We start from the raw sequence: 72,089 nt of genomic DNA on the forward strand, positions 1-72,089 counted from the left end.
ATGCTGGGACGTGAGCATCCTGGCTTTTTCATGTATATCATAGTATTCCAGCTGGAAACAGTGACTACACAGTTGCCATAAAATCATAGTTTTCAACATGACAAGTACAGAAGATCAGGAAAATATAAAAGAGATTTTTGTAACAGCTGGCTTTCTGCTGAAGCAAATTTTTCAACTCCCACAACAGACATACTGGGTTGTAACTCATATTTCAGCATTCCAGCAAAAACTTTTTGCACTGTCTCTTGAAATAATGAAATCTGTTTTTTCAGTCAGAGGTATCATACCAGGGAGATATGAGGTGGGGCACTGACAAAGACAGTAATTCGGTCAGAAGTCACTACCATTCATTTGTTACAGATACCCCTGACATGAGAAAGCAGTACTGTATGACTTTGGTCTGAACCACACCTCTGAACCACGCAAACACGGTTCTATCCAACATTAGAAATTCCATGAACCAAACTGTATTGGAAATGTCCATGGTTCACTGCAGCAGCTGTACTTCACTGGCAAAGTCAGTAAGACTAAATGTCATTGTACTGTTATATTAGTTTTTGCCTCTACTCCAGTGGTGTAAGAATACAGACTGGGTTTGCCAAGAGAATGATAAAATCATGAAAGCTGTTGCTTTGGTTCCTCATGTACAAATGAGCAGAAACAATGAACAGAAGAATGATCCTTTAAGGGTTCTCCAGAAAACAAACAATGCACCAGTAGTCCCTGCTTCTTGTGTCTCTAGTGGCAGAAAAATAAATCCTCCATTTTTGAGCCTTTCTACTCATAAAACATTTTTCTCATTTCCTTCAAATGTTCCAGCTTTATTTTATGGGAACATCTGAAAATAATTTTTCTGAACTGTTTTCTATTTTTTTTTCTTTAATGAAAAACTAAATTTACAACTATCAGAAAGTCAGAAGATACTATATCATATGCAGATCTCCTGTTTAATTCTGGTGATGTGAATTGGCATTATAGACACTACAGATGCTGTCCAAGTTTGTTGTTGATGTTGCATTCCTGCAGTGAGAGGTGAGCTTGAAGAATGCATACTAAGTTCACAAAAATATGCGAAGGCATAACCTTAACTCCTGGCTTTCCCCCAGCACTTTGAAGAAAACACTCTAGTTTGAACAGCTGATAATCAGACAAAAAAAATCTTGAATTAACATAAATACACCCATATATAGTCATCATTCCATAAAAAAGGACAGAGGTGAACAGAGAACTGAATGTTGTCTCTCAAAGTCTTAGACATGCTGAAAATTATCCATTGGAGTATTTTAAGAACAAATTATTTACAGTTCTAATGATACTGTGAATTAGATTCTCATTTTGACTAGGCAAAATCAAAACTTTTAGTCAGGTTCTTAGAAACACAGAGCCTTGGGCTAGTGTGAGGTGTCCCTGTGTATGGCACGGGGGTTGGAACTAGATGATCTTAAGGTCCTTTCCAACCCTAACTATTCTATGATTCTATGATTCTATGATCTGGACTAACAGGGTATCCACCCCTTGAATAAGGGGGAGGGAAAGGGGACTGTCTGATCTCCCTTCTAATGGAGAAAATATGCCTGAAAAAGTCCTTCCAGCTGGTGGAAGGAATGGCTGCAGAAAAGAGGAGTCTGAAAAGAGGTTGAGTGAGTAGTTTAATAGCTGAATCATTATGGGTCTATCACACTCAGTAAGGCATCTTGCTGTTTTGAGGTACTTACTTCTCATTGATGGCCTTAATGAATTGGTCTTACTGACAGTCTTAATGATTTTATTAATTATTACTTTTAATTAAGTGCTGGCTTAAGTGCTATCCATCAAAGCGACTGCATTCCTGAATGGCAATCCTGAAAATGAGCTATAACTGAAAGGTAAGCTGCCTGCATAACAGCTATTGCTTATAGTTTTGATGGAAAATGAATTCACATTTTTGTGTTTAGGACATACTGGAAATGCATAATTATAGAGCTGGAAGGGGTCTCAAGAGGTCATCTAACCCTTCCAGCCTGCCTCGGTGTCATGGTTTAAACCCAACCACATAGTATCTCTCCCACCCCCCCTTGCTCCCAGAGGGATGGGGAGGAGAATCCAAAGAATGTAGCTCTCACGGGTTGAGATAAGAACAGTTTAATAACTAAGGTATAACACAAATCACTACTTCTACTACCAATAATAATAATAATGATAAAGGAAATAATAAGTGAAGAGAATACAACACCTCACCACCCGCCAACCAATAACTCACCCCACCCCGCCTGACCCAGCACCGACCAATATCTCCTCCCACCCCACCGAGCCCTAGCCCTTCCGGGTAACTCTCAGTTACATCCTGGGCATGATGTGCTGTGGTATGGAATGCCTTTTTATTGGCTAGCTTGGGTCAGGTGACCTGTCTCTGCTTCCTCCCGGCTTCCTCTTCTCCCTGGCAGAGCATGAGACTCAGATAGTCCTTGGCCAGACTAAACATTTGAGCAGTAACTAAAAACATAGGTGCTATCAGCACCGTTCCCAGGCTGAAAGTCAAAACACCAGCTACCAAGAAGGAGAAAAAATGACTGCTACTGCTGAACACAGGACACATGAGAAAGGGGCACTTCTGCTGTTCCTGACAGATCCTGTCCCATCAGCTCTTTCATGACCAACAATAGGCCAATGTCCCAGATGACCTCCTCCTCTGTGGCTTCACCAGATCCTTCTTAATGGCTACTCTAAATGTCCTTCCTGTCATTCAGCCTCATTATATCTCTAAACCTCTCCAACGTGGCCAAGGAGGACAGAGTACAACTTTCATCTTTGAGAGCAGCCTTTCACATATCTTAAGACTGCTAGAATGCCCATTTTTCTCCACTGTAGCTATCCTTCCCCCAACACACCCCCACCTCTTTTCTTCTTGGGCTGTAAGTTCCAAACCCCACCTTTGCTGTTCTCCTCCGGATTCTCTCTGATTGGTGAACACTTTTGCCACGTGTCACCCAGAGCAGATTTTTAAACCAGCAAGTGCTGAGTAGAGAGAGTGCTGCAGGTGTTGCATCACTGCAATACAGTAAATGTTCAGCTAGTCTTCACATAAAATATAGAAGATCACTGGTATCCAAAAGAGAGACCTCTGTGTGATAAATGTTAGACACAGATGTATGCAACAAGTGATGGGGGATAAAAAACTGGTGGCATGACAAAGAGAGCCACATTTTACATGCTACAGGACTTCCCCTCCTGTCAGGCACCACTGCAGCACAACAGCCACCCACCCTGGTGAGGAGTAAGAGGTGGCAGAAAATGCAAATTTGTAAAAGCAAGTGGAATCATAGAATCACAGAATATTTTGGGTTGGAAAGAACCTTAATATCATCTAGTTCCAGCCCCCCTGCTATGGGCAGGGACACCTTCCACTAAACCAGGTTGCTCAAAGCTCTGTCCACCCTGGCCTTGAACACTGCCAGGGATGGAGCATTCACAATTTCCTGTGGCAGCCTGTTCAGTGCCTCAACACCCTCACAGTAAAGAACACTTTAAATTTGTCAGAAATAAGTGTTTCGTAGAAGAGGAAATGTAATAAGGAGTGTGAACCTAACGCTTGCACTGTGGAGCTACAGTCAGCACAGGACAGTGCCAGAGATATTCCAGTGTTTTGAAAAGCAAGTTGACTGCAGCTAAGTTAAAACAGGCTCTCACGTACGTCGGCTGGCCTTTACAACGACTGTTTTACTTGAGTGACTTCAGACTTGTGGTCGTGGGAGTTCCGTACGCGGGGGTACATTACCTATTTAGAAACGTGTTTGGTGTTACGTATATTAAGGGGGGCGGCTTCAGAGCCGCCTCTGAACTCGCCCGGCGAAGTTTGCTTTGGCTTTGGTTTGTCCCGGGAGGAAGCCCCTGCTCCGTGCCCGCGCTCCCGCCTGCGCCCTCCGCGCAGGGGTCCAGTGGCGCCCGACCCGGTGCGCTGGACCCCGCGGCAGGAAGGCGGTGGCCCGGCCCGCCCCGCCCCGCTGCCGCCTGCCCCCCGCAGCACATGACCGGCCATGGAGGCGCGCCGGCGCTGCACACAAGTTTGGAGCCGGGAGCGGGCGAGGGCTGCCTGCGAGGGGACGGCGGTGGCCGGCGCCCGGCGGCGGGCGGTACAGCGGGACGGCACACAGGTAAGGCGGGGCGCAGGCGGCGGGGAGCGGCCGGGCTGGACGAGGGGCGGCACCGCGCCCAGGCGGGCGGCCGCGGTGGGTGCTGAGGGGCGCAACTTCTCCCGCAGCTGCGGGCACGGAGCGCGGGGCGGGTGGAGAAGGGTGCCCCGGAGCCGTGAACGGAGCTGTGGGGCCGGGTAGAGAGGGGGCCGCTGTCGGGGACGGGTGGCCCCGCTGACGCCGGCGTTCCCGTGTGCGGTGCTCCGCGCCGTGCTGCCCTAGTTCGTCCCCAGTGCTGGGGACGAGCGCGGCAGCGGCGGGGCCGTCGCGAGCAGGTGGTGCCGCCCATACCCGACGGCTACCGGGGCGGACGGCGTGGGGTCAGGCCGCCTTGGTACCGCTGTTCCCTCTGTACCCGCAGGTGCAGGCAGCGCCGGGCTGTTCAGCACCCGGCCTGACCTCCGCTCTGATGGAGGAGTCGCTCGGAGGAAGAGGGCACTGTGAGGTGTCCCTGGGACGGTAGCCAAGGAGAAGTCATGCATTTCTAGCCCAGCCCCACACCCCCCAGGGCAGTCTCCTGTGCAGCTTTGTTGTGTTTTCGATCCAGGAGAGTGTGGGCTGCTGCTGGCAGCTACAGGATGAAGTCACCTCCCTGCTGCATGTCTCTTTCTTCCCAAGCATCCCTGGAGGAACCGGGGAGTAGCACATCCCTGGGTTCCCTGGACTCCAGTGTTTTCAACAGTGAAGAAGAGCAGGGACCCCTACTCCAGAAGGTCATCCCCTCTTTGGACTGTTTTACTATCAATGTAGGAGGCAGCCGCTTTGTGATGTCCCAGCAAACTTTGTCTTGCTACCCTGACACCCGTCTTGGCAAACTGGCCGTAGTGGTCTCTGCTGCCCGGGATGTGGCCTCTGCCCTCCTTGAACTCTGTGATGATGCCAACCTCGTGGAGAATGAATATTTCTTTGACCGGAGCTCACAAGCGTTTCATTACATTCTGAATTACTACCAGACAGGGAGGCTGCATGTGATGGAGCAGCTTTGTGCACTCTCCTTCCTGCAAGAGATCCAGTACTGGGGTCTGGATGAGCTCAACATTGATTCCTGCTGCAGAGACCGGTGAGTTGTGGGAAGATGTGACGCGCTGGATTGTGGGATGGGTGAGCTTAGCATTGGTTTGCATGCAAGGATGCTCAGGTGAGAGATCTAGCAGTGAGGGTAGGTGAGATAGCAGAGTATTGGGAAAAGTACACTCAAAACTGGGGAGTTGAGCCCTGAATCCTGGTCTAGAGGTGGATGGGTATAAAAATGGTAGCAGATGTGTTGGGTAATGTCCCCATTGACCATTGCTGAGGGGAAGGTTGGCAGTGGGGTAAAAATAGCGAGACCCTAACAGGACCTGGGTCTCGGTTGCCCTGTACTAGTCCTGGAAGCTCAAAATGTTTGAAAAGGACAATGTCAGGGATTACAAAGGTTGTGAAAGGGGAGATGTCCGTTCAGTCATCCAGTTTGAGGTTACCGTAGTTATAGGGGTTGGATGTGGAGTCAGGCACAGTGCTGGGTAGGTTTGAAGCCTCCCCACCCCCAGTTTCCATTCTGGAGGATTTCCAGATCCAAGCTGGAGAGGCAGGAGGGGGGTGGTCACCTGGCAGGCTGAGTGTGGGTGGCAAGGCTCCAGGAGGAGCCCTGATGGGAAGCATCGCACATGGATGTAGCAGCTTACAGGGAGGGGGCAGCAGCAGCCGGAACATGGCTCACTGGAGACAAACTGTAACAGGCAGATTAGGAGTGAGGTGGGTTTCCACTGAACCACCCCCCCCTCCCCCCCAGGACGTTTCTGTTCATTCCATTTGTGGTTAATTTATTTTTTCCCACCATTTTTAGTGTTACTGGTTTGTTTGTGATTAGTATTGAAGAAATTAATTACCTAGAGTGTAACTGCTATTTATCTAAAGGGGTTATGCCAAAAGTATTAGAAATAAACCAAAAAGCAGCCCCACCCAAAAGGATACTACAGTTACCTTACTCTAGCATGGTGCAGTTCTGTGGCTGAAAAGGTTGTGCCCTAGTTTTCATCCCTTTCTTCCTTCCCTGGTAAATGTAACTGAAAGCTCTCACTTTTTTTGGCTGTAAAAGGAGCTACAGACCTCTTTGGCATATGCAGAAGTAACTGTATATCAAACAAAAGCAAAATTTCATAGCCCCTTTGTCTAAGGCTTGAGATTTGCAGCAGTCAAGAAATACAGATACAAAAGAAAAGGATGCTTTTAGTGTGCTCTGGGAATGGATTTGTTTCATGAAATTGTTCTGTAAATATACTGTTGCTCTAACAAAATACTCAACTATGCATTTACAATCTGCAAGTTTTACTCAGCACAGATGCTTGTGTACTTGGTTGTGTGAAGACCCATATATTTAAAGAAAGAAAGAAAGCTTGCCATCTTTGTGTATATTGATCAGAACTTCATCCATTAACTGCATGGCTTTTATGATGCATTTCCTTTTAGTATTGCAAATGCACAGAGATGTAATAAAAATGGGATATAGTTAATAAAGTTACACCTGGGTCGGAGCAATCCCAGACACAGCTACAGGTTGGGCAGAGAAGAGATTCAGAGCAGCCCTGAGGAGAAGGACTTGGGGGTGTTGGTTGATGAGAAAATAAACATGAGCCATCCTCAGGGTATGTTTGCAGCCCAGAAAGCCAACTGTATCCCGGGCTGCATCAAAAGGAGCATGACCAGCATGTTGAAGCAGGTCATCCTGTCCCTCTGCTCTCATGAGACCTCACTTGGAGTATTGTGTGCAGTTCTGGTGTCCTCAACATAAAAAGGACATGGAACTGTCAGAACAAGTGCAGAGGAGGGTCACGAGGATGATCAGGGGACTGGAGCACCTCCCATATGAAGACAGGCTGAGAAAGTTGGGGCTGTTCAGCCTGGAGAAGAGAAGGCTGCATGGAGACCTCATAGCAGCCTTCCAGTATCTGAAGGAGACCTGTAGGGATGCTGAGGAAGGACCCTTCATTAGGGACTGTAGTGATAGGACAAGGGGTAATGGGTTTAAACTCAAACAGGGGAAGTTTAGATTGGATATAAGGAAGAAATTCTTTCCTGTGAGGGTGGTGAGGCACTGGAATGGGTTGTCCAGGGAAGTTGTGAATGCTCCGTCCCTGGCAGTGTTCAAGACCAGGTTGGACAGAGCTTTGCATGGCATGGTTAAGTGTGAGGTGTCCCTGGCCATGGCAGGGGGGTTGGAACTGAATGATCTTAAAGTCCTTTCCAACCTTAACTATTCTGTGATTCTACAGTTCTAAGTCAAGAACAATTTAGAAACAGAGGGTCTGGTTGTGTCAGGATTGCTTGCAAGAATTAATGTTAGTTAACATGATCCATATAAATAACACTCTATCAGAATAAATTACTCTGTGCATACAAACTGTCACTGACATGAAATAGGGGAATGGAATATGAGGACAGTGGAAACATGCTACAGGGTCTCAGTGTCTTCGATCGTATGCTTGATATGAGGTTTTTCTGAGCTCACATAAGGTAAACTTTAACGTGTATTCTTTTGCCTTGCATGGTAAAGGATAAGGAAAACATTCACATACTGGTATTAAACATCTCTCTGGGGGGGGTCCTGGGCAGGTACTTCAGGAGGAAGGAGCTGAGTGAAGCCTTAGACATCAAGAAAGATGCAGAAGAACTGGATGCCCAAGATGAAGAAGAGGACTTTTCTGGTAGTCTCTGTCCCAGTGTTAGACAGAAACTTTGGGAAGTTTTGGAAAAGCCTGGCTCCTCTGCAGCAGCCAGGACTTTCGGCACTCTGTCCATGGTTTTTGTTGTTGTGTCCATTGCCAACATGGCTTTGATTTCAGTAGAGCTGAGCTGGCTGGCACCACCGTTACTGGATGCCCTAGAGTACCTGTGCATTGCATGGTTCACAGTGGAGTTTGTTCTGAGGTTCCTGTGTGCACGGGATCGGTGTCGCTTCCTAAGGAATGTGGCAAACATCATAGACCTCCTTGCTATTTTACCTTTCTACATCACCCTGCTGGTGGAGAGCCTGTGTGGGGGGGAGAGCTCGCAAGAACTGGAGAACGTGGGGCGCATTGTGCAAGTGCTGAGGCTGCTCAGAGCCCTGCGGATGTTGAAGCTGGGAAGACATTCAACAGGTACTTTCAGCTATGGCAGTGATACTATTCGGTTTTGCTCCCTGCAACAGTTGTTCCTGGGCATGGTTCTCCATCCTGTGTGCTTTTCTACCTAACCTGCTTTTTACCCAATCTGTTAGCAGTAATGGCTTGTGAAAAACTTACATTTGGACATTGGTAGTCGAGTGGCAGCAACCTTCTCCAATATATGTTAGCTCTTCATAGAGCCAGTGTATATTGTTTGCATAGAACGTTTACAAAAAGGGGCCCCAAAGTTGCATGCTGTAAATCATCCACCAGTCATTCACAAGGTCATAAATTTACAAGCATGTGTTTGAGTTGATTTTATTAGGGGTGAAGCAAGGAAAGAAGGAGCTCGTTGGGCCACATTTTTATATTATCAAAGACCAATTAATGACGGTTTATAATTACCTATCGCAATTTGTTTTGTTGAAAAGTATATGTAAGGAAATATATCATGATTTTGTCTGCATCATAGATCCTGAAAACAGCCGTGGTAAAGAATACTTCAAGAAAACTGTTTAAACTGAATCTTACCAGACAGTGGCTTCAGGGGCTCTCTGGTCCCATTGAACACAGTGGCATCTCTGTGGCATGTGGAGCACAGCTGGCGACTGCTTGCTGAGTTGGACATAGGTGCAGCACACAGCAGCAGTGTCAGATTCAGTCAGTGTTCACCCACTGGTGTGGGGCCTGTCATGTCCAAGCACTCCTGACAGGCCAGTAGACAGATGGACGAACAGCAAGGAGGGATAGGGTGGAAGATGAAGTGCATTTCTGAGAACGCTCACATCTTTGTACACTCTTTTGAGTGGTGAAAGGAAGGCAGAAAAGGTTATGTTTCCTAGTGGGAATTTAGCAGAGGAAACTGGAAATGATTGGAAGGTGTTGTATTTCCCCTTGTGTTTCCCCCATCTTTATTACAACTTTATGGCATGTGCATGCTTGCTGTGTGAAAGAGTAAAAGCTGTATTCCCACCACACCCTCTCCATACCATGATGTTGTCCAGTGCTTGGCATTTTCATATTATTTAATTATGTTCCCACTTAAATCAGTGCTGAACATGGTGCTGAATTTGACAGGAGAAATGTTCAGCCAACATTTGGAGCTTTGACTTTCTAATAGGAAACCACTATCTATGTCCTGCAATATTAGCCTGTTCTCAAGATGGAGATGATTGTTCTTACATGGCACTTGACATACCCTTCCAGGATTTCCTGCCATGAAGCAGGAATGGGTTGATGCCTCTCCGTTTTTTGGAGATGCATCTCCACCTTCTTTGTGAACTGGCCCAATTTTGGCAGGCATTACAGTGTGCTTACAGCAGCAGAATGTGTCTCTAGTTTTGTTCCCACTGAAGGGCAGTGAACCTGCCTACCAGTGGCAGTGAGTAGCTTTAATGCTGCTGAACATAATCATAGTGGTTTGGGAAGTATCTTAATCTTGCTTGCCTACCCTAGATTAGGCCTGTACTGATGCATAACTATCTCTTAGAAAGCTGTTGAAAGGAAGCTTGTAATGGTTCAGTTTGTCAATGAGTTTGTTTTGCTTTATTATAATATTTGCAGAGTTTGGTGATGTTTGGGTTTTTTGTTTGGGTTTGATTTTTTTTTTTTTCAAGAAAGGCTACTACACACTTTTGTGGGTAGCTGCAATGTGAATGCATTCCTCTAATTGTGTTTTGAAAATAGGAAAAAGATTTGAACTCATCAAGGCACTTTTGTGCTGAATTACAAAAAAGCGATCCAAAAGTATGTTACAAGGTTTCCAGTTTACTGGATTTTACTGTGACAGAATGAATGAATGAATGGATGAATGAAAATCAGTACCATGGCTCTTTCTACCAATTTGAAACCAGATCTTTCACATGTTTGTATAACAACTGTTAACTTCAGGTAGATTAACTTTCGGGGATAGTCTAAACTTTTGTGCCTATTTATTCTTAAAGTCATTAAAATATTACCACAATTTATATCACAATATTGACTGCCATTAATGTTGAGTTTAGTCATTCCAGATTAGGTACATGTTAATTAATTATATAAAAATCTAATTTCCTAATCTGGAAGTGAGCTATCATCTTTCTACTAGAACCAAAGTGCCAGTTTCAACATACAAGGAGCTTCCTACATATCTATTTAAACCATACAGAGCTGCTTTAGTGTCACTGTGCTTGCTTCTTTGGTAGTTCAGTGGCTGCCCACTTAGGCCCAGAACACTAAATCAGATCTGTATAATTGGAATGTAGAAAGTCACTGTTTCAATCTCCTGTCAGAGGAGACGCTGTTACTAAGATGAAACACAGCCCTAATAAATCAAAATAGCAAAATAGACTCTCAGATCTGAAGCCTTGTTTCTGACCACTAGAGGTACGTTGCAAAAGAGAGTTTTGTTAATGTGGTTCTAAATACATCCTTAACCACACCTGCTAATACACAATGAACCCCATAAGTACCATACACAGAGACTGTCCTCCTTGCACGTACCTAGGCAGTCCTCATAAACCTCAGTGTTTGGGGTGGCTCTTGCAACTCTTCCATTCTCTTGGCTTGGATCTGCCAGTTCAAAGCTACCTCCCAGCGATGCTTCTCTGTGATTTCTGCACTCTCACACCAGACAAAGCTTCATGCACTGCTCCTAGCAAGAGGAGTGCAAGATCAGAAGAGATGAGAAAATTCATGCCTGCAGACAGCAGCTCCTCTTTCATCAAATAGGGATGTTCACAATCACAAGGAAAACATCTCCGCAGACCCATACAAAGCTGGGATCACAATAGCAACTTAGCTGTCAGGGCAGAAAGGAGTTAGGAAAAAACATACCAGTTCTTTCTGTCACTTCAAAGAAATGGCAACACTTTTTGTGGGGGAGGACAGAAAAAGAAATGAAAGAATCATTTCTGCCCCTTTGAAAGCTGAACCCAGCTAATAGGAGGGATATGATGCCTAGAAACACCTGGGCTAGTTTGGTGTATGTAATTATACAAAGTGCTATACTTAATCAAAGAACAACTGAGAAATCAGTACTACCAATATCCAGAAAATGTATAGCTAGGGGGTGAAACCACTCTTCTGAGCTATAAAAAATGTGGATTTGAGTGGCTTCAAGAATAGCTGAGAACTGAACCTGCATCTCTCACATTCTCTCATGCTCCTCAGCTGTTACCTTCCTCCTGGGGCCATGTTTTGCACAAAGCCTTGCTTCCTCTGGGAAGTACTTACAGATTGACTCGTTGAGAAGCAGGTTTGAGCATCTTGTGATAGCAGTGGGCACATGTTTGAGAGAAGGCTGTGGTGTATGTCAGGATGAGATGCCTCTGGAGACATGAAAAATCGAAACTTCAGCATTTTTAGTGCCAAAGATTTAGGATGATTTAAACGCTGTGTGTAAACAGAAGTAATAAGGCTTGCTTTGGTGTCTGTGCTACGACAGCCCTAATTTGGCTGTGGGCTAGAGCTCAGGTACGTTTTAAAAGCTTACAAAATAATATAGCAGAACATATTATTTGTTTGAATACATCAACTGATTCCCACTTAGGATGAGCTGTGGAGTCCAGTAACTTGTCTGATTCATAGGTTTGTCTAAAAATGCCTTCTGACTTCATCTGAAGACATGAAGAGATGTATTTTTGTTTTAGATGAGGATAACAGTACTAATAATGATTAAAAAAATACCAAATCAGACTCCTGAACAGTCAGAATAATTAATATAGGAAAATTCTTTTACTGAAGATTTCATCAATGTGATACAAGGAGTTAGCAGTCAATTCCAAGTCCCTCCTTAATTTAGCCTGCTTTTTGCAAGTTCTTTAGCTGTAGTATTCTCAGGATTCAGCATAAAGGGCAAGCCTGTAGTAGTCAGTTATGCTTTGAAAAGAAGTGCTACACAGGTGATTTAGAGTACCTTCTTTCTAAATCATCTGAAAGGACTTCCACCCTGTTCAGAAGGAAGTTTTACGGGGCAATGGATGGTAATAACTTCCTTGGAACATGAGAGTTTGATCTGGATCCTTACAATTGCCTCATGAAGCTTTTGCACCACTAATATTAGTGCATATCCAAAATGTGGAGGCAGTCATATTAACAAAGAAAAAAAACCCAAACCACTGATATATTTTATTCCCATTGCAGGTTTAAACTATATCATTATAATAAACATTCTAACCAACAGATCTAACCAACATTTTACAGTAATGTAAAACCTGGATATGGGCAAGTCGTTAGCTGGAGTTGGTAGAGTATTAAAAAAGAAAAAATCCTACAAATTCTGGGGTATACTTCCATTGTTTGCTGTACATACAAAAAAAATAGTAAAAAAAGCCTTTAAAGACCATTAGATCTGAAGGAGAGAAGAAATCAAAAAGCAAGATGAAATTTTTAACATCTTGTCGATTGAGATTGAGGAACAAAAAGCAAATTGAATTGCTTATTGCACTCATGATGTGAAGTCTGCAAGCAGAGGCAGAGTTCCAGTAAGCTATTTTGCGAATGCGAGTTTAGTTAGAAGTCTATCCCGTGAAGGATAATTCATAAACATTGTGGATTTTGTCATTTATTAAAGAAAACATAATACATTTTAAACAGTGTTAAAAACCAATACAAAGTCACTTGTGATTCAAAAGATAATTTCAGTCTCCCATGTGTCTCAGCTGAATTGGTACGCTGTTATCTTTCTTTGTTTATGTGTGCAACATCTATCCATTGCACTGCTACTTTCTTGCTTGCTTTGTCAGACAGTCTAGTCTTGAAGCAGCAGTTCTAGAAGGAATGCGGGGGGCTATGTAGAGTAGTCAGCTGCCCATGAGCTCTCTTGGCAACCCAGGAGCAATAGGACTGATGCAGTATATTGGTGAATTAACAGCATATCGTGTTTTCATTGGGAGGTTTTGCTGTCTGGTTTGGCACAAATGCAGCTGCTGCTGCAATACCGCTTTGATGTCTACAGATAAAGGTATTGATAGGTTTTGTGGGGGAAGAGATGTCGAGGAGAGGTTGTGAGAACTATATGAGGATTAAGAACAGCTCTTAGCAAAGAAAAAGTTAGTAAGTAACTGAACTAGGCTCTAAGCACTGACCTGGAAAACTGAATTGAGTAACCGAAGGTTGCTTGGTCCAAGCGAAAAATATGATAATGGCTGGAAAACAGGAGCTTGGCACATTCAAGGGAGCAGGTGTCTTTACTCTGTTTTTAAATGGTTATTTAGATAACTTATTAAAAACTACGATAGATTCTTCTGTTATAGCCAATTACTAAATATTGGTTAGTTTTCCTAAATTATATGTGTATGTAGTACAAACAGTAAGCAATTAGAAGCATTTTTATGCTCTATATTAAGGCAACACAGATGATGTCAGTGGTTCTGTCATTTTAATCTAGGTCTTTCACATTTTCCCAGTAGCATTGAGAGCAGCACACCTTTTTCTTCAATCATGTTCACAAACAGTCAAAGAAAAACATAAGGCATCGTTTAAATAAGAGATGTTTTGCGAAGTTATGGTGACAGCTACATGAATCAACCTACTGACAGCATTTCTTGTCTTTCAGGCTTGCGGTCTCTTGGGATGACTATCGCACAGTGCTATGAGGAGGTTGGCCTTCTGCTACTTTTCCTCTCTGTAGGAATCTCTATATTTTCTACTGTGGAATATTTCGTTGAGCAAGGTGTGCCAGGCACGACTTTCACAAGTGTACCCGGTGCTTGGTGGTGGGCAACAACTTCCATGACAACTGTTGGTTATGGTGACATTAGACCAGACACTACCATTGGTAAGGTAGTAGCCTTTATATGTATACTATCAGGAATACTGGTTTTGGCTTTGCCAATAGCTATAATAAATGACCGTTTTTCTGCCTGTTACTTTACACTGAAGATAAAAGAAGCCGCTCTTAGGCAGCGTGAAGCTTTAAAGAAACTCATGAAGAACTCATCCAGTGATTCAAACATCAATGTTAATTTGCGAGACGTTTATGCACGCAGTGTCATGGACATGTTGCGGTTAAAAAGTAGAGAGAGAGCAAGTACAAGGAGCAGTGGAGCAGATGATTTTTGGTTTTAAGTTATTTAGCCTTATATAGCAAATAGACTACTTCAAAAGTGTAGTATTAAGCATCTCTTTTTTATTATTCACCACGTAGTGTGTTTGCTTTTCCAGCTGGAGTTCTGCTTGCTTGGACAGACTATTGTATACAAAAGGCAGACTTCATAATATGGAGTCTCTCAAGGAGCCCTGAAACTTATTTCCAGAACTGAATCATGGTGGGTGAGATGGGAAATAATGGGCCCATTAAAATAGTGACACAAACACTTGTCTATGAATCTGATGTCCTTGGCAATGTATAGTAATAAAGTCTTAGTGGAAATTTCCATGGTGTTTTGAATTTTAAAGAGCCATAAGATTTGTATTTGCATTGGGAGAGCAAAAGTCAAAGACATTAAGAAAAATTGAAAAGGGAAGTCTAAGGAAGTGAAATGTTGAATAAATTTAGGATGACATTCCTCTAAGGAGCTTCATTGTGACCCCTTTTCTTATTTCCACCTTCTACTTCATTTACATGAAAAAAAGTTATTAGACCCTGGGGGTGGGAGAGAGAATTTCTCATTTGAAGAGAAAGGCTACCACATACGTGGTGAGTAAAAGCACATGGGCTGCTTCAACCCCATGCAACATTACAGGCTTTGGGAAAACTGGCTGGAAAGCTGCTTGGCAGAAAAGGACCTGGGGGTTGATTCACACCTGCTGAACATGAGCCAGCTTGTGCACAGGTGGCCAAGAAGGCCAAAAGCATCTTGGCTTGTATCGGAAATAGCAGGGCCAGGGCAGTGATTGTCCTCTTTTACTTGGCCCTGGTGAGGACACACCTGGAATCCTGTGTTCAGTTCTGGGCCCCTCACTACAAGAGAAACATTGAGGTGCTGGAGTCGGTCCAGGAAAGGGCAACGGAGCTGGTGAAGGGTCTGGAGAACAAGTCTGATGAAGAGAGCTGAGAGGACAAGGGCTGTTTAGCCTGGAGAAAAGGAGGCTCAAGAGAGACTTTATTGCTGTCTACAGCTACCTCAAAGGAAGTTGTAGTGAGAAGGGGGGTTGGTCTCTTCTCAGAAGTAACAAGAGGTATGACAAGAGGTAACAGCCCCAAGTGTGCCAGGGAAGTTTAGACTATTAATAAAAGTTTGTTTGCCAAGAGGGTGGTCAGGCATTGGAACAGGTTTCCCAGGGAAGTGATGGAATCACTGTCCCTGGAAGTGTTCAAATACTGTGTAGCTGAGGCCTTTACTGACGTGGTTTAGTGATATGGTCTTGGCAGTCCTGGGGTGATGGCTGAACTCAATGATCTTAAAGGAAAAATGAGCACTTGTTAGACTAAATAATTAGTCAAATGCAGTAAAAAAAAGTACAAAGTTAAAATAGTCAAAGGTATTTTCAGTCAAGTTTCCTACCACTCACCACTCCAATGGGCTAATATAATTCTTAGCAATTAAAGCTTTTCTTTAATATAACTACATTGTCCTAGACTATGATATTGCCAAATATGCATACAACTCAACTAGTAGGTTAAATAATAAAAATCAGAAGTCTCTCATGTTTTGGGCAAGATAAGTACAATCATTATTTACATTTGACATTTTGACATTAATTCAACATACTAAAACATCTGTTAACCTTGGATTGTTTAATTTTATAAGATATTTATATAAATAGGTTAAACTGCCTTTAAGGAAATATGAATGGGTGAAATAACCTGCTTTTAAGAAACATTGAATAATGCTTGTTGTGAAACAACAGTGTGATTTCCTCCCATTCCCTATAAATGGTGGTGTAAACATAATACAGCAAACAAAGTTTTCAGTGGCTCTAACCTTGATGCAAACTGAGTTGCATTTCAGCAGGAAACGTCTCCCTGCTTGTCAGCTGGCATCAGTCAGCATTTGGATTTGGGACCAATGCAGCATATGCAACTGGCATCAGGAGGAGAAGGAAGCCAAGGGAAAACACTAGAGACCAAAAGAGTACGTCTAGCTCTACCAGAAATTGTCTAGGTGTGAAAATTTGTGGGTCAGCCTCATCGTCTGTTACATAGAGAGCAAACTGTTACCACAGTGTTCCCCTCTGCCCACATACCCTATGAATCCATCACAAAACTCCAGTTGATGTCCAGGAGACAAAATTAATTCTGCAGGGGAAGGTTTGATGCAGCCCACTCTAGGTTATTATTTCATAGCTCCTTGGAGCAGGAAGTCTCCCAGGCTGCAGAAAATGTACAGGCTGTTTCTCGTTCAAAAGTCATTCTAATTATAGAGAATTAAGAAGAAGCTTTCATTGTGTGAAGGCTGTTTTGTAATGTCTTTTATGCTTTCTTGTACAGCAGCTGATCTCTATTTGAGAAGGGAAATGCAGTTAGATAGCTGATTGATTCTCTTTAGGGAAAGGCTGCTTTTATTGCATCCTGTGCCTTTTATGAAAGACTCAAAAGAACGAGAGAAATGTTCTGGGATGTACCAGTTGATTCACTCCTTTCACCAGCTCTGGAGATAAAGTTTCCTAGAGATGTCCATGAGGAAGCGTGGCTGAGACTTTATCCAGTGGCATCTTTAGCTTCTATCTCCAGAACTCTTGATTTTAAATTCAAAGTCTCCCAAGAAGTGTTTGTCAGTCCTGTTGTTTATGCAGCAAGGTTATCTATCATGTTATGGGCTGAGACTAGCAAATCATTTTGCAGATTAAGGCCAGTTCTGCTCTCAGCTCTTACAGGCAGAAGGACCATTAATACTGTGTAACAAACAGTACAGGACACTGCAACCCTAAAACATGAAGCTACAACATGTACTTACTACCACAGATTTAGAAAACAGCTCAGTCACCACAAAGGCACCAAATTATAGATGTTGCTGTGCTATTTGTAGCATATCACACTAAAGATATGCTCCGTATCTGTTCTGCCATTTCTATCCCACAGCAGACTTCATAGAATCATAGAATCAACTAAGTTGGAAAATACCTTTAAGTTCATCAAGTCCAACCTTTACTGTAGGTCTGCCAAGTCCACCCCTAAACTGTGTCACTGAGGGCCTCATCTACATGTTCTTTGAAAAAACAGAGTAGGGACAACGTAGGCCCCCTCCGGAAGCTTTCGGGAGAACTGGCTACACAGGACTTGAAGAAGGCTGAGGTTCTGAATTGCTTCTTTGCCTCGGTCTTCACTGGCAAAGGCTCTGACCGCAGCACCCGAGTCTTGGAAGGTGGACGCAGGGACTGTGAAAACCTAGACCTTGGGGCCACTGTACATGAGGATCTGGTTCAAGACCATCTTAAGAACCTGAATTGTTTAATATTTTTGTTGCTGACATGGACAATGGAATTGAGTGTGCCCTCAGAAAGCCAACCGTATCCTGGGCTGCATCAAGAGGAGCGTGACCAGCAGGTCAAAGGAGGTGATCCTGCCCCTCTACTCTGCACTCGTCAGACCTCACTTGGAGTACTGTGAGCAGTTCTGCTGTCCTCAATATAAAAAGGACATGGTACTGTTAGAACAAGTCCAGAGAAGGGCCACGAGGATGATCAGGGGACTGGAGCACCTCCCATGTGAAGACAGGTTCAGAAAGTTGGGGCTGTTCAGCCTGGAGAAGAGAAGGCTGCGTGAGAACTCATAGCAGCCTTCCAGTATCTGAAGGGGGCCTACAGGGATGCTGGGGAGGGACTATTCATTAGGGACTGTAGTGGCAGGATAAGGGGTAACGGGTTGAAACTTAAACAGCAGAGGTTTAGACTTGATATAAGGAAGAAATTCTTTACTGTTAGGGTGGTGAGGTACTGGAATGGGTTGCCCAGGGAGGTTGTGAATGCTCCATCCCTGGCAGTGTTCAAGACCAGGTTGGATGAAGCCTTGGGTGATATGGTTTAGTGTGAGGTGTCCCTGGCCATGGCAGGGGGGTTGGAACTAGATGATCTTAACGTCCTTTCCAATCCTAACTATTCTATGATTCTATGATTCCAGAGACAGTGACTCCACCATTTCTCTGAGCAGCCTGTTCCAATGTCTTGGTAGAAAGGATCATATGTTAGAACATAAGTAACATTGGCTAATAATTCAGCATTTTAGCTTAAAACACCAAGTAGTTTCCATACCTGTCATCGAAGGGTATAACTACAGCATTTAAAGCAAGCCCACATTAACCTTGGTTTCCTAGTACAGGAAGCAACAATAGTGAAAATCGTAGAATCATAGAGTGGTTTGAGATGGAAGAGACCTTAAATGACATCCAGTTCCATCCCCCTGCCATGGGCAGGAACACTTTCCACTGGACCAGGTTGCTCAGAGCCAACCTGGCTTTAAATACTTCCTGGTATGGGGCAGTGTCTTTCAGTTTAAAGACATTACCCCTTGTCCTGTGCCTACAGACATTATAAAAAGTCTCTCTGCAGCTTTATTGTACACTGCAGTGTAGACTAACACTCTGAAAACTTTCGTACATCTGTTTATAGATGCTTAGGAGCAGCTTTTAGTTGGGTACAGTGTAGTCCAAACCCACCAGAACTGTTTAAACATCACTAAAATTCTTCTTTGTCATTCCTACTTTGGAGAAACCCAACAGCCTCCTGGGGCGCATGAGGCAGAGTATTGCCAGATGGTCACGACAGGCAGTCCTGCTCCTCTGCTCAGCCCTGAGGAGACACATCTCAGTGATGTGTACTGGGCTCCCCAGTACAAGATAGATGGGGAAATGCTGGAGAAAGCCCAGCAAAAAGTAGTCCCAGGCTGAAGAGACCAGCACATTGGAGAACCCCCATGTCCAGGATAGGTGGGTGTACTGGTGCCAATGGGTGAATTCGTCACTTCTGGGGGTTTTAGAAAAGTATTTAGAAATTCCTATTTGTTAATAATTTACAAGAGTCTAATTTTGTGATATACCTGTTGTATTTTACTGGTATTGATCCTGAGTGCATAGTTCACTGATCACTTTAATTATGTGGTGTTACTAACTCAGTAGGGCACTTCAATCTTGATTTGATATTAACTATGTAAGTTGAACAATTGTCCTCCAGGATAGGAGTTTTTCTGGCCAGCTGTGGGGTAGGATTGCCACATAGCAAATATGTTTAAGCACAAAAAGGAGCAAAAAGGAACAGAGAAAGATATGAAGTCTTTTACAAGGCAATACCCATTTAATTCTGTTTTCAGACAGAACAAAGTATTCTCGTCTTATTATAATTATTTTGATAATGAGTGACATATTTTTCTTGTTTTTTACAGTATTGTCCTCTCAAACCTCCTCTGAGGTATACACTCATAAATGCAGCCCTAATAGAACATATTCTGTTGAGATACCTGCCTTCTAAGCTAGAGCAGCTGTTGCTGATGCTTTGGGTACATAGCTGTCTGTGCTTATCACATAGCCTCAGTGTAGAAAGGGTAGAGCAGTGGAGGCTGTAGTCATACCTATGATTGTAGACAAAGGGTCTCCAGGGCTCTGAGCACTTGAAAGCATCATTAATCAAAGAGGAGGGCTGAAGTCAATACTATGTCTAGGACTGAGGCACATTTTTCAGTTATAGCTTCTTGCCAATTAGGAAGGTTTTTTTGAGAGTTTTAATAAGTCCTGTAATGATTATGGCTTTGCCTTTTATTTAAACACAAATTTGAGAAAATACATACATCTTCAGACAAAAGCAGAGCTGCCATGCACTCACTTCTGTAAGAATTTGAGAAGTCACTTAAGTTTCTGGCAAAACCTTGATCCCCTTTAAGGACTTCTGGTGGAGGATGGCATTGTCAACAGGAAGGAGATCAAAGCTCATCTCCATGTGTCTTGTGTGGTTGGAAACCATAAGCATACACATGCATCCTCACAGAAAACAGGAGGGAAATTTTGTGCAGGTAGTTCTTCCAGACTTCCCTATTGTAGGATTTCTGTGTGAGACAAAAGAATTCTAGACTAACAGCAAAGCATATTTAAAGGTATTTGGGGCACTCATCTATTTTACTTATGCTATGTTTCTGTCTTCAGACCTCAGCAACCTCTTTAGCTGGGATAAGAATAAGGAAGGGATCCCACCTGATGTCACAAAAGCAGGCCCAACACCAGCCAATGTAAACATTAGTTGCTCCTAGTGTTTCTCAGTGCTCCCCAAAAGAAGCTGTCTGTGATAGGGACTTCACATGCCAGAGAGAGAGGAACCCAGAACAGCCTGAAGTTAGGTTCAGACTTTTAAAAAGTCTGTAGTTGTGCTCATCTGATTAAAATTATGTAAAATGTCTACCATGATGTGAAAAAAACATGACTTTGTTACAGCTTCTCAAAATTAAATCATCTTTCTTATCAAGAAAAGGAAGACTCCTGCAAATGCAAGGTTTTGTCTAATTATACCTAGTATTGTACAGCTTTTAATAAAATAAAAAGTGCTTGTAAGTCATGTAGTATTTCTGTATAGTTCTGTAATCTAATACCTGTTTTATTTCCAATGGCTTGACTCAGAAAGGCAGCTCTATTTCCAACTCTGTGCAGCAGAGATAGCTCCTGAGAAATGACTGAAGTGTGCGTGACTCTTCACAACCTAATGCATGAATCAGATTCTCAGGAGAACTTGGACGATAATTCAGAACAGCCTCTTGCAATTGCCATAAAACACGAGCACAGTGAATTGACTTTTCCTAAATATAATTTTTCAGCACAACCAAAAATGCAATTGGCTTAAAGTTGGTTAAAAGATAATGAACAATGTCACTCTGTACAGCTGGCCCTGTGTTACAGATTTGTGAATCTTAACTCTCAGCCTGAGGTATGAAATACATTATGCAATCCAACCATGTTGAATTATGGAAAAATATTTCAACATTAACATGTCTCTGCTTAAGAAATGCTGTTTAGGAAAGCAACATTCATAAACTCATAGCTCTTTTGTCCTAAACTAGCAATATTGTTAGGACCTTTAGAGCATGATGTCAAAAACTGCTAGTTACAGGCTGAATGGGACCCCTCCATAGCTTTTGTGATGTGTGTTAGATGCTGCAGTGATAAAAGCTATTACTACTGAAGCCCTGAACAGACAGATTAAGCCATTATTTATTTTGAATATATGAGAAAAAAAAATATGAAGGCAGAACAGGAAAGAGAAAATTAATTTAAATTTAATTTAAGCAAGAAGTTGACATTCTTCAGCTGAGATTCACCAGTGTCTTTTTGTGACCGACCTTGTGTGTTTTAGTCCTCATATCTTCTCATAAGGAATGAAGAATACATGATTCAGTGCAGAGGAAGAAATTCTTTTCAGCTTATTAACTGACATGCATCATAGGTCCATACCACAAATTAGATCACGTACTAATAATTCATATCTCATCCTAGCCATTCAGCCCTGTATATGAGACACACCTCTGCCCTGAAACAGATACAAGCATTGTTCTTCTGTAGATCAACACCAAAAAACCTTTTTGTAAAAAGTAAACATCAAGTTAAAGGAATAAGATGTGGTTTAATGTATTTCCAGTTCCTGCTATTTGTTACTTCTGCTGTCAGTCCTCATTTAACCCTCCTATCTTCTCTTGCTGGCAGGACTTGTTGAATAACAGATGGAAGAATTGACAATCGCAGCCTTTCAGTGACAAAATGTAGACAAACTGTCCCCACAAACCTGTGTTCTGTTTTCCTATATTAGAAATAAAATCCAAGTCAAAAGAAACAAGTGCAGTGTTTCTCTCACAGCTACAAGAACAGTATTGATTAGAAGCCAGCAAAACTACAGTTTTCCAAATTACAGGAAGCCATAATCTTACAGTTGTTCAAAACCAACCTGCCATGCAACACATCTATTTATAGGAAACCAGCCTCCAATAACAAATAAAAGAAGAAATACATTCTGGGAAAGTATCTGTCTTCTGAGTTGTCCTGGGTTCAGCAGTAGCAGTCATTTTTCTCAGTCTTAGTAGCTGATGCAGTGCTGTGGTTTTGATTTTCAGCCTGGGAACAGCGCTGATAACACCAATGTTTTTAGTTGCTGCTCAGTAATGTTTACTCTGACCAAGGATTTTCTGAGTCTCATGCTCTGCCAGGGAGGAGGGGAAGCCGGCAGTAAGCAGAGACAGGACACCTGACCCAAAGCACATCATGCCCACTATATAAACTGGGGCAGTTACCTGGAAGGGCTAGATCTCTGTTCAGATCACACTGGGTATCGGTTGGCAGGTGGCGAGCGGTTGTATTCTCTTCCCTTGTTATTTCCCTTATCATTATTATTATTATTATTATTATTGGTGGTAGCAGTAGTGGTTTGGTGGTTTGTGTTATACCTTAGTTACTGGACTGTTCTTATCTCAACCCGTGGGAGTTACATTCTTTCAATTTTCCTCCCCATCCCTCCAGGAGCAGGGGAAAGGAAGAGATGGAAGTGAGCCAGCAGCTGTGTGGTTCTGGGTTGCTGACTGGGCTTAAACCATGACATGAGTTTAGAGAGTTAATGTAACTGCTTCTGCAAACATGCCCAGGAGGCAAGATCCCATTGTGCAAGTGTTGTACTGAAACAAAACACAGCCCTTTCCTAAAGTTCCTTCCATCCAAACGTGTAGGGCAAACCAAACCCTGTATTCAATTTCACAGTATAAAGGAGCAAAGCTCATCCAAAAAGTATGCATATGAGTTTGTTGTAGGAATAATGCGACATGTTCCCCCTGGCAAATCTGTTAATATAATGGAGAAATGCAGTCCACTTTCCAGCCAGTGCTGGCTTTGTTGTGTAAGAGCTGGATACATGGTTGGGCCACAGAAGGGACCAAAACCAACATCCAAATTATGGCCTCTGTTATGCAGACTGCTTCCCACCATATGGAGATGAATCCAGTTTGCTTGTGCCAAGCATCACAATGGAAGTACTGGCAGCACGAGCTAACAAAATGCCACTGGCCATCATTATAATTATCATTATGCTGCAAATGCTCCCATCAGCTGTCCAGCAAGAGACTTCATTAGAACAGATGTGACAATACACAAGCCAAAAAAAAAGGAAAGGGAAAGCTCTTGTCCTCACCTATCACCAGTGAACTGCAGACCACAAGGCAAAAGGAGCTGCTCTGCATAGCATCAGCTCCCTCTCCAGCTTGCCTACTCCTCATATTTTCACTAGTCAGCCCCCTAGAACTGTGAAAGAGGTCCCAGTAGCCCAGTTGCACTTGGGAGGATGTATTCAATGCCGCTGAACCTGCCCAAGGATCAAATAGTCTAGAATGTGAATGTGCTGAATCATAGAATAGTTAGGGTTGAAAAGGACCTTAAGATCATCTAGTTCAACCCCCCCCCCGCCATGGGCAGGGACACCTCACACTAAACCATGTCACCCAAGGCTCTGTCCAACCTAGCCTTGAACACTGCCAGGGATAGAGCATTCACAACTTCCTTGGCAACCCATTCCAGTGCCTCACCACCCTCACAGTAAAGAATTTCTTCCTTATATCCAATCTAAATTTCCCCTGTTTAAGTTTTAACCTGTTACCCCTTGTCCTACCACTACAGTCCCTAATGAAGACTCCCTCCCCACCATCCTTATAGGCCCTCCTCAGATACTGGAAGGCTGCTATGAGGTCTCCACACAGCCTTCTCTTTGCTGATTGCATAAATAATGAAAAGAAAAATTAAAATCTCCAAAGAATGAATTACAGTGTAAGCCTGGGCAAAGAAAGGCAGAAAAGTCAGAAACTAGTAGAAGAGGTAAGACGAGTCCAGAATCTGAGATCCAGGTTCAGACCCTAAATATTCCAACCACATAGCATGTAGCAGCTCCTATGCAAGATGCCAACTGTTTTGAAATGTACCTCATCCTGTACTCCAGGCAAGGCTTAGGAATTTCTGGTGTAGAATTCTGGCTTACCAGGTTAGGTATGTAAACTCAAATGCTTAAAATTTTCAATAGATTTGGACAATAGATCTATTTTTGAATGAAATTAAAAGCACTGTAGCTGGATGAACACTTTCCTTTTGGAAACTGAATAGTTATTCATTCTTCACATCTGAAAAAAAAATAAAAAAGAAATTAAAAAAAAAAAAAAACAAACAAAAACCAAACCACCAAGCCCAGAAGCATCTGTCTAAAACAAAAACCAGCTGGACAGTCATAGCATTGCAGAGACAGGTTAATGCTTTGCCAGGTTCACCTCCTTCATTCCCACTCCAGCATGCACAGAACAGGCTCTTTTCCAGGGAAAGGCTCCTGAAAAACCTTGGAGACACTATAGAAATAATATTTTAAGTTTGTTGCTGCACACTTGAGATGTGTGCTGCTGCACACAAATTTCACATCAGGGCAAAGGCTAAGTAGTAGTTCTGCTTCAGATAGCTGAGGAGTGTTAAGTGTCCACTGCAGTGTCCCAACATTATGATGAGGGATGGGAGAAAAAGAATACAAATAATCGTATTAGGGAACAAGCTGGTTGTTTCTGACATGAGCATAACACGATCCAGAAGGAAACGACAGAGAGGACAAAAAGGACAAAAGAGTGGCAATTATTTTTCTCCATTGGTTTCACTCCTCATCTCCAGCCATCAAACTAGCGGCAGCGATTATAGCATACGAAATAAATCTCCCATGCTTATTCAAGCGATATAAAAATTGGCAGGCATATTCTCCTTCCAAGGAGGAGGCTAGCAATGGTCAACACTGGTGCTCAAAATTATTTTGGAGAAGCAGCACTTAACTCCTGCAAGCTGCCAAATCACAGGATTGCACTGACTAGCAGGATGGCTAGCAGGAAGTTGCATATCCCTTCTGGAAGCTGCAGGGAGCTTTCAGAGCTTACACTCACACCTGAGATAGTGAGTCGGTGCTGGGATGCTGGGGAAGGTACTGCTGACGGGCCTTACTTTCTGACACAGCAAAGCGTGTTGATCCTGGAGTCACACCAAACCCTGGATCAAGAAGCATGGCTGCAAATCTATGACTTGTAGAAGGCCCCCTCATACATCATCTCCTTGTAATTTGGAATAAGTTTCTCTCTCCTCTGCACAGAAAGGCAATGCTGTAGACTTTCCATACATCTATTTCTATTTTGTTGGGCTTTGTGCTCAGAAAAATATAGAGGATTTTGTAAACAAGCAAATAAAAGCTGCTTTAAAACCACTTCTATTGCAGGAAGGATTCAATCTCATTTGCAGTATTCATATGATGGCATCACTACAGCAACCAAGCCTATAAACAATGCTGTTGGTCATGGATAACACATCAGTACTTGGTTTAGTGATTAGAAACAAAAGCTTTGTCAGACTGTGTTTCTTTACAGCCATTTCAGGCTTCCTGATGGAAATGCTGTTTCAAGGACTTTGCTCTGAAGTGTAAGTACATTTAGACTTGTTTGACAAAATGTAGGAAGGTTAGGCTGCAATGCTTCACCATGTCATCTGGGCTGCTTTTCTTTTACATTTCATTGTTAGGATCTGACATGTTACTCATGTGTTACCAATGCATACCTGCCATCATGATGACAACACATTTATTAACCCACGTGGCTCCTGTTCCTTCTGAAGTAAGAGAAACTATTATTTAATTCTGGTACCTACAGAGTGAGGTCAGTCTTTTCAGATCCTCATGAAAGGTATCTAGGGAATTCTGCAAAACCCATGTTATATAGTGCCATACAGAAACATTTAGCTTACCTGCACCCTAAAATCAAGAAAAATGTAAAGAAGTAACCTTTGTAGAGCAAGGTCACTAAGTGCAGAATAATATGTCCAATCTGTTCTCAGGAACTTAGAATAAAGAGTTATTTTGCATTGCCTCTGTTAGGGCACTCATATGCCTGAGGCAGCTCCATAGTAGTGATTAAAACCCTCAAAAAGCTGAGGGTCTAATCTGCTGCCTTAAAGCTCACAGCAGAGCTCCCAGTATGGATGGACATTACAGCCATGAGTGAGAGTCATCTAGCCAAACCTTGGAGAAGCGCAGGGTAGAAAAACTTACACTGAAACAGGTCTTAATGACCCTTCACAGTCATTTCACCTAAAATAGGATATCTAAAATAGAATTGTCTATTATTCTCCATTGGCTGAAGGGACATTTAGAGTGACTAACTGGTTTAGACACTTACATCTTAGAACTTAAAATCGTGGAGAGATGAGTCATTCCTCTTGAGCCCTTTTTAGCACCAGCAAGCTTATTGTCTAGGCATTCAGTGTAGAGATTTCAGGGAAGTTCTTTGCTCCAGATCCTGATAGGACTGCTTTGAATCAACCCAAGTAGTGCTTTGAATCAACCCAAGTAGGCTGCAGCTGGAAAGCTATGCGTAACTCGGGTGATGGTCCTTTCTGGGAAGATGCATTAAAATGGAAATAATGATCAAAATTATTTTATCCTTTTTCTCAGTGAATCAGTCTAAAATACTTCTTCAGCTCTCTCAGTGCTCCCTTCCCATCAAGCAAGTAATCCAAGAATGAAATGCCTAAGCTTTGGTGGAATTAATATGAGCATAATAATTTTGCATGTATTACAGGATATCTTTTTAACTCCAGTTCCATGTAGCTCATGTCATCCAGATAGGACCACTCATGGGATAAACAGAATAAAAATCTGAAAGACCTAAAGTATGAAAAGAATTCAACAGTGCAAATTCTGAGACCCAGAGGAAAAGCACCATACCCCTCTGAATTGCTTGGGCACTAATAAATATTTATGATCTTATTTCTTAGTCTGCTATGACTACATCATACATCAGATAATCTTAAAAAGTTTGTGAAACTTGATGTTTTCATGAATTTTAGTTCTTTTTCTTCCATCCATTCAGAAAGCGAATTATACTTCTCCACTTTATGTCTTCCCTTCATAGAAGGGGACCAATACCATGTGCTTTGAGTGATCGGCTACAAAAAGTGAATCACAGTTACTGAATCATTGAAGTGAGCATTTCACAAACAGCCTTGTGTCTGAAACTTATTTATGCAAAACTATTAACAACTTCTTGTAAATAGCTAATAGTTGAGAAAGAGAAAACCTCATTTTTTTTAATTGCAAATCAAATGTAATGTTGTTTTAAAACTGAACATCAATGTTAATAACCAATTATTTGAGCAACTTGAATCCACTGTGGGCTCCCTTCCAGCAGTAAAAAAAAAAAAAATCTTATATAATAACTGACTTTTTTATTATTTACATGTTGTGCCTGTTGTTTTAAACACCTGTAAAAGACTGATCATACATACCTGATGCTCATTTTACTTGTAAGAATATATAATATAGGAAGTTTAAGCAGCATCTGTTACAGCTATATCTTAGTAAAATCCATCACTCAACAACAGAGAAAGACTCCTTTGAAATTATTTTTCATGTTTCATATATCTGTTACACAAACATTATTACTCTTTCTGAGCTGAAGAGTAAGCAAATGCAACATTCACACAATGACTTTAAAGTTGTGATTTGTAACTAACAGTGGATGTGAATAAAAAAATGAAGGATCACACTATAGGAATGCATGAAATAGTTAATTGTATTTTTTAGAGACTGCTAATATAATTCCATTCCAGATGGCACTGAGAGTGCAAATCTGTTCTGTTCTGTGAGGATAAGGGTGTTATAATAGGCTCAAATGGATCAGATTTATTTTTCAATGTTTTTTTCACAGAACACTTTAACCATTTCAGGCAAATGCTGTTTGGTTTTACATGCTCAGTAAGAAGCATTCACACAAGATATTGTTTGTCTTTACCTCCACAAAATACCATACCACAGAGACTTTTGTAATCAAATGATTCCTTGCCAGGGGCATTTCCCCTTAGAAGTTGATAAGTTGATTAGTCTACTCTATGGAGGATCTTATCTTAAAGCCAGTCAATTTAGGAACCAGACTCTCTCAATTACTATAGCCTTTTCCCTCGTTTGCTTCCCTTACTGATGATGTTCCACCTAAAACAGTTTGTTTTTTTTTTTCCTCTAAGAGGACTCCAATGTCTTTATACTAATCAAACTAAGAAAGCTTACGGATTACTTCTTCACTCTGTGATGCTCTTCAGTCTCCCTGACCAGTATGATCTCTAGCTTTACAATAAGAATTGGTCTGGCAGTCTGCACTTCAGCCTTTGGTATCGAAGTCTTAGGGAAATCATGCAACTGGGGTAGATGAGCATATTTCATTGGTTTTCAGCCAGTTCTTCCATGTGTCAATGCAGAGCAAAACTAATGTTTGTGAAACCTAGAAATTTTAAATTAAGAGGGATCCTGATTTCAATGCATAGGTCCTAGCACTCTGCCCTGGGTATCTGCTCACAGCTGCACAGTCCCAGCCTGATCCCTCAGCACTCAGCACTGTGCTGCTTTCAGAGGCCTCAACAGTCAGCACCTTCCTTCCAGACCTTCCTGTATATGCCCTGTCCTTCTTGATGGTACTCATTCTTTTAGGAAAGCCCCCTTCAACACAGAATAAGGCTTTGCTCACTTCAGGAGCTTAAGTAAGCATCACATAGTGGAGTATATTTAATACAGTCTCTGGACTATCTATTTCATTGTAAGAGTCAAGAATCTGACAAATACCTTATAGATGTCTTGAAAGAGAAAAACAAGAAATGAGAGCTGTCTCCACTCCTTCCAGTTAGTTGCACCTTATCACTCAAAAACTATTTTTGAGTCTTAAAAATTCATCTAATATTCTGTTCTGATTTTCTTAGTTTTATTGAGTTTTTTTTATGTTGTAAGCCACTTGTCCAAAATGTACTTTAGAATTGCCTTCAAAATTAACTTCTCTGATATTGGAAAGAAGAATTGCAGTCTCCATCAGTCTGCTCTGCTTTTGAATGGCACATTAGAGACATAATTCGTTCTCCACTGAAAAGTCTTCAAGAAAATTAGGTGGTTATTTCATTTCAGCATAGTAATTTTTTAATTTGAAGAACAGCTACATTGAATTAATAGCATATCTAATCAAGCTAAAAAGCAAAAATAAAAACCTGATACAAGGTGAATAATGATACTAAGAGATGAATAAATGTGTCTGTAAGTACTGGAACTTTGCAATTATGTTTTGTGTCAAAACAGAAAAGCTGGGAGTAGAAGATTGAGCTCCCATGCTCCGGACTTGTTCAGTAATAACTAAGATATATTGATTTCCAGTAATTGTGATATAATGATATCTAGATTTATTTTCTAATTTGCATTTTCTTCACCACATTTATCAAAATTGCAATATTGCTTAAGTATCTACGGATTTTTGTTCAGAAATTTGGCTGCCCGGAATGGCCAAAATACTAAGGGATTGAAGGTTATCACTATACTGAAGCTTGAACAAGGAGATAGGCTGTCAAAACATTGGGAAATCTTGATTCACCTCTTAAATAAATTGAAAGAAGGAAAACACAAGCTCCCCTTAGGACTGCATAACTGTATAGGCCATTTTCATTATAAAACTCCACACAACTTTAATAAATCTCTTTCTATTAAAAAAAAAAACAAACAAAAACAAAACCCCAAAATACCAAACCAACCCCACCCCCAACAAAAAAAAAAAAAAAAAAAAAAAAAAAAAAAAAACAAAAAAACCACAAAAAAAAAAAAAAAACCAAACAAAAAACCTTCCACCTCTTAAAATGAGTGTCTGGTACTGAAATTGTGTACAGTTTATGCCAAATTACTAAGGAACTATTTCATCTTCCTTTAATAGAGACTTTCAGTTGACTTCAAGTGAATTAAATGTAAATGTACAGGACAAGTCTATGGCATAGAAGTCATTTACACACTGATATTCTTATGTGAGTATGGCTATACCTAGAATTCTGATCCTGAGTCAGATATTGATTTGAGTGTTACTTATTCCCTTTCAAAGCCAAGTTCAGATAGTAAACTGACTTTCTATAGCTGATGAGATAACTGACATTGATTTCTACATAGGACTATCAAAAGTAGGTAGAAAGAAGAGACATTTCTCTCAAGTACTTGATATTTCTGAAATACTACAAGGAGACCTGAGATATGTATTTATTATATAAATCAAATACTATATGGTCCTAGTTGGGATGTAGCATTTGCTTTCAAACAAGGTCAAAACGGTTTTGATAACAGGAATTGTAAGCCAATGTATTATAGAATCATAGAATAGTTAGGCTTGGAAAGGACCTAAAGATCATCTAGCTCCAACCCCCCTGCCATGGGCAGGGACACCTCACACTAAACCATATCACCCAAGGCTATGTCCAACCTGGTCTTCAACATCACCAGGGATGGAGCATTCACAACTTCCCTGGGCAGCCCATTCCAGTACCTCACCACCCTCACAATAAAGAATTTCTTCCTTATATCAAATCTAAACTTCCCCTGTTTAAGTTTGAACCCGTTACCACTTGTCCTATCACTACAATCCCTAATGAAGTGTCCATCCCCAGCATCCCTACAGGCCTCCTTCAGATGCTGGAAGGCTGCTATGAGGTCTCCATGCAGCCTTCTCTTCTCCAGGCTCAACAGCCCCAACTTTCTCAGCCTGTCTTCATATGGGAGGTGCTCCAGTCCCCTGACCATCCTCATCCTCATCTGGACTTGTTCCAACAGTTCCATGTTCTTTTTATGTTGAGGACACCAGAACTGCACACAATACGCCAAGTAAGGTCTCACAAGAGCAGAGTAGAGGGGCAGGATCATCTCCTTCGACCTGCTGGTCACGTTCCTTTTGCTGCAGCCCAGGATACGGTTGGCTTTCTGGGCTGCTGGCGCACACTGCTGGCTCATGTTCATTTTCTCATCGACCAATACCTCCAAGTCCTTCTCCATAGGGCTGCTCTGAATCTCTTCTCTGTTGTAACTAACCAACCACTTATTCTGCTTCTCTGCAACTTTTCATTTCATTACACTTCAGAAAACACATTTGCACTTTAGTATCTGTTCATTGTTTCATTGCTTGGATGCTCAGATGCATTCTAAAATACCAGTCATTGTTTACAAAAATAAAAATGATGATTTCTGATGGCTGCCAAATGGCTAATTAGCTACACAAGTATAACCCCTTTTATAGTTTTTTTTTTTTTTTTTTTTGTTTTGTTTTGTTGAGGTTTTGTTTAATTCTTTTTAGTGTAATTACTTTTTAGACACTAATTTGAAAAGATCAAATTCTTAATGTGGAGAAGAGTGTTCTCAGTATACTTTCAAAAGTGTAAATCTAGCATCCTTCCTCTGGGTTTATAACAGTGCAGAAGTGTATCTAAAGGATGAATGCACTTATACTGGGATCAGAGAGGATCCTGGAAAATCATAACTCTGAAGAAAAAGAAAATTCTTTCAGAAATAAATATATCTGTAAAAAGAAATCAGAGATGTCATAGAGGACTGATGAAAAGACCTGCTGCTGCATGAAAGGAGCCATCTGCCTCTCCAGGGTACACAAAGCAGCACTACCCTCAGTAACAAGCCAGAGAACAGCAATTGATATGGGAGCAATATCAGCTCTTGCTGGAGAGGGTGTTAGTGATAACATTGATTAACTCATATAACACAGACAGTATGAATACCTGGGTTTCACTTTACCTCATACAATACAATATTATTTTAAATATGCATGCATAGTTGAGGTTTCCTGGCAATTGTTTTAAACTATGTTTAAAGTTGTTTAAAATGGAGAAAAAGATTTATCTAATTAACTGAATGTGTTTCTTGGTATGATGTTTCGAAAAAATTAGAAGAGTTTTATGGAAAATGAAAAAAAACACCTACTTTGCTGAGCTTTTACTTTCTTTAACTGGGGATGCATCTCTTTCTCACCTCACATCACAAGCAGCAAAGTGCAATCAGTGGCAAACAGTGAAGATTAGAGAATAAGTATACTTAGAAGCTATGGAAAAATCTTGCTATTTTGCTTTTTGCATATGAACAGTGAGAAAGAGGAATGCAGAGAGAAATAACACTGAGTGATTAGCAATGATCCAGCAGTGTTATTAGAGCTATTGTTATTAGAAATTTTGAAATATTATTCAGAAAAAAGTGTGGTTTTAAACAAAATATATAAAATTTTCCAGCTCTTCTATGTAATATTTTACATACCAAACACATGAAAGATTCAGGGCCTCTAAAGCACCATGAACTAGTTGTTGGATTTTAGCAGTTTCTGTGGACTATGTGAGTTATGCAGGTAACCTCACATTTCTAACTGGGCAAAAGAAATGGTTTGCAGGGCTTATTTCACTGGAGGTTAGCAGGATGGAGTTGCAGATGCAGAGACATTCCTCCAGATGGTATGGGACAGTGACTTACTTATTATTGCCATTTGCTCTTCTCTGACTTCAGTGGCCTTTTGCAATGCTAGAGCAAGTAATTATCAGTCCAGTACCAAGGACTATGATTTTGGCCTACAGCACAATGAATAGGTTTGATCCAAACTGGGTCTTCTGGGCATTACTGTAATGCAAATAAATATTTCTCCACACACTTAAAAAAAAAAAGATATTAAGGCTGTATATTCAAATACACAAAAGTTAGAAACAGCCATATTTACGGTTTCTCAAGTGCTGTTAGTTCTACCACATTGTATTCCCCCGGTATAATGAATGAGTTCTTTAGTAGAAAAAAAAAACAAACCACAGCTATGTAAACATGCTGAATTTTGTCATACATCACAAACCTGACATTACTTAGTATTTTGGAGTTTGTTTTTCAGAAATAAACGATGGTCTTTCAGAGCATTTTAATATTTTTTGATATAAAAAAGAGGCAGAATTTATATTTAAAAGTAATATTCCTTTGCTTTCATAATTCAGCAAGACAACACAGACTTCCACGTCATCCAGAAAGTTCACTACATTTTGACACCTTGACTGAAAAAGATCCATTATAACGAAAAAAAAGAGGAAATATGTCTAGATCCAGAGTCTGTATGAGCCAGTTTTGCTGCTGCTGCTTCATAATGAGAACTAGTGTGGACTGGACTGGACTGAACTGGTAGCAATATTTCAGTATGAGGCAGTGATACCAACCTGTGACTGATCATCCATGTGCCTCTGGGGGACAAGGCCAGGCAGAAGACAGAGGGTGGATGCCCATACCAGCCCTGATTTCTTCCTGCCCGGGGCCTGTCACAGCCACACCACTGCCTGTCCATGGGAAGAAGCCACCGGGACCAGCAGAAGTTCCTGCCTGTGAAACACAGTGGGGTGTATTGTCTAAAAGTATTATTATACTCTCTCACTTTCCTTCATGGCCTGTTACTGTGATTCCACTCATAGCTCTGGAGAGCCAGGAAATGACTTTGACCCCAAGAGCACGATAGGGATCCTCATGAAGGAGTGAGTTCTGTCCAGCATAGAGAGATCTGCTGAGCTCCAGGCCCAGCTCTTCCCAGTCTGTGCCAGTGCATGGGCTTAGTCCTAGGGTGCTCTGTATTCAGTTATTTTGCTGATCTGCTAAGTCTTTCTAGAGGAATCCTGAGACAGAAGGGCTGGAGGGGTACATCCCAACAAAAACTGAGTTAAATCTTGGTTACTTTCAGGGCTAGCCCAGAACGGACACTCTAATCCTACAGTGTGGGAGGTGGTTATGTAAAATTTAGTCTTCTGACAGTGTTGATCTCATCGTTGGTGAACAGTGGCAGGGTACCCCCCTCGGCAGGGTACACTGTCTCTATAAATCAAAAGTCTTGAAAAGCATGAGTGCTGTAGCTAACCTGCCTATCAACCATGTGAGTCATTTAAAAGGAAGGCAGCTTCTGGCTTAAGCTATAGTTGTGCCTGTGGCCCTCCCTTGTTAAAGTCTTCCAGTGGGAAGACTTTACAACTCACTGGTAAATCACCCTAGTCCTTCTGATGAATTAAGAAGTCTCAAGATTCACCAGGGTGTAGCTGGTGAAGATACATCTTAGCCCATGCACTCAGCTTCACAAGTGATGAGGAACCTGCCATGGCCAGCCTTTTGATGTGCATATTTCAAGGGTGTGCCGTGAGGAGCACTGGCTCCCTGTGCAGGTTTCTCGGGGGTTCCAGCTATCCTGGACTACGCATAGGGAACAGGTCCTTGGCATTTCACAGGATTGAAACAGTCTGGGTAGCTGAGGAATTCATCTTCAAGAGACTTCAGTGGGCACTATTACATAGGAATGCAGACACAGTCTTGTGGTGTATCTCTGCTGAATCACAGAATCACAGAATCCCAAGGCTTGGAAGGGACCTCAAAAAATCATCTAGTCCAACCCCCTGCAAGAGCAGGGTAACCTAGAGTACATCACACAGGAACTTGTCCAGACGGGCCTTGAATATCTCCAACGTAGGAGACTCCACAACCCCCCTGGGCAACCTGTTCCAGTGCTCTGTCACTCTCACAGTAAAGACGTTCTTCCTGATGTTAACGTGGAACCTCCTGGTTCTGGGAAATGTTGAGCAAATTTCACTCTTTAAGTGCTGAATGGGCCTGATAAGAAACCTGCAGAAACAATTTGTCCTAGATTACTTCTTTCAAATATGTTCTATTTAATTTATCACAATCAAAACTCTGCATTAGGAAGAGTTATTTTAAACATAATGTTACAGCTAGTAGCTTTAAAATTCACAAATTAAGAAGAGGTGACCCAAAAAAAAGATTTTTAAAAGATCAGTGGCTTTTATTATGTTTGTTTGTTTGTTTGCTTGTTTGGGGTTCTTTCCCCAGTTTATAAAACTGTGGATTATTAAAAGCTGCAAAGCTTGCCACAAGGTCATTTGACCATACAATCTAAAGCAACAGTTAGCCAAAGAAATATCTCCTTCTGAGAGCCAAAGATGTGCTAGTAATACGAGGAGCATAACCTAACCAGAAACTGGGTGTTTTTTTATGTCAATACATGTTTGTGGTGTTGACTGTTTTTAATAGGACCTCAGAGATTACAGCATTAAATTAAACACAACAGACAGAAATGTTAATGAGAGCTACAGGGAAATGAAGAAAAGTTATTTGAGAATGCACCACACAAAAAAGGCATATTAAAATATAATTTGTTGTTCTGGCTATAAAATACATCAAGCATAATAGCATTTCACAGAGAAACTGTTTAAAATTACTCATCGAAACGAGTGAGATAGCCTTCTCTCAGAAATAAATAACTTTTGTGCAAAACCAGTGCAATATCAGTGTTGAATTTGTTGATAACACCCTTTTGCCAATGTATATTCAATTTGATATCTACAGTGATAAATGTCTTATGTCCATGTATATTCTCAGCTTTGTCGGTACTGATGCTCAGATCTCATTATAAAAGATTAAACTTTCAAGGATTAAATTCTTCTGTATGCTTTCAAGACTGTATCCATTAACATTTTGCTATTGAGGGGTAACAGTAATTGCCTTTGGCTCAGTTTCTTACCTGAAGGAGGGCTGAGTTTTTGGAAATTAGCTATTTCAGCAAGATTTCAGTGGAGGAATTCATCGAGTTTGATGACAATTAGAAACCAAAACCAGGAGTGTTTCAAAATTAGTGAATCTGGCACATGATGGGAATGATCGTGGAAATAGTGATGGCCACAATGAAGAGGGATAGGAAAAGTACAGAAGGAGCTTAAGGTAGATTGAAGCAGTGGAAATAATGAAAGTGGAAAAAGTGTTCTGCAATTAAACAAGCAAAAGAAGTATATGGAGTTAGAATGGGGAAAAGCAAAACAGACAAAAAGGAAGAAGAAAGAGTAAGCTGAAATAGAATTAAGAGAATAGGGTGATGTCTCACATCTGTAAGAAAGGTAGTTACCTAGAGAAAAATGTGAAGGCACACTCAGGAAGGCAGCTCAGAAAAATGAACATTTAGACAAAGCCAAGTCTTTTTCTAGGGGAAAATTATGTTTTTTTATGGATTTCTCTTTGCCATCTGGCAGCTGCTACACATTCACTTTACAGGAGTCTTCATCTGGGAAGACTAACCTCAGTGATTTCCTAATGGGAAGAGCTCCTTTAACTCAAGATATTAAACTACTGTTTGGAAACTGGGATGAGATGAAGGGAGAAATTGCTCATGAAACCAAAGGGATAGGACTAGATAAAACCACTGAGGAAATTCAGCCCTACTGTCATGGTTACCTTTTCTGTCATGGGCTGTAGAGGTGCTGTCTCTAAGAGATCTCACAGCTGCATTTAAAAGTAATCATTTATTTGATTTTAAAAGCTTTTATTTTTTTGCTTTTAAAAAGAATGTAGGGCAGTTCCAGTGCTTTTCAATCCACTTATAAGACCTTTTTATTTCCCATCCTAGACAATCAGAGCAACAAGTCTGAAATAACCAGTGGCAAGAACATTCTAACAGACAGAAAAAAGCCAAGCCATGCAGAATTATTGGTTTTGACAGTTTTAGTGCCATAGATACAAACAGTAACCAAGTTTTAGGAACACAGTAGATGCATTCAGGCTTATTTTCAGAAATTACTTTAAATTATAATTACCTTAATGAGTGCAATAAAGCAAAGGCAAAACATTATATAAGAAATGCCAGATGGGAACCATAATGAAATTTGCAGATGAAATCATGTAAGAGAGAAAACAATAATCCCAAAGGTGAGTGTACTGAAATAATGATTTGTATTAATAGAAAAGAGGTACGAACTCTCATATTCTAAATTACAAAAATGAGTTTATGACATTTTATCTGAATGTATCACTGATATGTGCTTTAATTGTTTGGGCTTTTGGATTTTTTTTTGTTTCAGAAAATAGGTTCTATTGAGTTCTTACAGTGTGCATTTCTTTGTAGTATCTTACCATATATTCTATTGGGGTTTTTTTTCTGAGTTTAGCTGAAATGAATGTAAAAGAAAAAAAAGGACAAAGTCAGGGAATATTAAGCAAATGCTTAAAGATATTTTGAAAATAAGATTTTTATTTCACTTACAATTGTACCTTTATACTTCTATTTACAGTTTAATTTAATTAAGAGAAAAATTAATCAAATCATGAGCTGACTGTGGACTGATTGAAGGTCAAGAACAAGCAAAGATATTCCATAAATAGATCAAAAGCATTTAAGAAAAAATAGAATTAGGTGTTGAACTTTTCGCATAACAACGTAACATGCTATATCTTTCTATTATGAATTAATATCAGATACATGTGCTTTAAACAGCTACAGCTTTAAGCTTCTTTAATGCATACACCCCATTCTCTCATAAATCATATCTTAATATGCATCTTAGCATTATTTTATAATGCCAACAATGTAAAAGACACAGAAATCAAGAAAAAAATTGGCAGCTCTGTAGCCTTTAATCTGGCAGTCCCTCTACCTGAAAAACTGCATTAAAATCTGAAAGAATCTGATTTAGAAGGGGTCATTTTCAGGTCTCTTTTTAACTGCAGCCTCTAATTTACCTCTCTGGTAACCAAGTGGCTTTTATTTATAGGACACTCCCAGTACATAAAAACCCAAGACAAAGTTTGAAGCAAGAGGAAGTCAACTGCAGTCATCAGATACATTTCAATCTGTCAGTGTCCTACACACCTCAGAATGCTCTCGAGCCCTCCAGCACTCATTAGTGTTATCTGAGCATGAAAACAGACCTGAGAACCATAAAGAAACACAGGCAGAAAACAGATATGAAGCTCTCTAGAGCTCTCAGCAGAGGGGTAAGGATGTTGCTTATGAAATCTGGCTCCGAACAGACAAAAAAGACAAGGTGCAGCCACAGACCATGTTTGCCCAGCCCCAGCAGCCCAGGTCAGACACTGGAGATGGCTGGTCCCAGCCTGATACCCCAGGCACTACAGGAGGTCAGCCTGCAAGCTTGCCCAGGGGAAGGGGTAGGAGAAGGACATGGACCGTGGATAAAGTCCTCTCCAGCAGGGCTTCTCCTGTCTGAGGAGCAAACTCCATCTTTGCACAGGGTCTTCCCTGCAATTTGGTGCCCTTCACTCTTCCCCCACCAACGCCAAGTGTGAAGAACTAGTGGATCTGGGAATCCTGGAACCGTGGGCAGGGGCCCTGGTGAGAAGGCAGCTATTTGGTGGGGAATAGAGGAGGGGACTGCTGAGAGGTTGAGAGCATCCACATGAAGTGACCCTGCAGTGCAAATCACCCTCTTCCACTTAGAAGGGACCACAAGGAGAACCCCAGAAGAGCTGAGGCCTTCCAAGCAGCACATTAATCCAGTATGTGCCATTGCAGGCCTCCCTCCTTCATGAGGAGACCTGAATCATAGCTTCCTTGGAAGCACAGGCAAGAAAAGCAGCGGCACAAACACCACCTGCTCTTCCCAGGAATTGCCTTGGTCTATGTCAGCTCTTACATTGACCATATTCTAAATTCTTTTAAAAATCCTAATTCAGTGACTTAAACTGGATCAGAACAACAGAAAAAGCTGTCAAGTGAGATGATAGACTTGTGTACAAAGCTCCACTCTGACACCAGCAGCACAGCTGCTCTGCCAGTGACCCTGATCCTCTCTCCCTGCTGTGGGTGAACCACTGAAACCCTTCACCCTGTAGGCATAGGAACCAAATGCAGTCACTGCAGTTCCTCCTGTTTCATATGCTTATCACCCTGTTACGCTCCAAGTCTTGTTACAGGCAAAAGGGAATGCACCATGCAGCTCACTGGCTTGATACTCACTGCCAACCACACGCTGATACACATGCCCATCACTACACACACACTCCAGTTTCTCCAGATGCTGACTACAGAAACATGGATGCCTCTGGCCCAGTCCACTGTGCTGCACTCAGATCCCAAATATGCACATGCGTGAAGAATAGAGAGCTCACACCCAGGAAAGAGGTTAGAAGTGGCATTTAATAAGACAGGACAGACAATGCTGACTGGACGAAGGGCATGGCCAGCCAAATGTACCAACCAGCAAACTGTTTACAGGCAACTGACCCCTTTTGCCCCCCTACCCCTCTATTTTACAATGCATTTCTTCCCCAATCCACTTAAATCCATCCCTTTCTCCATCTCTGGTTTCTCCCTTAAGAAACATCCCACAATTAGTCTCACACAATCCCAGCATGCTTCTCCCAGAATCTCATAAGCCCCAACCCTGAGTCTGTGCAGTGTCCCAGAGAGCTGCCCCCCAGGGACCCATGAGGCTAGGTCTCACCCAGCTTTTGGGGCTAATGCTCTCTGGGCCAACCCTGGGAGTCTGGGGCAGAGGCTTGTGTCTGATGGAGAAACTGGGATTCCCCCCCTGCCCTCTGTCTCCATGATTCTCTGTGTGGGGAGTGGTGAGCCTAACAACACCAGCACCACCAATGGGAAATGTTCTGACTGCTATTGAACCAAAACAGGGAGGTGCCTTGCGGTCACTTATTCTTCTGTTCTTATATAGTAGAAAGAAAAGGAGGGTGGAGTGGAAGGACCTGTGTGATCCATATGCATCCTCACAGACTGGAATCCCTTGGCAGTACTGGCTCTCATATAGCACCTCCACTAGAGGACGGACTCTGAATCAACCAGTGATGATGAACATCTGCAAGTCTGTTCATGAAAGACTTTTATCCCTATTCTCCTGAGCCCAGTTCCCACCTAACTGGCTTCCCAGCCCATGCTTCTTTGCAAGGCAGGATATGACCACAAGCACCACCTCACCAAGATGCAAAAATGGAGCTAAGCCCACCTATATGGACAGGCAGAAAGGAACCAGTGCCCTATCAATTCTTTTCCAGAAGATACCAGAAGGGAGTGCTTATGGATTGTGTCCCAATGCTAAAAAAGCACAGTGAGCCACAGAACCCCAGAAAGAGGACAAATAGACACAGCAGCAAGGGCAGGTCAGCTCTGAGGAGCAGAACTAGTACTATTTAGTGAAAATTTGACTACAGACTACCTTCTGAGCCTCAAGGCTTGTTCCTCTACAACCTTCCTGTTGTGAAAGGGCACCCAATGGAAGTAACGCTGCCAGCTGTACTAAAAAGATGCTGCAAAAACATGTTGGACAGGGAACAAATGGAGAGAATAGCAGCCAGATGATTCAATGCTGGCTGCACATCTTTTCTGAGCTGCCAATAGCACAGGGTCTGAGTCAACGGGCTGCAACAGCTTGTCTTGTAAATAATCCCCCTTCTTTTTTCTCTGCTGCAGAACTATTCAAAGCAAAAGAAGATATTTCAAAAGACAGTGTTTAGCCCTCTCTCCCTTCTAACAAATAGGACCATTCTTCCTGCCTCCTGTGTCAACCCTGATGGTATGTCTTTGTCTTACAGCAGTGGATCAAGTGTCAATGTCCTCTAGAGTTATTTTGGACATCTCAGCTATCGTGTGATGGATTGCCTTTAGAGTCATCAGAGTGCCCAGATCATCCACATCTCAGTATTCCCTCCTGAGAAGGACTGGGATGTTCTGAATCTAAGTCTGGATCAGACACTACCAGCAAGCTTCCCTAGTGCTTTAGAGACTGCAGAATACACCCTCCTCTCCTGGATATCTCACAGCACAGATTTCTTCTTCATCATGCAAGTCTGTATCTGGGTAATGGAGCTGAAGTGGCTCTGGGGAGCCATTGAGCACAGATAGCCAAACCTCTAAGTGGGGAAGATGCACTCTTACAGCAACATTGTCCCTCAGTTCATACTGTAGTGATGATGCAGAGTCAAGGTCAAGTCGGTCCATGGGTTGAGGTCCAGCCCAAGGGGCTGTCTGGCCAAGTAATGCTGAGGAAGGAAGGGCAGGGCTGTAACTGAGCTGAAAATCAGCTCTCCTCCAGTTTAGCAGAAGGAGACCTGATCTCCAAAACTGGGCTTAGATAATGTTTCTGGGCCATGGGTGTGGGTGGAGACCTCAGGTGAGACTAATCAAGGCCACTAAGACTCATTGATGCACCAAGGCTCCTGACACCCTTGGCCTTCAGTTTCCACATGGGAAAGTTGGTGCCCTCTCAGAGAGCCTGTGTTGTAGCTGCAGCTTCATGTGCATCTCAGGTACAATATGGGGCCTCAGATATTGCTGGCCACCTACATGTAGTCAGCTGAATTAAACCTGTCAATGGATGAGATTCAGCTGAAGATGAAGATATCAAAACCAATGTATCAAACACATATGCTAAGTTCTAAACTGTTGCTCTGTTGGTGGACTTCTAGGACTGTATTAATTTGCCTGATAAGAAGGATCTAGTGCCATTTGAGATGCTTTTGGGTATCAAAGTTACGTGTAGAATATCTCTAGAGGACTGACAGATAGGACAGGAGGACTTACATGAGGCTCAAGATCTTTCAGAACAAATACTCTAGGAGGCCAGGCAGGATACTTTGGGGCATCCTAATGATGGGGCATGCATGTTTAAACAACCTGATCACAAGTTATTACTGTCAATGTAATATCAAAAGCTGTTTGGACAGCCAGGTGTCGGGTGTTTGCATTAAGGTGGTCTGAATAGTGGTTTTGGTTTTACTGACTAGACCTCCCTTGCTTATACGACTCTAAGTGTGAATTTTGAGCTAAATCTTAGCAAATCCATGACCACTCTTTCTCTTGAGTTACCCCTCAGAGGCACAAATTCTTCACAGTTGTGTTTTACAGTACAATGTCTTGGCTCTCTGGTACTGCAGCCTGCACTGACTTTGCCTTGGCATAGCTGAAGAGAGAAGCACTATTGTTCTTAGAATTAATTTTTAAATATTTCCACATCGAGGAGCAGGATAAACACAAAAATCTTGTAGGAGCTCAGTGCTGTGAGGGGTGACAACCGATTTTGCGTACTTCAGAGGTACACCACCTTGGAGTGGTGCAGTGTCCCAAACTTGCTAAAACAATCTGAAAACCTCCTTCTTTAAGGAACTGCAAGTCATAACTCAAAAAATGCTGTGCAAAGAAAGCATTAGGTCAGTATTCCTTTAAAGATCCTGGCTTAAGCCACTCCAGCATATATTCCATTTCAAGAATACTTGGATGTTCTATTTCAACCACTGAAACACTTCCCAGGAACTGATGGTTTTACAGTAATTACAACATTGTGGATGCATAGCAGCCTTCCAGTATCTGAAGGGGGCCTATAGGGATGCTGGGGAGGGACTCTTCATTAGGGACTGCAGTGACAGGACAAGGGATAACAGGTTAAAACTTAAACAGAGGAGGTTTAGATTGGATATAAGGAAGAAATTCTTTACTGTTAGGGTGGTGAGGTACTGGAATGGGTTGCCCAGGGAAGTTGTGAATGCTCCATCCCTGGCGGTGTTCAAGGCCAGGTTGGACAAAGCCTTGCATAGCATGGTTTGGTGTCAGGTGTCCCTGCCCATGGCAGGGGGGTTGGAACTGGATGACCTTTAGTTCCTTTCTAACCCTAACTATTCTATGATTCTATGCTATGTTAATTCTATTTTTCCTCAGAAGACTCTAATTATCTTTGGCTTTTATTTAAAGATATATTATCACTTATATCCCAGGATGTACTTTTGATTTACTTTCTATCAATTAAATTTTCTCTGTTCAATTTATCCAAAATTGTATGTGAGCATTTCATACCAATTCAAATTGTCTCCAAGCACTTCATTAGATTTCATTTTCAGGAGACGGTTATTCCATCTAGATTTTGTAATAGTTTACCACAGTTTATAACAGATTTTATAATAATTATTAGAAAGCGTGCCATTTCCCTTAGAAATTACTCACATACTTTCACCTCCCATAGTTCTTAAGCTGTTTTTTAGCTGTCACAAAAATTGGTGAACTAGATTTAAAATATATGGGGGAGGTACAGTTATGTAGGGAGCACCAAAACTAGACTTATGCTCAATTTCTGTTCAAAACCCACCAAGAACCTTTCCCAGAAGAGGCAAGCAATGACAAACTTAATTGTTCTGATGGTCTATGCTTATACAAGATGCTTTGCTGGAGGTTTGCTCTGCCAGGCAGTCACTTAGCAAGATGGAAGGCTGTATGTCTTACCTGGTTCCCCAAGGAACATGTTTACAGCTTTGAAGCAGTTGACAGTGGTGATTAGAAAGACCTGTTCTTTCATATCCTGTGACTTACAGATTAGGATGCACTTCTTTGGTACAGGTTCCCGCTGATTTAGGGAAAGAATGTGATTTTATCCAGACGTCTGGACAATCTTCTAGACACTCTAATCATCAGTCTACTGGCTAAAAGAGACCTTCAGATTAAGTTCTGTGAAGAGCAAACCACACATGGGGTAGTCAGTAGATTTTAACATTAGCTCTGGAACTTGCAGAGATTTTCCTACCTGAAACTGGAATGCAGAAACAACACGGGCAATGTTGGCTGTACACTCTCAAATTTCATTAAGAAACTTCTACAAAGAATAAAAGATTCAGATACTAATGTGAAGTAGCTATTAGAATACATTTAAACACACTTTCTTGGCTGTCTGTAAATTATTTACTTTGGGCTTTTATCCACCTCAGCTGAACCTGCAGAATTAATGGCATTATCAGAAAGGTAAATTAAGCATTAAGATATATATCTCACCCAGAAAAAAAAAAGCCAATGGAAATCATTATTCCTCTGAACAATACCTGAGAGAAAAATGTTCAGTGCACAATTGCACAACCCATGGTAACATGACAGAATAGTAAAATCAGGCAATGTGTGTCTTAGAGCAGCTCTGCTAATTTGGGAAAAACCCATTATTTTGGGACTGTTGTTTTTTGTCTCTGAGCTTTGCGGAGGCAGGCGGGTCTGCCACAGAAGCAATATGTGCCTTTCAGGATTTGTTCCTGAGTTCCTCACCCCACTTACAACCCTGCACTGTGGGGTAGTTGTTGATGTGATGTGGAGGGCACTGCAGGGAAAATGAGGTTTCTTGGATTTTACTGCTGGCTCAGAAAATGTGCTGCATAGCCACTGACAAGGTAATCTTTCATAACACATAAGATGGCCAAATCTAGTGGCCATATCCTTCAAGCCCTAATTACTCTTGAATGTCATTATCATCCACTCATCACAGGGAGCCTCTTGCCTCACCTGGAGTTTCTGAACAGAATTTGCCTTCCCAAACTGTAACACTAAGGTTTCATTTCTGTCAGCTGTTGTTAAGAGTGGGAAAGAATTCAGTTCAAGACCGAATCTCCAACCTCAAGAAAACTTTGTGTAGTCCTGCAATAAATTGTATCCCTTTAATTCAACTGTAGTGACTTCAGCTGTTTCAAGTAGTGAGTAGCAAAACTGTTATGGGAAAGAATTAAATCATCCCACAGCTCTCTACAACTTGTAAAATAATAATCTTCATCAGTTCATGCACAGTAGAGAAAGATTTAAAAAATAACAAGGTTTTTCCAGCTCTTGCTCACAATTTCTGATGTCCTATGGTGCCTCCCAACAGTGACAGGAGGAATTCTGAGTGCATAAGGGCATATTATAATCTTGTATCCTGTAATGCAAGGTGTCCCTGCCCATATCAGGGGGGTTGCAACTAGATGGTCTTAAGGTCCTTTCCAAGCCTATTCTATGATTCTATGATTCTATAATATTTCTCCTGTTTAACAACCGATAAGAAAAATAAACTTTCATCTCCAGCACCTCTGGATATACTATTACAGATATTTTCCCAGTTTTTAGCATCTTCAGTTTTGCTTATAGAAAAAAAAAAAAAGAAGAAATCTGAGGTAATATTTCACACATCAACCAAAATAAAATACTAAGTTTAATTAAATACACACTGAAATGTATATGGTTCTGTTCCCATTGTTGCACTGATTAAAACTCCCATCACCTGAACCTATACAGATTTTGTAAGATGTGGAGCATCTTTGATGCCTACAGCCACCAGTAAGACACAGAGAGGTCTGGCTCCTCAGTTTTTTCCTCTCTCTCTCTTTCCTTAGGGAGATACTCCCTACTTCTTGCCTGCCCACTGGGGTAAGCCTGTCCTCTCTTCTGCTATACACAGTATTTGCCTAGTGGCACAGCTTTGTCTGCAGTATACACAGGTCAGTCAGTGATCCTGCTCCTCTCTGTGCTGAGGTTGAGTTACAGCATTTTCACTCAGTTCTCACACTAAAACTTTGTAAAATACAATTAACAGGCTTTATTGCACAGTTGCTCATAAGTAAATCTTGAAAAACATTAAACTGACTAATTGGCAACACAGATTTCTTGTTCAAGTGCACAGTGAGATAACTACAGAGTGACAAAATGTTAGTTTGCTGTTCATGGGGAATTTTCAGGAGTATGCCTGAGTCATTTTTATATGCTGTTCTGAAATCACGATGGTATCCATATGCAATGGCACTTATAAAATTCAGTCAGGATAAATCTTCATGGAAAACATGACAAATTAGGACCATTAATGGTAAAGCTGGGTTAAAAGCCTTTATTTCAGTTTTAGCTCCTCAGGTCCAAGCAATGTTTGTTAATAGTGTTTGCACCGAAGGTATGTGCAGCAGGTAACACTTGTACAGACTCTTTCTTTTCCACTGAGTGCTTTGTCAAAAGCAATATTTGATGCACATCTCTAGTAGCACCCTGAAAGCCAGAGGACAATTTCTGCTAGTAGTGATTTACTCTCATGTGTAAATAATAAAATGTTGACAGCTGAAAGCATGTTTTAAAATCTTACATTTGGATGTTATAATACTCTCTATACATTTCTGACAAAAAAAGCATAGATAATGGGCCTGCCTTGGAGTGGCACATTATTTCTCCTCCTGCTTTCTTTTCTCTGGAGACCTACAAAATGCAGCTACTTTATTCTGTACTTCAAATAAGTAAAATAAAATACAAATGTATTGGCTAATTACTAAAAGTCATCTTTTAAAATCCTCTCCAATTATTGCAGGTTTCTAGCATCCCTTGTCCAGAAAAAAAAATGATTTTTTTATGAGAAAGATAAGACCACATCAGTAGCACTCACCATGGACAAGCAGAAGCTATACAACTACAAGGTTACTAGAAGACAGGTTCTTCCAATATTTTTCTTAAGGGAAAAGCATTTATCTCAGTGATTGATAGCTGATATATGAACATGACCTGTGGGCTAATGTTTCCAGAACCTTTGGCAGCTTTTGAGTCAGTTGTCCCTGTAGTTACACATATCCATGACAGAGCAGCACTGGGTAAAATCACACCAAAGAGGTTCCTCTCCATTTTTGCACAAGTGCTGTGTCCTCCAAGTATTTCAATGACTGCACAGTGAGTTCTGAATGCAGAGCAGTAGTTAATCAAAGACAACACTTCTGCTGCCTTCTGTTACATTGGTGCATATGGCTTGGTTGAAATTCAGGAGTCTTGTTCTTAGTACATACTAAGTAAGATCACAAGGGTGAGCCTGGATTTTAAGCAGCAGTTTCTTCAAGTAGAATTCTATTCCATAGCCTTACTTCATATGTTCTTTAAGACATTCTTAACAGTAGTACTGACTTTTATTATTTTCTCAACTAAATCATAAAACTAAGTTGGATTTGTAGGAGCTTTCCATTTAAGTAAAATTACACTCATTGAACCAAACCAAGACCAAGAGCATGTTTTAACATTAAAAATTAGTAAATTAAAATTTGCCACAAATTAACAATACAATTTCTAAATGCTTCTGTTATTTGAGTTGCAAATACTGACTACTGAAATTAAAATAGGCAGCAGTATATAATACAGTATTTTCTTGGCAATGTGTTAATAGCCATGTTCCTCTTCTCAGGTACAGCTGGCAGCTTTCAGCAGTCTCAGGAGCATTAAAGAGAAAAAAATCACCCCTAACACAAGCTTCTTGATGTATTTAAACGCAGAAAGCCATTCACATGCAAAACATGAAATATATTAATTTCCTGGTAATTAATATGGGGATATGAACAGTTATAAATTTTCAATGATCATAGAATACTGTGTTGGAAGAGACCTGAGGGAGCATCTGCTCCAGCCTTTAAACCATTAGCATGCATCCTCACATCTTTCTAAAACCACAGCTACACATTCAGCTCATTCTGGCCATGTATAATAGTCACAACACTAGGTTTTCAGATGGATCAGCTGACCTGTTTCCACCAAAATGAATAATGTTTCTCTAACTGGCATCAGGTAACAATGGACAAACAGTGGTTTGTGATTAATGCAGCTACAGAGGTAATTCACACTGCAGCATTCATGTGAAAATGAATTACACAATAAGGCAGTTAGTAATTGATAAAAAGCGGTATCTGTTGAAGATGATCCCATGTGGGTGGCAAAGTAGTCAGCAGTGTTTTTTTTGAGAGAGTCCCAAGGAACGGAAGATGTGAAGAGTTAATATATTAGGGTCATTACCGAATCACAAAGAGGACCCAGCTTCTGTGTGTGGGAGTTCTCTGCTGTAACTGGAGCATCTCTGTCTTAGGGTGATCTGAGCTAGTAATGAGACAGTAACAAACTGTCCACCACCTGTGATTGCTAGGTGCCCTTTTCCAGTCTCCTAAGCTTCAGCTTGCCCATAACTTCAGTAATTTTGTTTACACATAAGGCAGGTATTGCAAAAAATACATCTTACTAAATATAGGAATTTATTCTGTATTATGATTAGGACACTGCTAACCATCCTTTGTCTCCTGCCCCAGGAACATGAGCAGGACATGGGGCTAGGGCCATCTGAAACAGGAGCACACAGCAGGCTGGTGGGGTCTGTGAGGACAAGGGGGAGCATGGCCAGGCAGGGGGTTTGGAGCCCAGTGCCAATGAGGTGGTGGAGCTGGGCATGCCAGGCAGTGAGAAGACAAGGAAGGAAGGGGACACAGTGCTCAGTTGCCTGGCTTGGCATAAGGACTGTTCCAGCAGTAGGAAGCAGAGCTAGGCTGTTTGCAGGCTCCTGCGAGTCTGCAACTATAGATTTGTGCTGGCAGCACAGTCCCTTTCCTGTGCATGCACAAGGATGGGTTGGCCCTGCAAGGGCTCATTACATCTCTGTGTGCTGTGAAAGCTGCTTTGAAAGAGAGTCCTCTACATTCATGAAAACATATGCAGTTACTATTAGTAGCAGTAGTAGAGGAGGCAGATTCTGACATTGTTATGGAAGAAAGTCCATTGACTTTAGCAGGTTTTCCAGTCTGGCCAAAAAAAAAAAAATGGTTTTTGAATTAGTTCAAATACTCCTGTAAAAAAGGAGAGGGTTCAGATCAGGCCCAAGGAAACAGGGCAATTTGTGGATCCTCATACTAACAATTGTAAGAAACTAGTCCTGTTTATGGTGGAATGAATATATCAGTGAACACAATGGGAGGGATGAGATGTCTTTATGAAAATAGGGTCCCCATTTTTAAAGTCCTAAGGAATTCAGCTTTAATAATGTTTGTTTATATTTCAGATAATAGTTGCATATGAAGAATGCTACAGTCCGATAGGCAAATTTTATTTATGATCTTCTTATCACACCTAATAGAACATTAATATATTTTATCTGTGAAGCAAGATCAAACTGGTTATTCATATCAATTCAACAGGGCATGTCTTTAATATCTTTGTCATATTTTGAGGGGATGACAGATTCAGCCTGCTGGACAGGTCTAGTCACAGTTACCTACAGTATAACAATAACTGTTTCCTTCTAAAGCACAGTGTATGACTGTTTGATGTTTAACACTGAAATTTGATCTTTAATTGTACAAATTTGCATACTGACAAATAAAAATATTTCTTCATTTTTTAAAATGTAAAAATAATGTTAGAAACAGTTTTTCTTTGAACTCTCTTAAATCCCATTGAATTCCTAGTTGGAAAATTTTGCATAAGTTTTGGGCTAAACATGGAAAGATTTTACAATATTATGAATAATAACTTACAGTATTCATTTTTATGATATAAATAGCTCTTGCATTTATCTTAATTTAGGAATTATGCAGAAGCATTTTTGCTGATACAGCTGTTGCTCTTCAAAATGGATTTAAATATTCCCCCTCCTCTTATTTAACCTTTCAATTGGTCAAACTGTGGTGCAACCATATACAAAACTGTGAGCATTTTCTCTCAATGCCTTTAATGAATTGTCTTCTTTCAAAAATTTTAACTTTGATTAAACTTTCACATGTTTAGATGCTATGTGGGACTTGAGTTGGGCTCTCTGAAGACTGTTATCCTCATGCAGGATTCTGCAAAAGATCCCCTTTGCCACTGTCCTAAGACTTCACTGCTTCATTATTTTTAATTATCACCAGTCCAATGAAGAATCACAGACATAAATATAGATAGGTTTTGAATTAGAGCAAAACCTAGCAAGAATATCTTTCTCAGTGCAGCACCTGGCTTTTATTTTGAGTTATTTATACCTAAAATAGGAACACTTCCTTTTTTTTTTTTTGTAAGTGAAGTAGTATTTCTTAAAAAATATTTAGCAACTGAAAGCTTTTAGTCTTTTCTTCTTTGTTATTTGCTCTTTTTTGTGTGCTGTCTTTAAACTCTTGCTTTAAGCTATGCTGGACTACATAAAAAGAAAAAATAATTATTCAGGTACATGAAGTAGATTCCAGTAGCAAAACTGTGATCCAAAAAAACAGACATTAAAATATACACCATAGTATGGAGGTGCCTAAAACCAGCATGTGCACATGAAAGCCTTCCCAGGCTCTAAACCACGGGGAGAGAAATGCCTTCCTGGAACACTGACTAGTCCCCAACTTCTGGAGAGCAACAGGGTTTGAGATGTTCTCCTGTAGTCAGCGTTTCCAACCAGCTGCTCCCTGCTCAGCGCACAGGCTGCTGCAGTGCTCGCCTGTCCCCAGGCAGTGAGGTCCACACCAGGGAAGCAGAATCACAGTGTTTCAGCCAGATCCTTCTGCCAGCCCTGGCAGCTGTGCTGACAGAGAGCAGGCAGCAGCAAGGGGAAAGGGAGGGAGAGGTTGGCATGAGGGCTGCCCCTTGAAAATCCTGGAGGATTTTATATCTGTGTGTCTATACTTTTATACAGATATCCATATTTTATAGACACCTAAAACTTTAGTTGCCTGATAAGGTCTTTACACCACTCTGTTCACATGAAAGTGCTTTAAAGCAAGTACAAATAATTTTTTTTGTTTTTCTTTCAATATAAGAATTTTGCTTATGAAAGAACTTCATTCCCTTTACCTAAATAAAAAAAAAATGCCCAAAGTGGCTGTAGGAGGTTTTGCTGTACCTCTTCTTCCATATAAATGCCTAGAGCTATAAGGCATCTTGAAGGAGCAAGAGGGTTTTGGGGTCACTGAAGGGCAGGGGACAAGAAAACAATAAAAAATCCTAAGAAAACTGATAGAAAGCATGATAAGAAATTATAGAAGTCTCTCCTTAATAAAATATAGTATAGAAGAAATGTGGTATTTCAGCCAGTCCTTACACAAGATTTATTAGAAACACTCAAATCAAAAGTAAGCCTCAGGGTATCTAACCTGGGCAGACCAAGAGGAAGCAAAAAGCTTCACACAGTCCCTTTGGGGAGAAGCAACTGACACTCAAAATCTATGTGGAAAATCAAGGCCACTTTTTCTTAGCCACCAGGTTTTTAGCTCAAGACTATGCTGCCTGTGTAAAATTGCATGAGTTGCAGGTTTAAAGCAATAAAGCTTAGGTCAAGCTGTATTAATATTTCAGAAGGTCACCTGGCAACACTCACTAGGCTACTCTTCATATCTCATTTTAATTTAATTCTGCTACCTTATGGTAGATCAATTTTATAACATGGCTGAGGAGCTGGAATAGCTGATGTATAATTTCTGCCAGCTAAAAGTACTATCAAAGCCATTCCATTTTTAATAACTGTGGTATGTTTAATAAATCATCAACCAGTATAGGAACAAGGATATTATAAGTAGACCTACATGTATTGTCTTTCCATGTAGACACTGATTTTCTTAATATATTATATTTAGGGTTTCCTTGTACATTTTAAAAGAACAGAATGATGGTTTTTATCCAAGTACAAGAATGTTCTATTGGAGATACCAAGCAACCTTGGCTCTGCCCTGTACTGACACCTAGATGAAATAAAGATGAACAGAACATATTTTCTTCTTCAAAATCAGTCTCAGAAGAGAAACCTTTCAGGCCTTTGCCCCAGGGACTGCTAATGCATATTGCATGAAACAATCAAAAGGAAAAAAATAATAGAAAGTGGAATTCGAGACATCTCCATTCCTTTTCCAAAGGGAAAACATACAGCTCCAGCTCCAGAGCCATGCCTCTTCCTATCAACTTCAAAAGGCTGAATGTGGACAACACCCAGCTCCATATCCCCCAGTTTCTGATTTGCTTGGGTGATGGGGTTGTTACCTTGAACACAAAAATCTCTATGAAGCTGAGAGGAATCCAGCTTTTCAACTTTGTAAAGATACTCATACTTTCTGAGAAAAATATAGGCACCATCACAACTGTATTTGTTTATTTTTTCCAGTTATTATTTTTGGAAACCAAGATTGGTTTAGAGTTAACTGAAGTAGTTGTCAGTTTTGTGTCTTGAAAGGTTTAGAAAGAACCCAGAAGGAAGAAGATGTCCTGGACCAGGGGCAGAGCAGAGAATGGTGCCCCCTTAAAACTGCTCCTCCTAAACAGTCATCATTACAGGTTAAACAGACAATGTGCAATAGAGAACAGCCAAGAGAGCCACGTGCCTATTCCCAAATGATGACTTTGCTTCCTCCCTCAGCCTAGAGAGAGGTCTTGGGCTGTGAGTTCCTCTGTCTTCATCCAGGCAAAAAGAAACACAGATGTCTGTGCCCTCTCCATCACAGACTCCAGGGGCTATGAATCTCATTTTAGTTGTCTACTGGTCTGCATTCCCTGTATGAAAGTGTCTAAATTGGATGTCTGAATCACACTCCCCATGCCAACTTACCACTGTGAGAGAAGACTGAAGTCTGGGGACGGATAGATTGCCCTAAAGATGGACAAAAGTCCAGGTTTTCCATTCCTTGGAAAATTCTGGGAAAAAAAATGTTCTAGTTTAGAATTTAAAAGTACCCTATATTTTATAAGTACTCATAAAGAAAAAATCCCCTTCCCATCATACTCAGATCTGCATGTCTCATCCTGAGGAGCATGTAAGACAAGGTATTAGATTCAGCATCCATAAACTGCAGCTGTGCTTTTTTGTGTGTGTTTTTTCAAAAGTAATGTGTTGCTGGGCTGGAGGTGGATGCAAGACACAGGATTTCTAACCCAGTGATTATGGCTTTTAATGGTGATACAGAAGCAATGAAAAGCTGCACACTGTAGAGACAGCAGGGAAAAGCTGCAGGGCTGGTTTGGTTTTTTGTTGGGTTGTTTTTTTTTTTTCCTGTACTCTATTTGGCTTCCTTCCATTTTGCTTAAAATCTTGGCTGAAGAAAGGTGTGTATTGAGGTATACTCAGTATCTTAGTTCATAGTATTGTATCTCTCCTCTCTTCTTCTCATTTAATAGAGAGAGAATGCCAGTGGGCTCTCTACGTATGAAAAGGCAATGAATGAACCAGCAGATCAATGATAAAGAGATGAGAATTCAGATGAGGCATGAATCTGTAGGTGACCGCTGGAACACTGGCAAGGAAAGCAGCAAGCCATCAAGTTAGCACTAGAAGCTCTCCTAGAGGTTACAGTTAATTAATAATAACTGGTTATCTCCCTGAGCCACTTACAGTTTTGTGGCCTGAGATATGCAGTAGTCAGGCTACACAATCTAAGCCTTTCCTTTCTGAGAAGCTGCCAGACCAACCCCACAATCACCTCTGCAGGGAACCATCACCAGTGAAAGCGTGCCTGCTGAAGGAATTGATGTGCTGAGATGTTCCCTTTGGGCAACATACTGGTGCCCTTCGTGCCATTTCCTGGGGGTTCCTTCTTAACTGAAACAGATTAAATAGGCTGGCATTTCCAGGCCATACCATTTTTCAGCTGAGTTTAGTCAGAACAAGGAATCAACTCATCTCAAAGTTTCATCTCTCTCAAATTTCTCTTTCAATATGAATCAAAGCTCATACTTCTTTTTATTTCACCAATAGGAAAGTTCAGGTGCAATTCAAATGTGTACATTTCACTAACTTTCACCTTTAGCATGTAATATTTGGTCTTAAAATAGGCCTAAAATGAAAAGTTAACTTCAACCATAAACATAACTCCTACCACAAATACAGTTGTTCCAATTATTCGTTGCATTAATATTCCATAGTTAGTATGTAACTCCTTTGAATATTCACTCAGTTACTTCATTTAGCAGATTCATTTTAAAAATCATGTTTACAAATATTATTCAGAAGGAAAGCAAATATTTCTGTTCCTCCAAAATGTAAATTAGTGCTTTTTATTTTCCCATTAAATTATGAGAATTATTAGCTACTACCAACAAAATCAGCTTTTGGTAACTTATACTGCAAATTAATTTCTTTAGAAACTCATAATTTAATAAGTGTATGTGTCCTGCTTCTGACAAGGACACCTTATTCATTTATCAACCATATTTATTTATTAACATATGGTTCTTCAAAAGTACTTATTTGTTCTGAAGAAGTTGCCAAAGGATTTCAGGTTAACCTAAACTGGTGCTTAAAAAAATCAGATCTTAAATTTCTTCTTGCATATTATCTACTCCGTTGTGTGAATACATATGTTTAAGCATGTGTCTTTGCACACATCTTTATGTATATTTAATTCTTCATCAGTGACAATCATTTTACTATTTCAGTTACACTACTGGATATTTATATCTGCAAATAGATATTTATAGGAGTATAATTATGTGGGGCACATTAAGGCTTCATATTCATCTGTCTTTTTAATCAAAAACTGGACAAAGAATCTGATTTATACACACAAGATTATGACAAATGTAGCAGAAAGCGTTCCATGTGACTCAACTCTTTGTCAACTCCTTGGATTTTTTACTTTTTTAAAGACCTAAGAATGAAACTGTGACTGTCTAAAATATATCCCTCAATTTTTTATAAAGGGCTTAAGATAACTTCATGAACTTGTGTATGCTGAGCTTCACAGCTTTCTTATAGGTTAAGTGAGTGATGTTACTAAACATTATATTTGTTTTAGGGACTAGTATGTCCAGTGCATCAACTCTTGGATGATTCATTCCTAGACACAAGCAAAGCTGCTTTCATGTATGGTATAAGGCTCTGGTCCCAAACCTTTAAGCTCAGTGCATAACGTTAGAAGTGGAGACCCTAGCACTTAACAAGAGGTCTGATGTCAGGTATGCTGAGGACTGTCACTATGTGTCACTTGCTATTTGGTCCTGTGTTTGAAACCAGAATCTTTATAGTCCAGTGATTGACAAATACAGTTTCAGGTTGCAGTCTTTCAGCCCCAAACCTTTTCTTTAAGAACCCTGTGTCAGTTGCATGGGAAATTGGCAAGAAAGATAAGAATAAAATCCACCTTCTATGTGGCTGCTTGCAAGGGCTGCAGATTTCATTGAATCCAAAGCGCAAAGGCCTCAGAGATCTAGGCAATTGCACTGGGATTACAGGGAAAGTATGGTTCTCAGAAATACATATAGAAGTCTCTATAACAAACACAGAAAACTTAGGATGTGTTTGTGTTTAGGTGGCATCTATAAGGAGCAAAATATTTCTAGAACCATGCCATATCAGCTCAGCGTAAAAATTGTTCTGTTTTGTACAGTGAGACCCCAAACTATCCGCTATTTGTGCCATGTTTGAGGGCTTGACTGGAATACATTAAATGCACAGATATTGTGGTGATCCTATATTCGCCAGCCAAACTTCAAGTTTTTCACTTTTGTGAATACTTCTTAATACAGACTTGTTTGGACAGACTGCAAGCAGTGGTATCATCATTTCACGTCAACATACTCACCACAGAGGAGGCCGAAAGGGGAGCAGTCATTCCTGCTACTTGTTTATTCTTTCTTTGCATGTGCATATCTATATTAACCTCTATTAACCTGTTTTCTTCTGACTTGAAGATGAATTATGACCCTTTGTGAGCACGTCAGATTTTATACTCCAACTAGTTTTCTATGTCCTAGTTGTAGTTTTCCTATAACCAGATGTCAGATGATGGGTTTATTAATCTTACTGGCATCCAGTCACAGGCACAGCTGCAGCCACATTTCTAATGATAGCTAGATGCGTAACACCCTTTGCACTGCTCTAAAATTTTGCCTGCATGGTCCATCTCCTAGCAAGATGAAGAGCATTATCACACAAATACAATAACGTTCTTATCATTGTGCCAAAGAGACTGAATGTTATGTTCTGTGCTGAGCCACTAATACCTGTTTGGGAGTAGTTTTTCATCTGATGCTTTTTGAAGACTCAGGCAGGCAGAACTCTAAAATATTATTACCTGGATGAAGATCTTGAAGATAAGCCAGAGATGTCACTCTATTTTTTTCCAGGTAATAGCTGTCATCTCAAAAAAGGCTAGCTGAATTTATTCCAATTGAAAGTTTTTCTGACAGGCAATTGTTGATTTGTCTAAAGCATATTATCCTGTGGAAATATATTGTTGTCAAGGAGCATGTGTTGGAAACCTTCCTTCCTACCCTGGCACGGTAGGCTCAGATAGCTTGAGGAGCCAGCTGGCCCAGAAAAAGGACAATTCCAGCTCAGTCAGGGATGGACTCTGGGTCCCCAGACCCATCTGGGAGAAGTTTTGAGACAGAACTAATTTATTCAAGCTTGTTCAAAAGAGATTCTACTTATTTCTTCTTTTATGAGGTTGACTTTAGGTTATTTTAAATGTATGGGGTGTACTACAAACTGGAACAAATAACATCTTGAAATCTTAGGCAGATCTTTGAAGTTGAGTTACTCAAAAATGAGCTCTACAGACATTCTAATCAAGTGATCCTGGAAAAATTATCCAGAAGGTTCTTACGTTGCATTAAGACACCATTGCTGACTTCAGTATAAAGAATGTTGTGGTTTTTACAGAGACATCATTGTATAGTTCCCCGATAAAATATGAGCTGTAGCATCCTAAAGTACACATGAAATTAGCTACTTACTCCTCATAGGCCTTGTGAGAGCTTTCCATTACTGGTGCTTTCAAGGAAATCTTTTAGAGTTCCCTTTGGCATCACCGGCTAAAAAGTTAAATTCTTTGGGCCTTCCTTCCCCTGCACTGTAGGCACGAGCAATTGAGATTAATTGACCTCAGGCACTTCCATAGTTAATTGAGCATAGGGAGCTTAGAAGAATTGAGAGAAAATAGAAGCTGAGGATTCAGAGAATCAAAATATCAAACAGAAAGCTGAAGAACAATCAAGGAGCTGAAGTTAAAAGGCAAGGAGTCTTGCTTGCCATACAGGTGGACGACAAGGGTGTCAATGTCCTAAGTTGGGACAGATGTGTGGTGCTTAGGCTGTACTGCATGCAATGTGTGTGTGACTGTGTGACTCATCAAACACTGGGATATTTTCATACAAGTTTTTTAAGAACTTTCAAAAGCAATCACATAGACAGCTGGATTTTATTTTCCTGTTAAAATTAATGTGTTTGGTTTTACTATCCATGTATATTGTGCCTTCTTAGACAAACTGCAAAAAATGTGGGATGTGTACCACAGACTGGTCATGTCTACAACCTATACAACAGGACGACTAAAGAGTCTTTGACAGACAATGGCTGTCTCCCCATTTGCCTGATCCTGGAGTTTTATTCTCCAAAAATCAATTCAGTTCCTTTCTAGGTACCCAGGTATTACAATAGGTGGGTGACTTCCAGTTGAACACTTATTGTTTGCTTGTTGCTATTATTACTCGATCCCTCAGGTAATTTCATAGCAAAATAAAAATCATTATGATCTACAGCTTTTTCAGTTACATTTCATATGACCATTCAAGGCAAGAGAAAAAATTGTTTCTTTTTTGTTTGTATATAGTCTATCATATATATAGAATACTTAAAAAGCTACTGCTTAAGAATTAATCCCATATTTGCAGAAATACCAGGAACTTTAAATTTCAAAATTGATAAGCTTTCATTAGAGTATTTCATTGAAAAAGCAGTTAAGGAAGTACATTATCCCTCTGCCCTGCCATGGAAAGTATTAACACCTTTAATTAAAAAAATCTAAATGCAAGAGTCTGATTTCTGACACTTTCAGTCTCCCTAACCATCATTTGGCATAAATTGCACTCAAAGCGACTGTGATAATCTATTGATGAATGTCAAGACTGGGCAAAACAATAGCAATAAATGGCAGCCAGCTTCAGCAGTATCTTAAGATAGTTTTTTGTATTAGATTTTTATCAGCTTTTTTTGTGATATATAATCTGCTAAAATGGTAATTTTGATAACACCACTTCTCTACTTGCTTTAGAGAGCAGGAAAATTAATTGCTGTCTTTATCTTTATAGAGCTGATAGCTTTGGGGTACTTAGGATATTGATTCTTTGTTGCAGTGATAAAAAGAAATACCAGTTAAAAGAGAGGTAATTTTGAAGATAGGTTGCAGTTGTCGAATAATCCCTCTTTTTGTCTGATTGTTTTCTTGTCAATCACCTGTTCCATGCCAAAAAAAAAAAAAATCCAGTAACTCTTATGTTCTAGATCAGTTTTTATTCAAAGATTCAAGGAACAGACACATCTTTTGGTACTATCCAGACTGGTTTTGATAACCACTGAATTTTGCACTAAAACATCAAATCTCGGTGGGGTGAGCAAAAGAGCAGCTCTGAACTGATCGAATAGCAGCAGTTTGGAATGTTCCCCTTTTGTCAAATGTTTTGTATGGAATATTACTTTACCTCTACTTTACAAGAGAAATTAAGCCAACATTTTCTTCCTAATGGAATTTTTACTGATATGAAAAATGCAGAGGTGACCCTTGTTCCAACACTAGGAAGTTCATCGATCATTAAGGAAAACACATTTTGAAAGACATAGAAAAGAAGTGAAAAAATAACACACTACGAGGGATGACTGTAAGGATTTGTGGAGAGTGAAAGCCTCTGGTTCATTATCTGGTTAAGGAATATTCAGTGTGAAAGAAATATCAAATAAAAAGGAAACTTCACAGACATTAAGGACTGGGCAGCAATGGAGACAAGACCAAAGGGAGGGAGCCCTTGAAAGAGTCTCAGGGTTCATTCAAGACACCTGCTTACAGAGACATGGCTTATTTCTCCTTGGTCCTTCCTGATCCTCCTCTTTCCCCACATTCGACCCTTCTCAAAGAGTCAAAGACATTCCATGGTAAGTTTTGTACAGTCCCACAAGCCCCCTCAAATATCCCACATTACTTGTGTTAGTCTTGTTTTCCCCTTTGTGGCAGTAACAAAGCTTGAGCTGTCTTGGAGTCTGCAGGATTTCTCCACTTGCACAGCACCAATGGAGAAACTGAACTCCAGGATTTCTAGCCATCTCAGTCCATAAACACAGTGCTGCATGCAGACACACACAAGGTTTGTAGCTTTGAACATCCACACTGTAGATTTAAAAAAGCTGATTTTGATTTAAAAGTTTTTGTTCAGCAGGAGAAGAGTGGGCACAGCTTGGTTCTCTTGAGGCAAATAACCAATGCAGGCAACAGGCAACACACGCTAGGGTATCTCTAAAATATGTGAAAAGTATTTGTCCTTAAAGATGTCTATATATATATGTATAACTTCAATTTTTATAATAATAACACCACCTTGGGCTGTAGATTTCCAAATGTGTCTATGACTGCAGTAAGTGTCTAAACTGTTAGTCATTAAAGACAAGAAAGTTTGATTCAATTGCCTAAATGTAAAAAACTGAGGTACCCTGTTGTGCCTGAGACATTCACCTAGGTGAGGCAGATGCAATGCAGGACAAAAGAGACACCTGTGCTCTTCTTTGAAAGCAGGAGGTGGGGGCCAGGGAGGATGCCCTAGGGCATGGCAGGTAATATTAAACGCTTGTATTTGGACAAATTTTCTGCACCCTTCGTCTATACAGTCTGTAGAGCTTGCAAAACTGTCTAATCAGATATAGGGGTGTGTTTTAGGGTGAGCTGAATACTTCTGTTGACTACACTGAACATACAGCTTAGAGCTCCTTTTACTCTAAAGCGGAGTTTAGACACAGACATAATTTGAAGAAAGACATATTTCAGTGCCTACAGCACATCAGGGAAAGGCAAAGACAGGTTTGCACATAAAACTCTCTCGAAAAGTCCTCATCCTCCATATGGTTAACATCACATGTGACAGGTGTGTTCCCGTAGGACTGACCAGCCTGGGAATAGAATTGGCACAACAGTGAATGAAGACCATGTGCTTTTCAAGATTACAGATGTTTTTCTCTGTCTTGTGTAATTCTGTTTAAGTACTGTTCCAACAGTAATAGAGTAGAAGACTTCTCCATCTCACATGTAGATTTCTCTCAGTTGTTTCTGGGAAAGGTACATAACCTTAAAAGTGATTTTATTTCCTAACTCTTATAATGCTGGTGCTTTCCAGAGAGCAAATATAAGTTCATTATCCTTTAGAACTGATGCATCTTTGAGTATGTCCTTTATTTTGAATTCATCAGACCTTTCTGCCTTTGAACAGCCCCTTCATGGACAGAGGTTCGCAGTATTGGCTACTTGGTTAGCTGTTATGGGCATTTATTTATGTGAAAAAGCACACATAGCACACATGGCTTTAGCCAAAGGAAATATATTATTAAAGCAGTTGTGTTTTCTAGACATATTAAATCAGTAAGCTGTCAAGAAAATTCTCATCAAAAGATTTTCCACCAATTGGATTTTATTGTGCAATATTCAATTTTTTCTTCAAAACAAGCTACAAAAATATAGCTGTTATAGTTGTCATAGGACCAAATAAAATCAAAGCTTACAGAACATATCTACTGAGTATAATAACATTAATTTATTTCATCTATCTGCTATAAAGTATTTCTCTAGTATTGTATAATAGTTGTCGAATCTAAATAAGCTACTGTATGTACCTGTGAATGCAAGTCAAGCATCTTTTCAAAGTTTGGTCTCCTGGATATTGCCATTTATGAATATAATCACAAGTGGTATGTTACATGTGCCGTCATAATGTTATTTTTGCTTAAATACGAAGCTAATGCAATATTTGTGCTTGCATGTGTTACCAACAAACCCCACCTCAGCCTTTTGTGAGAAATGTCCACAATGATTTAATTTTTTTTTTGCTCATAATGGCCTGTAAAAGCAATTATCACACTGCTTTTCAGTCCCACTTTGAAATGTGTATTTATTGTTACAGCAACAGCACCTACAGTGGAATGTTTAAAAATCCATCTATGGACATTATTTTCTGAAGCAGAATTTTCCAATTCCTTTTTTTTTTTCAATAACATCTTAACATAATGGAACATGGTTAACACTTTTTGGTGTACTGACTTTTTCCAGATTGAATTCAGTGCTTGGGAGTTTGAACAGCCATGCACTCTATCCATGGTGGAATTCCACATTCTCTGTGTCCCCAGGAGGTCAAGTTTACAAACATGGTTAAATGCCTTTCAGTGACAAGGCACAAGTGAAGTACACTGCAGAGAACCAGCAAGACTTGGGCAAAGCCAGGCACAGCACTAGTGCTACCACACTGGACCAGAGCCGTTATGGAAGTAGATGTGGAGGAAGTAGAACTCAGGATGGATTGCCCCTCTGCCAGCTTCTGCAGGCTAGGTGCACTGTGCTCAGAGAACCACTGCTGAACAGTGGTGGAGTCAAATGTCAGCTGGTACTACTGTAAGGGAAGTGGGCAGAGCTGAATTAGTAGTTTTGCTGATTTGCACTGTGGAGAGGTTAAAACACAGCTCTTTTGTGGTTTTGATTTTTAAGTTACAATCAAATGTAGAGACTAACCTGTGCTCTGACAATGCGAACCTATTCAGTTCACAGCTTTTTGACTCTCAAACCTTTGTGGTAAAACTCTCCAATAAATATTTTAGTTACAGAATTAAGAGAGAAGCTTTTTGGTTTTCCAAGAGATTTCTTCCAAAGAAGAAAGAAGGAAGATGCCTCTGTGCCAATTCAGCCCATAGTTACAGTGACCTGCAGATCTAACAGCATTCATTTCAAATCACTTTGAACTGAATCAGTACCCCTTGGTTCTGATGCTATCATAGGAAAAATATATCCTTTCAGGTTTTCACATAAATTGACTCTAAACAGACAGAAGCAAACCCCCATAACCACCAACAGGACAGAAATTACTTGTGAGTAACATAAAGAAACATTTTAATCCACTGTGTCTACTTCAATCTCCTCAGCTTGAAGTACTGATCACATTGATCAGTAGTGACCCAAAGCAGCCTTCCTATTGAGGAGGCTGACTTTCTGTCAGTTTGTCTCTGTAAAGAATAGAAACTTGATGTTAGCCACAAAATTATATTGCTATTAAAAAAAAAATATTGTTTGGCTCAATAAAGCTTCACTATCTACAGGAGTTTAGGAAGGAAGCTCCTGCTTTCATTTATAATGAAGGCTTGGCTACCAGAATAATTTCCATTCAGATACACAGCCATCAGACCAACAGTGAAATGAAATTTTTGCTTTGCTTTATTTCTTCTTTACTACTTTTAATTCTTTACTACCGCTGGTTTTTACCTCTACATGGAAAGAGGTCAATAAACACAGAGAAGAGGGGAGAGTTTCTTTACAGCATGGTGCAAACTAAGTTTGACAATTTTTTTTCTGAGACCGGAAAGCATATTTTTCTAGATCTTGAGTTTCTATAAACTGTGACAGATTGATATCTGTCAGACATGGTGTAAAAAAAAAAGTTGAAGCTCTTCAGTGTTTAAAAAATGTGCCCAACACCCTGGCAAGTGCTCCAGACGTTGACTACATACCACCATTTATCGACATGATCTGAAAGTGGGAACTCCAATGTCAAAGAGTAAGTCTCCACAAATTTAGTGGAAGGATTAGCCATTTTGCTGTGAGACACTAAACTATTTCATGTTCTTGCAGACAGAAAGGAAAACATGACCATATGCACTCAGCTGGTGTGAACTGAAGCTAATTCCATATACCTGAACATGGAATCTTGTGAAGTTATTCAGCAGTGAAACTGGACACTGGCAATGTCTAAATCCTTAGACAGGGATTGAGGCTGGACTGTGAGAACCAGACGTAGAAATATGAGATAAAAGGTGAACAGTTAGACCTATGAAGTCACATATAGATATGTTAATAGTCATAGAATTATCTATCAATATAGTCTATATACTAACAGTCAAATATAAATTTACTAGCCAAGCCAAGGGGTCAATATTAAGTGTCAGTAAGATAATTTTTTTCATGATATATTTAGAAACACTGTGGTCACAAGATGCCACTGGAATCAATGGCAATTAGTTGCTGTAAATTCTCTGCATATGACTTTCTGTGGTTTTGGGCATCTCAATACTTCAGATATCTTTACAGATTACTTCAGACACTTGAAGACAGAAGAGGGAAGATACACCATTTTAGGAAGCTGGTGGTGCAATACCAGAGATCCACAAGGAAAGACATTTAGGAACAGACCTAGAGTTTCATGATAAAGAAGTTATTGCTCTCTGATGATTTATTGAAAATGAAATAAAAAATGGCTGAAAGAAGAAAAATATACACAGAATAAAATAAGAAAAACATGAGGAAGGGAGAAAAGAAACTATTTCAATTCCCAAGCTTTTCAGCAACCACAGAAGTTGAAGACTGGATGCAGCTGAAGATGGAATTGCCATGTCTCTCAGTATTGCTCCAAAGATTTTAGTACCCAAATGGGGCAGGATTTGGAAGTATACAGGATGTTTACTCTGTAACTATACAGTATCTCAGGCTATCAAAGCAGCATTACATTTTTATTTAAGCCATAAAAAGCAAGTGCTGATTTCTCATGGCAAAACTGTCACTTAATGCAATCACTGTTGGCAAAATGAGTAATACTTTATCTCTGAAGCAGTAGGAAGATCAGGTGCATATGTCCCTATTTTCTTGCTTCCATCAGCAGTGTTGCTTGTTATTTTATTGCCATCTGGCAAGGACAGCAGGATCTTCTAAAAAATATAGCTGTTAGTTTTTCTTTAATAAAACATGGTTATCCAGTTACCATTGGCCCACAACCAAATATGAAATGCATGAAGTGTGATTTTTTGGATAGGATTTTCTGACTTAATAATTTTGTATCCTGTCATTTTTCTTCTTTAACAAATCTTGTTTTCAAGGAAAGCTGTTAACCTATTACAAGAAAGGGGGGAAATAGTCCTTTGGTTTCCATTACTATAGCCCTGATGAGTTTCATTCTTCAGTATTTCATCTTATAAAACATGCTCAGCTAAGGAAATACCATTTCTCCTTTGTGCAAATAAGTTTTTTAATACATCAAAAGATTTGGTCAAGGCAACAATTATAACACTGATGACAGACAGCACAAGAAACAGCCAGTACAGTGGGCTAATTAAAAATGGTAGACTCTTCTTTTTTAATGTTATATGAGTGCTGCTGTGTTGACTTAAATAGCATAAATTAGTACTGCTGGCTATATCAGCTACTGGCCTAAGGTCTGAACCTGTCCCAGTTAAAATACTTAGCATAGTAATTAGAAAAACAGTCAATTCCTGTATGTCCCATTGTTATGCACATATTCAAATAGCAAAACTACTCCCACAGACTGCTTATAGAGGTGGGAGGGAGTGGAATTTCACTTTGTGTGCCAATCCAAATCATGAATTATTTTAAGCTTTGTAGAATTTCATGTCATTTATTGAGAAAAACGTGTATGTTCTTGAGTAGAAAAAAACATCTTAGAGTTAAAACTGCAATATAACATTGAGGTTTTGGAAACAAGACAGACAGACTTCACTCTGAATTATTTCTCCTTGTTGAATTGCACTTCATCTGGTCCTCAACTTTCTTGCTGTAAAAATGTATCTCCTGACCCCTGAAAGTCATTTTTCAAAATAAAAGATCAGGCATCACTACTGTTCACAAATATCTATAACCAGGAAAATTACTTGGTTTGTTAGTCATTTAAATTCAAGAGAATTTAAACTGACTAAAGTCACACAAGGGAGGCTAAGGAAACAAAGCAAGCCCAGAAAACAGAGATGCAAGAAAACACTTAAGTCCTCAGCTCCACTTCCAGAATATATGCTTCTTTCCCCAGTTCTTTGGTCAGCCTAATCAGTAAGATTTGAGTGATAGGAAAGGATTAGTAAGAGATAAAAACCTGTTTTGATCTGTTAATTTCCCTTTCAATGTAGTTAATTATAAGTTTAATCGAAAATCCCCAAAGGCTTACACACTTAGTGAACTTTGCATGTGAAAAGTAGTGGAGTTTGTTGGGAATTTTCCAGTAAAAACACTTCAATACAAAAAAATTACAGGTCTTCAAAACACTTCTCCAAAATATTTTCTACAGACTTTTACCAAAGACCTTGCCAGTTCACCTTTAGGGCCCTATGGCTTCCAGAATATACGACATCAAGGAGACTTTACAATACCTTCTGCATAATGAAGTGGATCCAAGATTCCTGTTGCAAAGACTGCCTGGTGAAAAGAATGACACACATGAGCACACACTTGGAGCAGGGCTCCATGGCTTGTAAATTCCCTGCTTCCCTGCTTCATCATAAAGTACTGAATAGTTTGTCCCTACTTCAGGAAAATTGAAAAACTGAAGGAAGTTTACTTTGTCACTATTGTCTGCCTTAGAAGTCAAACTGGCTTGGTTTGGGTTTTTGGGGGGGCTTTTGTGGTTGTGGAGTTTTTTAACAGATAAGAAGAAAATACTACCCTGCTACAAGAATTTTCTAAATTACAAACACTCTCTGAAGAGTAACAAAACCTGTCAGCACACTTTACAGAATGTAAATTGCCAGGACACCTCTAAGATATAGCATTGCTATTTATGACAGCACTAATAACTCTTGTAAGAAGAGTTTGCCTTGTAACTAGATCCTCCCTTGTAAGAAAAGACAGTGGGCAGTGTCTGATGTTGCTCCATATGGATGCTCCTTTGTTGTCCTGTCCCTGGCCAAGGTGATGACAGGTATCCCATTAGTTATCCCATGAGCTCTTGCCATCTTCCTCCTCCTACCATGATATTCCAGCTCCTGGTTTCACTGCTTTTGATTGTGTTCGCCCTGCCCAGAAAGGCCACTTTCATCTCCCAGTAGCCGGAGGTTCTCCATGTTCCACAGCTACACCAGAAAGTAAATTTCAATATATACTTTAAGCCTAGAAACCCAGCCTTTCTTTTGCTGGTGGTGCACTTGATCTCCATTACTGCCACTTGTGTCGTGAGAAATAAAAACAGGCAAGGTGGCAGAACAGAGTCCCCATCAGGCAGGAACAGGAGCTCCTCCCCTGAGTGTGCAAAGATGCCCTCCACAGAAGTGTCCTTTCCTGATTAGGCATCTGGGCTCAGTTAGCTGTCCAGAGAGTGTGCAAAGCCCAGCAAAAGGGACAGGCACCTCCATGTTGTATTAGGGAAGAAGTATGCCATCCTTTTTAAAGAGATAGAGAAACAAAACTTTGATTAAATTTGCACTGCTGAGAGGTTAGATGGTACTTCATATTACATAGTATATATCTGCCTGAGAGCTGAGAAGTGAAATTAAACTTTCATATAAAACAAGAAAGAGTCATTTATAGTTTCTTGAAATACACAAGTTCTAAAAGTTCTTTTTGAGAGTAACTCTTAATACCATTTTTCAAAAGCACTCAAATCAGAATGTCATTTCTTTGATACACATAGATTGATTGCCACAAAACAAATGAAGACACAGAGCACTAAATAATATATTGTAGCTTAAATAATTTAAGTAGGGCAGGAATTCATATGGCTTTCTAGAACACATTTGGTTCAGCTGACTCAATAAAATATGATTTTATAAAGATTGCCTTGAAAATTATTCTAGAAAAAAAAACAACAGAATTTCAGCAGCAGAGCACAACAGACTTGCACATGGGAGTACAATAGACAATGTCCTTGGCATCAGCTGTTGTCTCACTGTACCATTGCCTCTCCTTCTGCTTTCTACTACTCTTAATTCGAATTTTCCACATTTTTACTCTTTTCCTTTACTGATTGCCTGTTACCTGATGCTTTTCATATCACCAGCAGATCTCTTACCTTCCTAAGCTTAAATTATTCTGTTACAGAGAGAAACAGAGAATTTAATTTTCCCCAGAAGGCACATTTATTTTTTCTTTCCAGATATGCATCTTCTTTCACAAATGGCAAAAGCCACATGAACTAAGCTTGTGACTGACAGTGTTTCTGGATAAGGAATTTTTATCACACGCTAATTGAGATGAGACATTCAGGACAATCCTTTGTAGTAAGTGATAAATGCAAATGTTTAAGCAAGATAATTATTTTATCTTGCAGTGAGTGGGAGCGTAAGTAGTGTTTAGAGAAATATTAGAAGCTAAGAAATGGACTTGCTGGTTGCTATTTTATCCAGACTGTCTTGATTTACAGGATTTGGAAACGGATTGCTGGGAAATATACTACTTCAGTTTTCCTAAGAGGTTCCATGTAAAGGATTATGTTTTCCAGCAGTGTATCAACATCGCCGTGCCTGCAACAACCGAAACTAGTAACAAAGCATCTAAGTACACACAAACTATTCTGAATGAAAGTTTTTCCCAGTGAAATGTGGTTTTATTTTTTAAAACATAGTCTGTTGCTTAATTTTATGTTGAAAAATCTTCCTGTCCCACAAAAATTTGGATTTAAATCAAACATGGACATGGAGAAGACCATACAAGTCACTGAATCTAGTCCCATAGTTACCAGTTGCCACACCACCACATATTTTTTCTCTCATGTCCCTTATTATAGTTCCAGTAGTCCTCTTTGGTCCCACACATATAATTCAGTAGTGTCTTGTCAATGGCTGTTTCTAAACTGCTGCCTTAGTGCAAGGAACACTTCTAGGTGCTCAAACTCAATCATCTGGTAAATTGTTAAAAAGATCCTTGGCACAAGTTTAGTGCAGCTGGACTAGCACTCTCCAATGAAGTTCCTTCATGTGTCTAGGGATTAATGACAATCCTCAGGTTTTTAGCATTTTTCAGCTTTTTAGAGTGAAAATATATTCCATAGTGAGAATAGCAGCTATTATATACCAGCTAACCTCTGTGTCAAAGAGCATCCACAGCACTTTTAATGTACTAGTACTAAGATCTATACTAATATTTGTAATCTGTTCTGGTACACTCATGCTACACTGAAATTTTAGTTGGTGCCAGTGTCTGACAAGGCGTAACGAGTTGAAACTTAAACAGCAGAGGTTTAGACTGGATATAAGGAAGAAATTATTTACTGTTAGGGTGGTGAGGTGCTGGAATGGGTTGCCCAGGGAGGTAGTGAATGCTCCATCCCTGGCAGTGTTCAAGACCAGGTTGGATGAAGCCTTGGGTGATATGGTTTAGTGTGAGGTGTCCCTGCCCATGGCAGGGGGGTTGGAACTAGATGATCTTAAGGTCCTTTCCAACCCTAACTATTATATTATTCTATGATTCTATGACTAGCACTGAACTACTTACAGTCCCACTGCAACCAAAGAAGAGAGATAGGAATTTGTGAAGGCTAACCCCCCACCCCATCTATCCTACACACCTTAGCAAATGATGAATTTAACTTTAGAAGCGCCTAATCTCTTTCCACTGATGATTGAGTAGATGACTAATTGCATATATCTAATGAACAAATACTGCCCTTCAGTGGTGCACAGAATATCTGCTCTATATGCCTTATGAAATTGACTTGCAGACCTAATTTTCAAAATCCCAGACTTCCAAAGACATTTAAAGTTTACTTTCTAATTTGTGCTTGAATGCATGCCTGATCTATATATTAAAGTGTGATGTACTCTAGGTTGCCCTGCTCTTGTGGGGGGGTTGGACTAGATGATCTTTTGAGGTCCCTTCCAACCCTTGGGATTCTGTGATTCTGTGAAAGCAAATGCTTAGTTACAAAACTGAATCACCTAGCTACTTTGGCATATGTCTAGCTTTGGGCGCAGGAATATTTCCCTAGTTTTCTTCATGAAGGTTAACTCATCAAAATGCATGTGAAAATGACTAAACTTAAACTTGTAGAAGTTTAAAATAAGACACAAACCAAGAGTTATTCAAATATTTAAAGTGAAATTCCAGAAGCTGAACCCACAGACATATAATTTAACTGCTGCCTAGGTACCAAACTCTAGGCAGCATGTATGAAAATGGTGTGCAAGAGAGATGAATCACAGATTCGAGTGCATGGGTGATGGTAGATGGACTATTGCATGCTCCAGTGAATGGTCACATGCAAAGTAAATGCTGGTTAACATAAAAATATGACAGGCTTGAAAACTTAAATTTAGTAGTTCATTAATTGTTCTGAGGGTCCATGGAGATCTTTAGAGTTCATCCACTCATATTTTTAGGCTTTATCACTGGAATAACAGCAGCGAGATTTAATGAAAGTAGAGCTTTTCAATTACTCACCTCTCTTCTAAGTGTTCAAAGGGACAGAAACCCATCATGGTGGATTTTTTATCCAGTTACTTGAAAAACCATTACTGATCTCTAGAAATGGGATAATGCAGTTCAAGATAGGAAATGGCATAATGTATAGGTATTGCATTGTTCCAAAGGTTGTTTTTGTAATACTGTGGTACCTAAAGAAGTACAAGCTAGATTTGTAAAAATAGACTTAGGTACATTTATGGATCCATCAAGTGGCACTCGTACTGATTCCATGTATCACTTGTGTTGTTTTATTCCTCTGCTTTATTTAGTCCAGCAATAAACCTGTGCATCCCATATAGCTGGAATAATCTGAAGTTTTACATATTAATATTTTCTGCCCACCTGAAAATGATGTAAGAGCGTGAATTTGAAACTGTTTTAGTTTCTAAGAATAAGTCATCAATCTCTCTTTATTTCTAGACATTGTATCTTGCTTTCCCTGTTTCCCAGGAATGCAATGAAGTAATTCACACCAATAAAACAAGTAGGACACACCCTGAGAACCTAAAAATAGCTAATCTGTGTTTTAAAAACCATATTAGACTCAGAGCAAGGAAAAAGATATTCTGCTTTTTTGATAAGCAAGCGCTGCATTTATTTGTCATTGTGAGAATTTCTCCACTCAAGAAGTTCAAAAACATAAATTTCTTAAAAGGTCTTATAAATTTTATTTTCAGAACATAAAAATTTCAATATCAAAGAGAACATTTGGTGGCATTAATGTTTGATTAGAAGCCTTTAGATGTTACCCTTGGACATGTTGACTCTCAAAAACAGTCATAAAATATACATTGAGAAACCTAAAAAGCTTGAAAGATATAAAATGTATTTTAACACTTGGACCAAATGAAAAAATAATGGCTTTACATTCTATCCAGCTACCAGTCAGTACTGGGAGGCAGAAGGATGTTGCCATGTGCAAGTGAAGACAATGTGAATGTAAATGGCAAAGGGTGGAGAAAAGTATGAGAGGAAGAGCAGAGACTGGGATGTGGAAGACAAATGGTAGAATCTTCCTTAGGGAACATTCTGTTAACTCCTAATTTTGTTCTATCTTTATAGACAGAGACAACCACTTCTGAACCTACCTTACTGTTCTTGTTGTAAAATCGTAGTCGGGTACTGTTTATCTAAAGTAGTCTTTGCTAGTCAGAAGCAATTGCTTTATGCTGCCCTAAGAAAGTATGTGTGGGAATGCAGTGCACATTTCCACAGTGCTCAAGTCACAGTGTTCACATAAGCAGCACTCTTTAAAGCTGAAATTCACTCGTAAATGGATAGTGCTTTATCTATGCCAAAAGTAAATGGAGATAGCTTTACATTTTCAGAGACTGCATCCTGTATTGCTCATAAATTATCATACTTATTCCAGTGAATCAAAATGAACTCTCCAGGAATGCTAATCATGAAATTTTAAAATTATAAATCCTCCTTAATAATGGACTTATAAGTCCCAGCATGAAGGACACAGGGAAATTATTAAAGGCAGTTGACCAAATATTCCAAGTTGTACCTGTAACATTAGCCTTCTGAATGGGGTTGATGCTTTTTCTATGGAGTGTTGTTTATAATGTATTTTTTGGGGGGTTACTGCTTTGTTCATTTATTTTCGTTATTTCTGATGCACTTAAAATACAAAACGTACTCTTACAGAAAACAGAGCAGAGTGATGCTACTTGCTTTTAAATGCATACCTATCAGTCCTGTAAATGTTAAGGGTCATGTCTAAGATTGTGGACATTATCAGGCCTTTTCAAGCCCAGAACATGTGTGCTCAGAATCTACAGGTGCAATGGATGGGATTCATTTGCTTTCAGATGTCTGAGGGATATAAATTGTCTGAGTTAATTGTTCGCCTTCTTTTGATAACCAGACAAAAGAGAGAAAATCTTAGGTCAGGATGAACAGTTCTTCTGTAGCCTGACAAGTGCCTCTCAGAAAATTACATAGAAGTCCTAGGTGGCAAGGATTGGCAGCTAGCTCTATTAATTTCAGTTGACATTTTTAAAATATCCATTTGTTAAAAATGAGTCTTGCAGAACTCTTGTCATAGTTTAAACACCTGAGTACAGCATGAACACCTAAAAGCTCAAAGTTTAACTATAGTTGTTTGTAGATAGCAGAAATAGTGTATGAGATAAAAACCACTCAGTTAAGGATTTTCTGTGTGTCTGTGTGTTTGCTCTTCATTCTGGAACCCCAGATAAAGATTGAACTAATATACTCTGAAATAAATTACTGTTTAGCTACTGATTGGAAGGCTCAGACTCATGGTGCATTATCTGCATACTCGAGAAGAGCTGAAATAATAAATAATGCTTCTTAAAATACTTGGCATTGACAAAAGTAAAAGGCATTAATGTACTACTTGAAGATGCCTAACTCAGCTCATTGTTTCATCTCCCACCTAAGCAAGTTTCTTCTTTATTTTTATGCTTTGCATTTTATCTGAAACAGAAAGAACTAGTTACCTTGAAAACAGAGGAACCACATTTTCACACTCCAAATTCCCACCTTAATCCCACCCTATAATGTAAATTAAAAGGATCCAGTTTCTGAAAGTGGATAATCAGCTTCCAGATGCCCTTTGTATCTGCTCTTCAGGCATCTTTGGTAGTGGAATTACTCAGCCTGATCCCATAGAAAACATTTGAAAAATGTCAGTGTGATGGGACAAGACACTAACTACCTCTCAGTTTTTTTTTACACAGCATCTGACAGTCATAGAGGCTTTTAGAGGGTATTCATGTTCTTTAGTGTGGAGCTGCAGCAGTGGAAGTACCAGCTTAGCCACAGTGACATCAACTTACTCAGATATTTTAATAGAAGCAGCTTAGAAACGTGCTTTTATTGCAGATCAAAGCTTTGTGTCATTTTGGATTGAGTGCTAGGAAACCTGTAGATGAGTTTCCTGTACCATCAAGTCTCAGTTTAGGGGCAATTTAAGAAAAGTTACTCCCTTCACTTAAAAAGTACAAAAAGAAAATCAGTCAGGACAGTTCCGATGTGCTTCCCGCCCTAACACCATTCTGTGATGCAATTAAATCAGTATTTTTAAGATATCAAATTAAAACAAACATCAGATATTTCTAGTCACCTACAGTCTGTGGTTGCCTAATTAGGTGGCCTCCAAACTTATCAAGAAATTAGCTTTCCAATCTTCCACTAACTATTTGGGTATTTGACCTCATTTGTGAAGACATGATTTCATTCACAGATTGTCACACACCTTCAGTGAATACAAAAAGAATGGAAAATCTCAGTCTTGTCATGAAATGTTTAATGACAGCATTCTTACAAAATAATGTCAGTATAATTCTACCATAGAGTTAGCAGAAAGAAAAAAAAAAGTAATTGATTTAGGAACTACTTTACTGAAAGAAAAAAGTAATTTCTATACTATACATGCTTTGAAAGCAACAAGGAACCCTCTGTTTTTCACACTTCTGCTGAGCCCTGGTATTCATTATATAGTCACTGGTGTTTACAGGCAGATATTATCAGACATGTTTGCAGGCAGGGAATGCCAGTCAAGACCAATGCTGCACCTGCTGAGTTCAGTGGCCCTGGTTATCTACCACAGTTTGCAGCCCTGCAGCATCACTTCCGTTCTTACTGATTAGAAAGTGGGTTTGGCTGTAGG

The 72,089-nt window shown here is 40.1% G+C and overlaps 1 protein-coding gene across 1 annotated transcript; it reads left to right on the top strand.

Moving 5' to 3' along the window:
• The first annotated feature begins 4,051 nt into the window (after positions 1 to 4,051).
• Positions 4,052 to 14,608, top strand: KCNV1 (potassium voltage-gated channel modifier subfamily V member 1). Its single transcript, XM_034063740.1, has 4 exons — positions 4,052 to 4,130; positions 4,531 to 5,229; positions 7,761 to 8,287; positions 13,830 to 14,608. Exons 2-4 carry the CDS (start codon positions 4,748 to 4,750, stop codon positions 14,339 to 14,341), a joined length of 1,521 nt encoding a protein of 506 aa, XP_033919631.1. The 5' UTR covers positions 4,052 to 4,130; positions 4,531 to 4,747; the 3' UTR covers positions 14,342 to 14,608.
• The last annotated feature ends 57,481 nt before the right edge of the window (positions 14,609 to 72,089 follow it).

Source organism: Melopsittacus undulatus, chromosome 1 (assembly GCF_012275295.1).
Source record: "Melopsittacus undulatus isolate bMelUnd1 chromosome 1, bMelUnd1.mat.Z, whole genome shotgun sequence".
In the NCBI taxonomy this organism is placed as follows: domain Eukaryota; kingdom Metazoa; phylum Chordata; class Aves; order Psittaciformes; family Psittaculidae; genus Melopsittacus; species Melopsittacus undulatus.

What these genes read in the sequence shown, in the direction of transcription:
- KCNV1 (XM_034063740.1), top strand. Translation starts at nt 4,748, where the DNA reads ATGAAGTCACCTCCCTGCTGCATGTCTCTTTCTTCCCAAGCATCCCTG. An exon ending in GATTCCTGCTGCAGAGACCG is followed by an intron (nt 5,230 to 7,760) that starts GTGAGTTGTGGG and finishes GGTCCTGGGCAG; the next exon opens with GTACTTCAGGAGGAAGGAGC. An exon ending in GCTGGGAAGACATTCAACAG is followed by an intron (nt 8,288 to 13,829) that starts GTACTTTCAGCT and finishes CTTGTCTTTCAG; the next exon opens with GCTTGCGGTCTCTTGGGATG.